The 72,089-nt window shown below is 33.7% G+C and overlaps 5 protein-coding genes across 8 annotated transcripts in view; 4 read left to right on the top strand and 1 right to left on the bottom strand.

Annotated features, from left to right (window-relative positions):
- LOC108340738 (phospholipase A1-IIdelta) overlaps positions 1-9,724 on the bottom strand; it is a 12,005-nt gene extending 2,281 nt beyond the window's left edge. The window contains exons 1-4 of one of the 3 annotated variants that reach the window (XR_008248794.1): positions 9,101-9,724; positions 8,265-9,002; positions 3,218-6,453; positions 2,935-3,087 (exon numbers count right to left, since the gene is read on the bottom strand). Coding sequence is in view for 1 of the 3 variants with exons in the window: in XM_017578286.2 (XP_017433775.1) it covers positions 8,275-9,002; positions 9,101-9,617 (1,245 nt within the window). In the remaining 2 variants the exon portion in view is untranslated. Of the gene's footprint in view, positions 1-2,934; positions 3,088-3,217; positions 6,454-8,165; positions 9,003-9,100 lie in introns of those variants that run through there. The other 2 variants (XR_008248795.1, XM_017578286.2) reach the window with 2 other exon arrangements.
- Positions 4,218-6,832, top strand: LOC108340740 (multiprotein-bridging factor 1a). The gene is made up of 4 exons (XM_017578288.2): positions 4,218-4,359; positions 4,790-4,873; positions 6,356-6,438; positions 6,553-6,832. The coding sequence occupies exons 1-4, from the start codon at positions 4,218-4,220 to the stop codon at positions 6,670-6,672; spliced, it is 429 nt and encodes a 142-aa protein (XP_017433777.1). The 3' UTR covers positions 6,673-6,832.
- Positions 9,725-26,469: 16,745 nt separating the features above from the next.
- Positions 26,470-27,568, top strand: LOC108339312 (uncharacterized). Its single transcript, XM_017576450.2, has 4 exons — positions 26,470-26,506; positions 26,601-26,823; positions 26,908-27,165; positions 27,244-27,568. Exons 1-4 carry the CDS (start codon positions 26,470-26,472, stop codon positions 27,566-27,568), a joined length of 843 nt encoding a protein of 280 aa, XP_017431939.2.
- A 2,076-nt stretch (positions 27,569-29,644) lies between these two features.
- Positions 29,645-39,441, top strand: LOC108323702 (sec1 family domain-containing protein MIP3). 2 transcript variants are annotated; one of them, XM_052877855.1, is made up of 7 exons: positions 29,645-29,944; positions 31,207-31,350; positions 33,118-33,267; positions 36,027-36,515; positions 37,018-38,538; positions 38,654-38,722; positions 39,139-39,441. In XM_052877855.1, the coding sequence occupies exons 1-7, from the start codon at positions 29,897-29,899 to the stop codon at positions 39,265-39,267; spliced, it is 2,550 nt and encodes an 849-aa protein (XP_052733815.1). In that variant the 5' UTR covers positions 29,645-29,896; the 3' UTR covers positions 39,268-39,441. The 2 variants fall into 2 exon arrangements, with proteins under 2 accessions (XP_052733815.1, XP_052733816.1); XM_052877856.1 differs by lacking the exons at positions 29,645-29,944; positions 31,207-31,350 and adding an exon at positions 31,836-32,233.
- An 8,246-nt stretch (positions 39,442-47,687) lies between these two features.
- Positions 47,688-55,390, top strand: LOC108338941 (uncharacterized). Its single transcript, XM_017576022.2, has 10 exons — positions 47,688-48,325; positions 50,124-50,201; positions 50,756-50,797; positions 50,865-50,967; positions 51,419-51,486; positions 51,576-51,620; positions 51,712-51,819; positions 53,894-53,981; positions 54,184-54,230; positions 55,115-55,390. The coding sequence occupies exons 1-10, from the start codon at positions 47,768-47,770 to the stop codon at positions 55,190-55,192; spliced, it is 1,215 nt and encodes a 404-aa protein (XP_017431511.1). The 5' UTR covers positions 47,688-47,767; the 3' UTR covers positions 55,193-55,390.
- Positions 55,391-72,089: the final 16,699 nt, after the last annotated feature.

Below are 72,089 nucleotides of genomic sequence, written 5' to 3'. Positions count from 1 at the left end.
TTGGTATACTTTGATCCTTATCCTTAAGGAAACTGTAATTTCTCGTCCTCCAAAACCAACGCCGTTAAAATTAGGCTGAGTTGGCTAACGATGTGCCACGCTGTAAATTTAGAAACTCTCCCTCTCTCCACAACCACCCCCACATTCACTTCTTTTTATCCTCCATCAACAACGACGACAGGAAGATCAGTTCTTTTCTCCCTCCCTCCGCCACCAAACATCCTTTCTCTTCCTCCAACCGGAAAAAGTGTCGTTACGCCGACGTCTCTTACTGTCCTTGATTTGTCTTCAAATTTGCTAACTTCCTCAACATTTCAACTATTATTCAATTTAGCCTTCATCTACAAGAGCTTTATCTTAGAGAAAATGACATTGCATTGTCATCTTTTCATTTCCCAAATTTTCCATCTCTTAATATACTTATCTCTCCTGGAATAATCTAATAACAAGCTTCAGAGCTATTATTCTCTAAAAATGATTTTTCATATTTGTATTCTTTCTTATGTAACCAAATCATTACCCATAATTTGGGAACTTTAGATTTATCAAAAGCAATTGCAACATGCTTAAAGAATTTTACAGCCATGTCTGAAAAAAGCATCAACAGAACTGAAACTCAACGCCTTATATTTGGGTACAATATTCTCTTTCTGAACTTGATTTCTTAGGAAAATTAGACTTGTCATACAACTCTCTTTCTAGATGAAATTGGGGTTCTGGTTGGACGATTTTGCACGTTGGGGATGCGAGTTCAGGTGGCTAAGGCGTGAACTCCTTTCTCGTGGCGTAGTAGGTCTTACAGCAGCGGTGCCTCCGCGAGAGCACGATTCCCGATGTATTCGGGGTGCGAGAGTCCATGTTTGATTGATGGTGTCGTCGTGAAGGAGAAGTGCGGGCTAACGTTTCACGGTGTGGTGATCTCCGTTCTCCGGCGTTTTCGTGGCGCTAGGGCTCATGGGGGATGCGTCGCAATTTTGAGGCTTTCTGTGCTCATTCTTGGCTTATGATTTGGGGTTGTTCTTGTGTTTCTATTTCTTCTCTGCAGGTTGGCAGCTATAGGTTGAGGGTTTTGATCTTGTAATTTGGGGGTTTGATTTTAGGGTTTCTGAATTTGGGAATTTTTATTTGGGGTTTCTGTTCTTGGTTTTTCTGATGTTACGATTAGAGGAGTTGGAATCTTTGTTTCCAAATTGGATTTTGCGGGTTTCCTGTCCTTGTGTTCTCTTTTTTTTTCGAAATTTGGAGTTAGGGGTCATGATTCTCGCGTTTTGGGGTTCTAGTTGATGGTGGTGGCACAAGTTTGCGACAATGGAGAAGCTAATGGGTATGACCACTGGATGACGCCATGGCTCCGACAACGTTGAACTGTGGGGTGCGGTTAGTGGATGCCACCATGGCTCCATTGGACTGTGGTTGGTTCAGTTTGAACATAATTGAATAGCAGGCCTAGAGTTGATAATGAACGAGAAAAAAAAGAACCCTAATTTCCTTCAACTGAATTACTCACTAATCACATGTCATCACACGTAGCAAATGTTAGCAATGAAAGATGTCATCACCCGTGACTAGACGCTAGCCAACTCAGTCTATTTTTAACTGCGTTGGTTTTGAAAGACAAAAATTTATAGTTTCCTTAAAGACAAGGATCAAAGTGTACCAAATTTTGAAAGAGAGACTAAATCTAAAATATCTTAATATTTGAGGAACTAAAAGCATATTTAACCTTTAAATAAATAATAACTAAAATAAAACATTACGGATTCAAAAATAAATAAAAAAATAAATAACAAATAAAAAACTTTTAAAAACTTTAAATAATTACACAATAAATAATACGTAAATAAATAACAAATATAAAACATATTACAAATTCAAAATAAAAAAGTTCAAATAAAAAATTACATAATATATAATATTTAAATACATACAAATAAATATATAACAAATTATTCATTTCAAACATATTCAAAATAAAAAATAAAATCAATAATTAATTAATAATTAATAAAACGAATAAAACCAACAATTCATAAAATCAATAAAATATATAAATAAAATTACAAATTAAAATTTAAATAACAAACAAAGAAAAAAGTTTTAACAACTTTAAATAATTAAATAATAAACAATACGTAAATAAATTTAAAATAAGACACAAATTACAAATTCAAAATAAATAATTTAATAAAACAAAAACAATTACATAATATATAATATTTAAATAAATAATAAATAAAATAAAAAATTACTCATTCAAAAATAAATAAACAAATAAATAACTAAAAAAATACATAAAATAATAACATAAAAAATGAATACTTAATTAAATAAAATATATAAAATACATTACAAATTATAATTTAAATAAGAAACAAATAAAATACTTTTAAAACTTTAAATAATTACATAATAAATAACACGTAAATAAATAGAAAATATAAAATATATTACAAATTCAAAACTAAAAAGTTCAAAAAAAAATTACAAAATATATAATATTTAAATACATACAAATAAATATATAACAAATTATTCATTTCAAACATATTAAAAATAAAAAATAAAATCATTAATTATAAAATAATTAACAAAATCAAAAAAACCAATAATACCATTAATTAATAAAATCAATAAAATATATAAAATATATAAATAAAAAACAAAGAAAAAAAATTTAACAACATTAAATAATTAAATAATAAACAATACGTAAATAAATTTAAAATATTACATAAATTACAAATTCAAAATAACAAATTTAACAAAACTAAAATAATTACATAATATATAATATTTAAATATATATCAATTTATTTATTTCAAACATATTTTAAAATATTACAATATATAAATACATAATAAAACTTAAAAACTAAACAAATTAAAATTAAAATCAATATTAAAATAATACAAATATAGAAAATAAACACATACGGATCTCCAAATACGGCAAGGGCTTCTGCAGCATTCGAATTTCGGTGACGCTTTAACCTGCGTTCGAGCACCAGTGAGACCTTTACCATAATTCGAATTTGGGTTAAAGTCTCTGAGCCTCGATTCACGTCATTAAACCACAAATCCAAGCATCTAGTAATAGTGATTTAATTCCATTTCTACGTTCAGTCATGATACTTCAATCCAATTTCTACTGAAATCCATATATACATACAACAACATTGGAATAGATAATGGATAGAGGAGAGAAAGAAAGATCAACCTGCACAAATCAAAGCCGCAGAGAGGAGGTCCGAACACCATCACACCACCGAAGGCGATAACGACCAACACCAAACGAACCAACACAGATTCCGGAACAGATGACCGCGATCCATAGATAGTGAGGGATGACTTTGAAATGCAGGGACCGAGTTTACAGTGAAGACCACAAATCAAGAGAGTTGTGCCAGATAAAATACATTCACAGAAGAAGAGGACGACTCACGTGATGAGGGATGAGAGGAATTCTTTTTGAGGGTATAGGATTTTGGTTTTAAAATACCAAACACATTCTTAATCAAAAGATTATCTGAAGTGTATACATGTTTTTGCATATTTTCAAAAAGTTATTAAAGTAATTTTTTGGGTTCAGGATGATAATATGAATGTGCAGGGAAAGAGCTCTGTTACAAATTGCAAAGTCATCTTCATAGGTAAGACCTCCACATCACCAATCTTTTTAATCATTGAGAGTGACATAGAGGCTGATGTTTGCTCCAAAGTCTAGCCAAGCTTTCCAACTGTCAATTTTCTATGATAGTTTATTATTTTAAAATTATAGTTTTTTTTCTTATTATGGTATATGTTACTTGTTATACCACCCTATTTATCTTTTCAAATTTTAGTTAAAAAATATTTAATTAGGTATCTAAGATATAAAAGCAATATAAAAAATTTGAAAAATAATATTTTGATATATATAAATTTTTTATATTTATTTGATATTATATTTTCTTATTTTCTATTTTTTATTTTTTTCAAATTACAAAAATTTATTTTTTATGATATTTTAGTTTTATAGTATACGTGAAATAGATGTAAAAATGTGATACTATTACTCAAAATATTATTTCCGGAAAAAGAGAAACATAATTACCAGAAGCTATCTCATCTTCCAAATCCACTTCTTCCTTCATCCCTTCTCTCGTTGAAGCTTCGCGAACGAACAGAACGAACCCAATACACAACCATTCCATAACCAGACAAACACACAAACAAACATGTCCGGTGCGGGCCCTATTTCCCAGGACTGGGAACCCGTCGTCCTCCGCAAGAAAGCTCCCACCGCCGCGGCCAAGACGGACGAGAAAGCCGTCAACGCCGCCCGCCGCGCCGGCGCCGATATTGAAACCCAAAAAAAATGTTCGTTTCCAGTACCCTCAATGAAAAAAGTAAACAAATCTTCGAAATATTGTTCCTCGCGTGTTAATTGTTTTGCAAATATGAATTTCTTCTTACGATTTCATCAGTTTATCGTCGATTTTTTGTTTTTGAAATCTCGGATCTGAACGTGTTTTCTTGTGACTATTGCAGATGATTTGGTGTTGAGGCAGCAGATTTAATTTGCAAATTAAATCTTTTAAATGGTTAGGAAAAAATTGAATTTGATAATTGTTTAGTTTGGAAAAGGGGGTACATAAAAAGCAAGAGCTAAATGATTTGGCATAAAATGCTTATCGGTGTGTCTTTTGTGCGTGTGTTTGTTTGTATGTTTTTTTTTTTTTTTCTTCTGTTGGTGACCTTTATTGTTTGGATGGTTTGAATCATGATTGTTCAAATGTTGCTCTTACAGATAATGCTGGGACAAACAAAGCAGCCTCTAGCAGCACTTCATTGAACACCAAGAGGCTGGATGAGGACACAGAGAATCTAGCACGTGAGTATTACAACATATATAGACAGAGAATTAGGTTGTGTTTGATTTATCTTCTGAAAAACTGCTTTTAGTTTTCAAAATTTAACCAAACAAGGTTGCTTGGACAATTGGTGGAGGGTGGTGTAAGCCACAAAGCAGAGCGTGGACAAATAAGATGAGAAAATATCACCAACTTTCTGTATTTTGGATTTCAAAACACTTGTTTTGTGAACGATTTTCAAAGCCTAACAGATTTTAGATGACAAACTTGATTACTGAGTAGTGTTAAATTTTTATAAGGAAATCAAACAGCCCTTAGGTTTTTCTTTTTCTTATGTTTTTTACCAATAAAAACATGGGTGCATCTACCTGTGAATATACGGTTATATGGGAGGAATAAAGAGGTGAATTATGTATAATACAATATTGTGGTCCATATGGGGTGTTTGCATTGAGGGGATATTCCTGCAGTGGCTTCCTTGTCCTGCTTTTTAGTATTGTCAACTACACAATTTTTCTTGGAGCATGTTCTTTTTGGTAGTTTTATTTTATTGTCTTTTGACTCTTTCTAGGTTATGGAGGTTCTGTTTTTTTCAATGAATAGTGATTATGTGGTAGGTAGATTGAAGGTTCCACTGTGTCACCGTTATAATTTCACAATAGCTAGAAATGTGTTTGCTAATAACTTTTTTGAGATGTCAAGGCAAAGTGTTTGGTGGTGTAATTGTTAGAGATGCTATGTAGAATCATTCATGCATCTTCCCAAACCACTCAAGATTTTTGGGTAATTGGTTAATGTCATGGTATCAGAGTCGCTGTGAGCAAGTGACCTAGAGTTTGATTCCTGCGGTCCTCATTCTTCTGATAAAAAGTTTAATCTGTTCTACGGTAAGGGAGCCTGAGCATTAATCATGCTTAAAACTAAATAGATTTGGGGTGTGTTAGAGATGTGATATAAATGATAGATGATAGAAATCAATGTTAGTTCTTTGTCCTAAGCACAAAATAAGAAAATGTATGGCTAACATGGTAGAAATGATGGCATAGATTCAGACACGAGGAAAAACTTCATGATAGTAACCCTCTTCCCCAACAAAATTAAAGATTTTTCTTCAAGAATTGACCTATGTGCGATTTCTAAGTTGAATGATACTATTTTTTCAAATTTTGTCATTATAAATTTGAGTCCTGCGTGCATTCAATTTGTTTCACATACCCATGTGTATTTTGGCTATTTCTTGATGAGACGTGGAACTTCTCGGGGTCACTGGATCATTAATTCTAGGTTTTGATATTAAATCCTTGGGCTTGAGGAGCATAAAACAAGATTGAAGTTGTTGCTCTCTACATTTTTATTTTTCACTGATTGTGCATATTATGGATTCATATGATTTCATAGTCTGTTTAATGGACCAGAGAATTATGGTGAGCAGTGGCACTGTTGTTCAAGTTTTAGATTTCTTAAACAAAAATTATGGCCTCTGATTGGAGTTTTGTGTACAGATGAGAAAGTACCAACTGAGCTTAAGAAGGCTATAATGCAAGCTAGGATGGATAAGAAGCTTACTCAGGCTCAGCTTGCTCAAGTATTATTCTCCCCTCTGCAGAACAAAAAATTGAATAAATTATCGGTCTCTTGATTTTCTTTTTCAATATAGTTAGGCATTATCAATGATTTGCATTTGCATTGTTATTTGAAGGTGATCAACGAGAAACCTCAAGTGATCCAGGAATACGAATCAGGGAAAGCCATTCCAAACCAGCAGATAATTGGCAAGTTGGAAAGAGCCCTTGGAACTAAACTTCGTGGCAAGAAATAAGGAAACTAAATTCGTGGTTCTGCATATATTATGGTTTGCATGTCTCGCTATGGGAGTGTTGTGTTTGCTCACTAATTATGTATATTTAAGACGGATAAAAGGTTGTGAAGACCTGAGGCTTTCACCTGTTTGAATAAATAAAGTTGCATTTTCATCATAAGACCTAGTTTTACCCGCGATTGTGAGATGTTATGGGTGTCAAAATTAAGTGAATGTGTGTTGACATAGTTTGGACTTTTTCCCTTTAATAAATATAAACATTCCTTTAATAAATTCATAAAGGGAAGAATTTAAAAAGATGGCACACACTTTTTTTCTTTTTAATTTATGAGATGATATAATGATGTAGTATTTACTTTTTGAAGAAGTAAAAGCTCATGTAATTCGTGTAGTAATTCTATGTAAGAACATTACTATTTATAAGTGTCTAAGGTTATTGGGTATGTCGATCGTCAACGTTGTTAATGTTATTTGGGTATGAAGAAAGTAAGGTAAAAAATTTATTGGTTAAATTGGCTTATTTACAAGAACTTTAATCTCATCTTGCAAAGGGCGCAATAAGGATTTTTCATTTTTGTTTCATTTTTTTGTAGACGTTAATCGTGAGGTGTTATGCAGCAATGGTGTGCTCAAGCCCTTTGTGTTTATATAAGTGTGGATTCAGTAATCATTATTGTCGAATATATATAATATGTTGTGCTTTTTCACGAGGACAAATGATTTTAAAATATTGTTTTGTTTTATAACTTAATATTTTTCTAGTTCGTTTATCGATTGATCGGACCATATACTCAATTTTCACCACTTTTTTTACTTACGATCGAGGTTGTGTGCTTAGAGATATCAAAATAGATATAAAAACATTTTGAGAGTGTTAAATAAATAAAATATACTAAAATAAAATAAATTATTTTTATGTATATATTAATTTATATGTAAAAAAATTGCGCATGGCCCCCAAAACCACTTAAGCTCCTAAAGAAGTTTCATAGAAGCAAATTAAAAGGAGTCATAAATTTTCATTACATAAGTTGAAAGGATATATTCTCTAAATTAAAGCATGTAATGGAACCACTTTTTACTTTTCTAACTTTTGCCCTTACTTTTTAACAAGGAATTTGATCCCTAAAAATTAGTTAATTAAACTTTTCCATGTCTCAACTATGATTTGCTCCATTTTGTGCTGCGTGAGTGTTAGATCGAATGACATCATTCACTGCAATAATTGTAATTCCATTTTCATGTCTCAACTATGATTTATTTTATTTTATTTTATTTGAAAGAGGTGGTTTGACTTTCCTTTAAACTGTATACACTCTATTATTGAGAAAGAAAATCAGAGAGAAAAGGGAATGACGAGATTTTATCTATAGTTTTTAAATAATGAACTATAAAATTTATGATAATTTGTGACTGAATGATAATTAGACGTGGTTCGTGTTAAGTTCAGGTGCACCTAAATTCAGTTTTAATTTTAATGGTAATACTAATTATGAGTTAAAAAAGAATATAATAAAAAAAAGATGAAATTAGAGTTATCCTACTTGAAACAGAAATAGAAGGGGAAAGGAAGATGAGGAAATGAAACCTACCATAATAGGCTTAGATTTGTTCAGGCACAGGCACGTCCTCCTCATCTGGTGCATTTGAAACCCATTCGCCATCCTCCCTCTTCACCATTCCCTTGTTCTTCTCCACCCACCAGGACTCAGGCACGCCACACTCATCCTTCAGAAATGAACACGACTTATTCACCAGAGCCAAACTCCTCTTCACTTTCAACTCAAATCCCCCACGCACCCCGTTCCACCCTGCCACCACGTGCAGCATCGCTTGCAAGTTGTGCCAGTCGCTTGGGTTCTTCGACTCCTTCAAGCTCGGCGACTTCCGCGTGTCGATCACCAACTCCTCTCCCGTGTGCTCGTACCCCAACAATCTCCCAGGGTAGTGCGGGATCAAATCGATCACGTTCGTCACGTGCAGAACCTTCAGGTTTCCCTTCTTCTTGAACCTGTTATTGAACGCCTTGTTTCCAACCTGGGGAGACCCAAACACAATTGCGGTGACCGGGACATCCGTTACCCCGTTTTCCACCAAGTCAAACCCACTCACTATCGATAGGGTTGCGCCTAGACTGTGTCCCATGATCAACACACTCGGATTCTCAGATTTGTATCGTTCTAACAGGGATTTCACATGAGAAAGAACTTGTGTTCTCGCGCTGGTTTTCGTGAAAGGAGATTTTGGATCGTCTGAGGTATAGATCGTGAGCCAGCCTAACATCACCTTTGGTGTTTCTGAATCGTCTTCATCGTCACTACTGCTGTTTCCTGTATTACAAATCCAATGTCAAATTTAATTATGGTTAAGTTTGTTGTCTAAAATTTTATCTTAAAATACTATTAAAAAATAAATTTAAATATATTACCGTCCTTGTTTCTTGCCTTCAACTCTTTGACGCTTTCCGCGTTGAGCAGTGCTGAAGCGGACTCTTGGCTGGCGCCGAAGACGTTGATCCACTCCATGTCTCTCGTGGTGCCGCGCCACACCACGTAGATCTCTCTCCGCCCGAGCTCCTTCGAGCGGCTGTCCGACGTGACGGCGACATACCCGATCCAGTTGGACTCGCGGTCCCAGGCCTCGCGCGAATGCGAGTGGAGGAGAAAGGCCTCGGGAACGGAGACTCTGGCGGTGCCGTAGAGGAACGCTGTAACGTTGTAGTGGTCGGCGTCGTCGAGCATGACCTTTCGGAAGAAGGCGGTCTTGCCGTAGCGGCTGGAGCCGCAGAACGGTGAGTTCTTGTCGTTGTTGAAGGCGTCGTAGGTGGCCTGGATTAAGTCGCCGCAACGGAGGATGAGGGTGCGGAGGGAGGGGTGGAGGGGGTCGAGAAGGCCGGCCCAGTCTTTGTGGCCCAGAAGTTCGGCCCAGGCGGGTTGGGAGGCCATGGTAGGGAGAAAGTGTGTGTGAGTGTGTGGTGTTGAGAGAGATAGAGAGATTGAGATGTGGATGATGAAGTGTGAGTGTGTTTTGCGATACTGTTACCATGGATATATATGGATGGATGTCGCTGACCCTCCTTTCACGTCCTCTAGTGTCTCGATGGTTGTTCTCTATATATTTCCTTTTTCACGTGTGTCATTTCTCTATGCGTTTCCTTTTTCCTTAATTTCACATGTATATTTAACTTCTTTTATCTATTTTTAGTTTAACTTTCTCTAAATACAAATATATTTTTAATCACGTATTTTATCCTTTCACTATTTTATTATATTATTATTATAAAAAATATTTTAAAATATCACATTTTTTTAGTGTTCACATATTTGATTAATGCATAAAATTCGTAATATATATATATATATATATATATATATATATATATAAATTAGTTAATAATATACTATCATGTTATTTACTACTTTTTTTATATTATAGATGAAAATTAAATGCATTTATTTATATTAAATCTTAAGAAAATTTATAAGAGGACAACTTTAAAGTTTTTTTTAATATATTTTTTTTAAGAAAATATATTAGTTTGTGAAAATATGTGCATTCAATTTATCATTATATTAACATGTTTGATAAATTAGACTATATGATAACATTATGTATTGAAGTTGTTGTTGATAAATATCAATATTCACTCAATGATATTAAGATAGAGGATAAATAATATCTTATTGTTGAAGACATCGATAAATAAATTATTGAAGGAATAAAAAACGGATCAATACATTGAAGTAAAATGATAAAGTATATATATATATATATATATATATATATATATATATATATATATATATATATAAAAAGCATATAAGATTAAGGAAAGGAATTGAAAGAAAACATTATTGAGAGATCGAGAGGGCTGTGATGAAAATAGAGAAGACACTAAGCGGAATGTGATCAAGACAAAAACTAAAGTTAAGCCAAGAGAAAAGTTATTTAAAAGAACTACTACAAGAGACATGAAAAGAATGGAAACACCTAACATAACATGGATAATTTAAGGCAGTTATTTCATTTATTTAATTTTCTCTTTTATTTTTTTTGTTGTTTAAATCCCAAAAAAGGAGAAAAAATATAAATAAAGAATTCAAATGTAAAATGAAGGTGACAAATTGTGGATACAATTTTAAACTTTCTGAGAACGCCATGAACAAGAAGAAATGACAAATCTAGTATTGGTTGTAGCAATTTGGGTCATCGTTTCATGGATTTTCTTTACTAGTTCTTGTTTTATCCTTAATAATTTACTTTACTACAATTTACATTCTTGCAAAACTTTTATCTTCATTCTCTTCTTCATTTACTTTCTTTTTCATTTTTATCTTTTTTTTACCTTTATCCACCATTTCATCTCTAAATACAAAAGATATGGTTGTTGGAGAAATTAGAGACAAGTTCCCTTAATGAGTGCAACCCATAATTGTCTTTGATATTGTCAATCATTACAATTAGTGTAATTCTAATCAATAGTTGTCAACATAATTTGTTGCCTTATTTGCTTCCAATACCTAGTCTTAATTATAAGATCATATATTATGATCTTTTTTCTTATATATGTACTCTGTAATTATCAGAATAATATAACATTATTCTTTCACCTTCTATTACTTTTCTTTATTGGTATGCTTTAAAGCTCTAAAGGCTCTTGATCCAATACAAATCATGGCATCCGCTACAAATTCAAAGTCCAAAAATGATCTCTCATCCATTGTGTTTGTCTAGTTGGACAGAGATAATTATCCACTGTGGAAATCCTTGGTGACCTCCATAATCAAAGGTTGTAGGTTCGATGGGAACATACTAGAGACAAAGGAGAGTCCCGAAGAATTCATAATTTCTACAAATTCGACCAAGAATCCAAATCCTGTGTTTAAAGATTGGTAGGCTCATGATTCACAACTCCTTGAATGGTTGATGAATTCAATGACTATTGAAATGACAACACAATTGCTACATTATGAAACCTCAAAAAAACTATGGGATGAAGCTAAAAGCCTAGTAGGAGCATACACAAGGTCTCGAGTCACTTACTTTAAATATGAGTTTCATAGCATCAGAAAAGGAGAGATGAAGATGGAGGAGTATTTAGTCAAGATGAAAAAATTCGCGAACAAGGTTAAACTTGCAGGTAGTCCCATTTCCAATTCAGATCTAATCATTCAAACTCTGAATGGTTTATATTCTAAATACAATCTTATTGTGGTCAAGCTATCTGATCAACCTAATCTCACATGGGTTGATCTGCAAGCTCAATTACTAACCTTTAAGAGTAGACTTGATTAATTGAATAACCTCACTAACCTAACTCTTAATTCCTAAGCAAATGTTATCAACAAAAAAGACTACAAAGGCAACATATTCAACACAAACAACAATTGGAGAGGTTCTGGTAGCAACTAGAGAGGCTCTAACTTCAAAGGTTGGAGAGGAGGCAAAGGAATTAGAGGAAGAATGTTCAAGCCAACGTGTCAAGTTTGCACCAAGGTCGGGCACACAACAGTAAATTGCTATTACTAGTTTGATAAGTCTTACTCAAACTCTAATTATTCAACAGGTAGTGACAGACAAGGAGCAAACAATACCTTCATAGCCTTACAAAACTTTCCTCAAGATTATGATTGGTACTTTGACAGTGGTGCAAGTAATCATGTGAGACACCAAACTGACAAATTCGAGGATCTGGCCGAGCATCATGGTAAAACCTCATTAATAGTTGGAAGTGGTGAAAACTTGAAGATTGTTGCTACTGGTTCCTCAAAACTAAATTCAGTCAACTTACATGATGTCCTATGTGCCCAACATTACCAAAAACCTATTAAGTGTGTCAAAATTAACTACTGAGAATAATATTTTGGTTGAGTTTGATACAAATTTTTGCTTTGTGAAGGACAAGTTGACAGGGAAGGAAATTCTAAGAGGGACACTTAAAGAAGGATTGTATCAGCTCTCAAGGAATAAAAGGGACTCGTGTGCTTATGTGTCTACCAAGGAGATTTGGCATAGAAGGCTTGGTCATCCAAATAATAAAGTCCTAGATAGAGTCTTGAAAAATTGTAATGTCAAACTATCATCTAGTGATATTTTAATTTTTGTGAAGCTTGTCAATATGGAAAAATGCATTTCTTACCCTTTAAAACCTCTTACTCTCATGCTAAGGAAGTTCTTGAATTAGTTCATACTGATGTGCGGGGGCCTGGACCAATAACATCTCCTTCAGGTTTCAAATATTACGTTCACTTTCTTGATGACTTTAATATATTCACCTGGATTTATTTGCTAAAACAGAAATCAGATACTGCACAAGCCTTTATCCAGTTTAAAAATATGGCAAAAAATCTGTTTGACAAGAGAATTAAGACAATCTAATGTGATGGTGGAAGAGAATATAAAGTTGTAGAATATCATGCAATAGAAGTAGGGATACAATTTAGAATGTCAGGCCCCTACACTTCACAACAAAATGGTAGGACTTAAAGAAAACACAAGCATATTGCTGAACTTGGCTTGACACTACTAGCACAAGCCAAAATGCCTTTACATTATTGGTGGGAAGCTTTCTACACGAAAACTTATCTCATAAACAAATTGCCCTCTCTAGTAACCCAAAATGAATGTCCTTATTCCCTACTCTTTAGAAAGGAACCTGACTACAGCTTCCTAAAACCTTTTGCTTGTGCTTGTTATCCTTGTCGCAAACCCTTTAATCAGCACAAACTACAATTTCACACAACCAGATGTGTGTTCTTAGGCTACAGTAACTCTCACAAAGGATACAAATGCCTAGACTTTCATGGAAGAATCTTCACTTCAAGACATGTTGTCTTCAACGAAGAACATTTTCCATTCATGATGGTTTTAAATAAAAGAAGTCTCTTCAAAAAACTAATTGAAAGTCCATCTGTCGTCTTTTCTTTGACTACTGCAAGTAACTCATACTAGAGAAACAACACCTTCAGATGACAGCAATTCTAATGTCCCACAAGAACCCGTCAGTTGAACTAGAGTGTTGTAGTTAATTTTAGTAGAGATCAAACTACAAATGATTGACGTGTTCAAGATGCGAATGATTCAACAAGGAACAATCCAGTTTCTGATGACACTAATCCTATAGAAATATTTACTGAAGCTCCCCAAGTCTTTGTTGAACCAAGCAAAACCATCAACCCTTATTGTACCAGGAGCAAGGCTAGAATTCACAAGCCAAAGTCATCATATGTCGGGTTAGCTAAAACCTACATAGATGAGAAGGAACTAGAAAATGTCATAGAAGCACTCATAAGGCCACAGTGGAAAGAAGCTATGGATAATGAGTATAAGGCACTCATGTCAAATTAAACTTGGGTTTTGGTACCATATCAAGACCATGAAAACATCATTGATTTTAAATGGATGTTTAAAACCAAGTATTGATTTTAAATGGATGTTTAAAACCAAGTACAAAGCACATGAGAAAATTGAAAGAAGAAAGGCAAGATTAGTTGCAAAAGGATTTCAGCAAACAACTGGATTGGACTATGAAGAGACTTTCAGTTCAATTGTCAAGGCTTGTACAGCTCGAATCATACTCTCAATTATAGTACATCTTAGTTGGAAGGTCAAACAATTGGACATAAACAATGCATTTCTAAATGGCTACCTCAAAGAAATTGTGTTTATGATCAACCAGAACGATTTATAGACCTAACTAAACCTAAACATGTTTAAAAGTTAACTAAGGTGATCTATGGATTGAAACAAACCCCAAGAGCCTGGTTTGATAGCCTTAAAAATTCCTTACTCAGTTGGGGTTTCAAGAACACAAAAAGTGATTCCCCATTCTTCACTCTAAGAGGTACAAATCACATTACATTTCTACTTATATATGTGGATAATATAATTATCATAGGGAACAAGACCAAATTTTTAGAATCCTTCATCAAACAACTCAATGTTATGTTTTCGATTAAGGATCTTGGTCCACTACACTACTTCTTAAGCATTGAACTTCGAAGAGATGCATCGAGTATGTACTTGAAGCAATCGAAATACATAGGAGATATCCTAAGAAAGGGGAGAAGTTACAAGACCCAACCTTGTTCAGACAAGCTATAGGGGCATTGCATTACTTAACAAACACAAGGCCTGATATAGCTTTCTTAGTCAACAAGCTCAGCCAATTCATAAGCTCTCTCACTATAGATCACTAGCAAGGCATCAAAAGAATAATGAGATATCTTCAAGGTACCATCTAATACTGCCTACACATTAAACCATCCACTGACTTATAACAGGCTTCTCAGATGCATATTGGGCCACAAATGTGGATGAGAGAAAATCCATGGCAGGTCAATGTGTCTCAAGGTTTAGTACAAAGTCAGAATATAGAGCCCTTGCCGACTTAGCTGCTGAAATAGCATGGACCAGTTCACTCCTTGATGAGTTGAGACTTCTTCTACCAAGAAAACCAACACTATGGTGTGACAACTTGAAATTGATGTACATTACATCACAGACCAAGTGTTGAAAAATGAGATTGTTGTGGGCTATCTTCCATCAGCAGATCAAATTGTTGACTACCTCACTAAAGCATTAGCTCATATGCGATTCAACCAACTCAAAGACAAACTTGGAGTGACTCCCTCACTCATTAGTTTGAAGGGGGAATTAAAGACAAGATCCCTTAATGAATGCAACCAATAATTGCCTTTTATATTGTCAATCATTTTAATTAATGTAATTACTAATCAATGGTTTTCAACATAATTTGTTACCTTATTTGCTTCCAGTACCTTAATGTTAGCCTTAATTATAAGATCATATTTCTACCTTTTCTGTTATATATGTACTTTGTAATTATCAGAATAATATAACATTATTCTTTTACCTTCTATTACTTTTCTTTGTAAAGGGAATTCATTATTGAAATATGTATTAAGAGAGATGCAGGTTCATCTCTTGTGGTATCAAGAGAGGTGGTTTCTAAACTTTTACAAATTGTTTCTTTTGTAATTTGTAATTGTTTTGTGATTAGTGAACTGTTAATCTTGATTTGAGATAAGCGACTAGATGTATGATTGGTAAGATTCGAACCAAGATAAAATTATCTGTGGAAATTTCTCTCAACCTTACTCTTTTTATGTATCGTTGTTATTTGCTTAGTAAGTTAAATTGAGAAGAAATTTTAAAAGGCACACATTATTATTAAAACCCAATTCACTCCCCCCCCCCCATCTTGGTTTGTTATCCCATGCTAACCATTCTCCTGCAGCCGCTCTAACAGTTGTGTCCATGTACCTATAACAAGAAAGTTAAGTTGTTAGAAACTAATAATCTAAATATAACTAATATGGAAGACAAAATGACTATCTTACATACATCATAGTTGAAAGATTGAAATATTCAACATTATGTCCCCCCAATGACCTCTAGTGCATCATTTAATGTGATATATACTGGCACATGGCATTAGAAGCCAAATACTCTCAAATCCCAGTACATTTTTACTGGTCTTTTGGACAACCTGACTAAATTTGTCATGAGCTTTGTTAGAGAATCCTCCTCCGCTTCTACAATGTCATCATCTTCATGTATCACTAGCTCATGCATGGGCTGCTTCTAAGGACGTATGAACTGAAATAAAAAATTTCAAAGTAATCAATCAATATTTATAAATTTAACATAGAAATACTAATAATAGAAATATAATACATGTGGTGTGGCAATGTGTGACATGATCAATGCTTTAGAGCAAGTTATAAATGTTCCTATGGCCTCCCCACAAAATGAATTTTGGAAGTCAATACAGACACGTGAGCATGGGGATCACAAACTTCATCAATCATCACACGTACATGGTGGGGTAATAAAGGAACACCATTAATAGTTTGCCCTCCCTCAAGTTCTTGTCCGACAACCACTACTAGTGGGGGATCCCCATCAACCAACAACTCATATTGACCACTATAGTCAGTAGGGTCTACAATATAGCATGATCCTCTTGTGCTCACCCGAGGTACTATTGGAGCTTCAATGGGCAACCTCATGGTGCCCTGGGTCATGGAATGAAACTTTTCTTCAAGTGCTCACCTGAGGTACTATTGTAGTTGCTCCATGAATCGTTGCTCCATAGATCTTGGGCGTTGTTCAACATATTGCAAGAACTCTGAAACTCCCTTTTCATATTCTTAATTGTTGTGACGTTCATTCATTCAGCTTCGATCCATACTATGTTCATAGCAAACTTCAACAGTCTCAAAGTTTTTAACTCTCACAAGGTTTCCCTACCCGTTCAGAAAAATTATTTTTCATAATTTGCTAACACACAGGCAAAGAAGTCTAACATGATAAATTTAATAAGATTTCGACAACATTTCGCATTGGTCTCCGAAATACACGAAATGAAACTGGTCACGGATGACCACAATCAAATATGCATCTAGAGAACATTACAAATAATTTGAACCAAAATTTTATCAAACTTATCCATAAACTTCAACGTACATGTTATAGCAAATTATGAAAAATAATTTTTCTAAGTTGTCCGATCGGATAATTCGAAATTTAATACAAATGATTAAAAGTTTAATCGTCTATGTTAAATCTCAATCGGAAACTAAGTTTCACTCAATGATTTCAAATTATACAATCATAATTAACACATCAAACTTAATCAATCATTCATGCATACTCAAGAAACAATGTGTAAAACAAAAACTAAAAATGACATCAGCAACAACTAATATCCATTAACTAAAATTCATATATTCAAATACCAATTACACCTCAAAACCAAAATTAACATATAAAATAACAAATAACGAATAACCAATATTCAATATCATATTCTATAACTAAAAACAAATAATAAACCAAAATACTAACCTTCTTGAACGGTTGAAAATGGAAATCACCGAATGAGAATGAACACAAGCAATGTAGAATATGCACAAGCAAGCAATGGAGAGGGAAAGCGTCACCACGGAGCCCGCTAAATCGCACATAAGAACTACACCAAAGAGCCAACAAAAACAAACTTTAATAGGTGCAAATGATTTTAAACGTAATATAATCGGTGCAAAATAATTTTAATCGGTAAAAAGTGAAGAAAACGAACATTAACGTTAATGGCAAGAGGAAGAAGATGAACAATAGAAGGGAGTAAAACATGTAATTATTGTTCCCGTTTGGGTTGGTGTAAAAACAAACTATTTGACATCGGCTACCCACATATCTGATCTCTAAATAGTTTTACACGTTGGCCCCTTACCTAGCTGACACGTAAAAGAGTAAAAAATGAAATTTTGACACTTAAAATGAAGCTTTTTCAGGGCTTTTTGTCATTCGATATAGGAGGAGCCGACGTCTAAATGCAATTTGACATCGGTGGAGCAACAGCAAATGTCTAAATGCAATAAAACAGGGCCTTTTGGGTTACTTTTCACAAGCTTTTTGATGTCTGATATAAGGGGAGCCAATGTCTAACTGTCATTTAACGTCGGCGGAGCAGCATCAGACGTCTAAATGCAAGGAAACTGTGCCTTTTGGTTTACTTTAGCAGACTATTTGACGTCTAATGGAGGGGTAGCCAACGTCTACATGGTATTTGACGTCGGGGCCTCCTAGCCGATGTCTATAGAGTGAATTTATTTATGGAATTGTCACCAGTCATTTTTTACATTGAATTTTGTTTGATCAAACGTGAACCGCAATTTTTGCAATAATGCTAGGAGTGAAAAAAGATAAGTGTAGGGTAAGAATGCCCTCACTTAAGCTTTAAATTTAAATTTGTAATTGAGTTTTTTATGGTAATGATTGGACTTGTAGAGTTAATGCAGGAAGCAGAGATGAAGTGCTAAGGATATAGAGCTCAGAAAGGCCTAGAAAAGCACCAAAAGAGGGAACCGCACGAAGCTTGGGCGACCTACAAGAGGCTTGGGCGTGGAAAAACCGACGCCCGGGCGGCGGGCGTCGGACCCCCGAAGCCCGGGCGAAATTGAAGGCTCAAGCCCTACGAAAATCGACATCCACCGCCCGGGCAGTCAAATGAGCCGCCCGAGCAGTGTGCACTGCTGATCCGGCCCAGTTTTTGTTCTGTTTCGACTCTTTTGGACCGAGCCCTATTTCTACTCTTTTCCAACTCTATTTAAAGGATCCAGGCACTTTAGGTTTACTATCTTTTGATGGCTTGAGCATAGTAACACACTTTTCACCCCTTGGGGGTAGATTTTGGGATGGTGACAGCTCTCCTATTCCTAGAGGCTAGATTTGAGGATGGTGACATCTCTCCTTTTCTCTTTCTAGGGTTTTTCTATCTCTTCCATTCTTTCATTCCATTGTAATTCTATTTGTTGATTGAGGGATGATGTAACCTTATAAACTCTCATGTATTTGAATTGATTTTTAATCATATATGCTTTATTCATTAATTGTTAGGGAATTCATCTATTTTAATGCTTGCTCTATTTAACTCATTTAGTTGCATGATTTATGAATTGCATGAGTGCCGGGAGGTTCCTTACAATTCAGGTTCTTGTTGAATTCTCCCAAGGGTAATATTTCTCAAGGATGAGGGTATTAGTACTTGGTCGTCTTAAGCTCTTGATCTTCAGACTTAATTCTCTAAGAATGCTAGGAATTGCACGAACTAGGATTTAAGACAGGCTTATTGCGCCAAGGGATTGGGTTCTAAGTACTTTAGTGAGTGACGTTAACATTAATGCATAAAAAAGAATTCTTATATACATGAGAGTAAACTTGGTGAAATCAAACCCCAACAACATATTCATCTCATATTATCAACTTCATCCATTCATTCTTATGTTTAGCCTCAATTGATCAAATTGCATTCATATTTATTTTATTGTATTTGCATTCAAAAACCCCAAAATATGTCCTTTAGAGTCTTAATTAGTTGAGTAATCACATAACTGTTTAGTGTTGTGAGCCCTCTGGGATACGATCTTGGTCTTACCATTTTATATTACTTGTGCAATTTGGTACACTTGTTAATCCATCAACAAAATCTCACATTGTTGAATATAACTTTTTGAACAATTTCAGGTTGTGCATCATGGTTGTGCATCATAAAAAAAGGGGGAGATTGTTGATAGAAGGATCAATGTGCTAAACCCAGTTCCCATGTGTTTGGTTTTTTATTATGACAACACATACATGTTACCGTGACAACAACATAAATGTGTCTTTATGTTTGATACATATGTTGCTAAACTGATTGATATGCATACTCATTGTGATCATAAATGTGTTTACTTCTGTTGTATGCATTCTCATGTGTTCATATGTTAAAGCCACTTGCACAAAGCAAATATGTATGAAGTAATCGATTACACTGGTTTAGTAATCAATTAAGTTCATCAGATAGCTTGTGCTTAAATCTGTGGCAAACTACACAAGTTTAAATCGATTACATTATGTGTAAAATCGATTAAAACTTGTGTCTTTGCATACACCTGTTTGAAATGTGTAGTGATGTGTTTTTGAAGAAAAAGTTTTCAAAAATATCTAAGTGTATGACTTAACCGATTACACTGTTTATGTAATCAATTAAGTATGGTATTATTTGAAAACTATTTTCAAGCTAAGTCTAATTGTAATAACGGTCATATTTTCAAACGTTTTGACTTACTGTTAACATGCAATCGATTACATTATTTGCGTATTCGATTAAATCTGTTACAATGTAATCATGGTATAAACTCTGTTAAAGCATAACTGATTACATTATTTTAGTAATCAATTAAAGTGCGTTTGATATGGAAAATTCTATATAATAACATGTTGCGCACTATATTAAAAACTTTTGACACTTTGATCATTTGAGGATTTTCATATCTGATATCAGAGAGTTTAGAAAGAGATTACAGGTGTGCCTAGTGCTCCAAGAATCAAGATTCAAAGGTTTTGAAGATTTTGAAGAATTCTTGTAGGCTAGCATTAGACTTCTTTTGGCTGATCATTTCTGCACAATTAAGGTGTATTTTTACCTGATTAGAATTCTTGTTTAGCAATCTAGGATTGTGTTGTTTCCCTGTGCGTGTTGCCAGGAAGAAGAACTTGGTGTTCTTGGTACTTTGAGAAGGGTCTCAAAGGGTTACTATAGTGAAGGTGATTGTTCTTCTACAAGGTTTGTGTTTGCTATATTAGATTGGTGTGAGTTAGAGAGATATTTTACATTTTGGTAGTGTGGTCTATGTGAAGCCTTGTTGTAAAAACTTAAAATCTTTATAGTAGAAAGTCTTTCAATCTAAGGTTGATTGAAAGAGACTGAATGTAGGCATTGAGGCCGAACCAGGATAAAAAAACTGTGTTTGTTTTCTACCCTTAATCTCTCTATTGCATTATTTTGATATTTCTATTGTGCGCATTTAAAGATCATCTAAAATTTCCAAAAAGATTCAAAAAAGAAAGTGTTTTTATTGATTACCAATTCCCTCCCCTCTTGGTAAGAGAAACAAACCATAACTTTTCTTACACTAGAGTTCTAAAGGAAAATTTTTTATATTTTGAACAATCATTTTAGAATAATGTATTAGGGAGATTTGAATTTGATTTATTTGATGAATTACATTTTGAATTTTGTATGATTTTGAGATTAAATAAAAGTTTTGATATTTATGTTCATAATTAAGTTTTTATTATGATTTAAGCAATTTGGTTAAATGCTAATGACATGCTAAATAGGATGTTACACATAGTCATGTCCATCCATATTAGCACTACCTTAGATAAAAAAACACTATCTTTTTGTAAAATTTGAATGTGAAATGAGAGTACATTCTCTCTTTATAAAATTTGAATGTGAGATGAGACTACACATTATGAATTTATTTATGTGTGACACTTGCATCTATACATGACAAGATTGACTTAATGCTTTAAATTTCAGGAATTCTATTAATAGATATAATTTATTTTTAGAATGATTACATACACATTCTTTTTGGGTTTAAAATTTTGGATTATCCTCATATTTGTTCAAGCATCTCAATTCGGTCCTCTCGTTTAAAATTGTCTTAATTGGGTTCTAAATTTTGTAAATTAGTAACAATTAAGCCCTTTTCATTAAGTGGTAAGGAATGACGTCAAAAACTACTATGCTGTAATATTTTTGGAGGACTTGCCAATTTTTATTAATTTCAGTGGTTGATATGTTTTATAATGATAATTTACATGTGGAGTGAATTATGACGTGCAATTCCCTACGCAAATTAGGGTTCTGATGCAGAAAGGATCCTTGCTTCGCGAGGACATGGAGAAGGTTTTTTGGTGGTTGCTGGTTCTATCACGATGGTGCACTGCATAAGTGGGTTCTGTGGTCTTTTCCTTTTTGTAGGTTGAAGAAGCTAATGGAGAACACGATTTCTTGTTGGTTTCAGTTTGTAGGTGATTCGCCATTGGCTCAATGGAGAGGCATTGGTGGCGCGATTAAGCTCGCTATGAAGGAGGATTGCATGGGGATTTCAAACTAAGGTTTCCTTTTCCTTGTAGGTTAGAGTGCGATTTGGGTTTTATTGGTGATTAACAACGATGTTGATGATTTTGCGGTAAGGAGCTTGCGAACTCGCGACTTAGGGTTTCAATTTGTGTTTCTCTGGGTTTTTCTGGTTTTGGGTTATCTATGATTGCAGGTGCGTGATGATGGAACTGGATGCTCCATGGCCGCTACAATTGCACGATTTGGGTGGCGCCATTCTCGCGATTTGGTTTATGCAGGTACGCGAAGATGATTCATGGTAGCAGAGGAATGAAGACATGAGACCATGATGGCACTTCTCTGGTTCGCGTCTTGGTTGCGATTTGGGGCTTTTCGCAATCTGAGTTTTCTAGTTTTCAGGTCTTCATGGAGGCGCGATCATGGTGCAATGGTGGAACTCACAATTTCTGCGATTAGGGTTTCGTCACGATGGCTGAATGGCAACGCTGCTGTGTGTGATGAAACTGATGGGTGCGCAACACGTGAAAGATGCTGCTCGCGATGGTGATTGAAACGAACATGGTGGAGTCGCGGTGGTCCGATGGAGATGACGGTAGCGCGAAATTTGCGGTGACATGATGAAGGAGATACATCATAGTTTATTTTTTATTTCCACATAATAAAATAATCCAGATCAACATGTCTAATATACACCACATGAGCATGTCTTGACGTCGTTTCTTACCAGTGAACGAAAAGAGCTTAATTGTTACTAATTTACAAAATTTAGGATCCAATTGAGAGTGTTTTAAATGAGAGGACCGAATTGAGATTATTTAACAAATACGATGACCATTTAAGGGTTTAAACTTTTTTTCAATTTTATCCATTTAAAAAATTGTTTGATTACACTAAAATAATTATCTTATTATTTTGCTCTTTATATAATTATTTATTTAAATGTAACTATTTTTTAAATCAAAATAATTATATTATTCTTTTACTTTTAATTGATTATTTATTTAATGTTAACTTTTTTTCTAAACTACATTAATTAGTTACAATAAAAAAAGAGATACAAATTACATCTATATGTTTCTACATCTAAACATGTAACATCTGTACTATTAGTGTCAATAAAGATAATTCACTTTTTTATATACACAATTTCTTTTTGTCAATTTTATGTTTTTAATAACTATTTTTTCATAATTTAAATAATTACTCATAATAAAAAGTCATTTAGACAATAAAAAAATTATAAAGATTATTTTATAATTTTCTAGTACTTTTTATTTCAATAATTTAACATTATTTTATAATTTAATGAAACTTTTTCTATAATAAAAGAAAAATAATACATAATGTATGTATTTCAGTATAAATATAATAATTATTTTAGTTTATTTAATTAAATATATCAATCAAACAATAATTAATTAAAATATTTATATAATTTAATATATTTTAAATATATATTAATAAATTTTTAAAAAATATTAATAAAAATTTGGATAATACTAACTTAATATATACTAGTAAACATCATGTGTATTACTTTTTGTGATAAAAAAAATAATGAAATCAAAATTATAAAAAAAAATATAAATAATTTTAGGTTTAATCATTCAGAAAGTCCCTTTTTTGGAGCAGAATCTCAATTTCGTCCCTTATTTTTCAGTTTCTCAATTGGATCCAAATTTTTTGAAAATTGCAACAATTGGGTCCCAACCGTGAAATTGGACCTAACGGCGTTAGGCTGTGTTTGACGTGGCACGCTGGATCCCGTTTTGTAATTGACGTGGCAAGCGTAAGTAAGGGCACCTTAATTGACATGGATAATTATATTTTTTAAAATACAAAGAAAAGGAAAGTACGAATGAAATATAAGGATTGGGATTGAGATTCAATTTTATGGAATTAGGGATTGGGAGAAGTTTGTTCTGAGATTGAGGGGTTCTTGTAGGGTTCGTGCAAAGGTCCATGAAATTCACAAATTGGGGTATGAAATTGGGGATTTAGGGTTTAATCGAAGTTGACGTTGACAGAGAGCGTGCTTTTGTCGTCGTGGTTAAAGTTGTGGGACCTTGTTCCGCTGGAATCTCGAGTGGCCAAGTCAGTATAAGTTTGGTTTTGTATTGATTATTGATTACAGAGGTCATATGTTGTGTTATTTTTATTGCGATGTTGGGTTGTGGTCCCTATGGTTGTATTGTGTTTCATTTTTTATTGCGTTGTAGTGGTCCCCCATGTTTAAAGTTGTTTTTCTCTGTGTGTGTGAGTGCGTTTTGTTTATGGTGTTAATACATGTTTTGTCGTCATGTGATTGCATTATAGGTGTGTAAAAACACATATATAGTGTTTTGCGTCATGGTCGAGGATATGGAGGTTGTCTTTCACCATGGAGGGAAATTAGTTAATGATGGGAAGCTTAAGTATGAAGAGGGGGAGACATCTAGGTTTTTGTTTGACCTAGATGTTTGGAGTTATTTCGTGGTTGTTAGTGTAGTGAAAGGTTTGGGATACGATGGGCTTAAAGATCTGTGGTACTCTGTAGGAGGGGCTTCAGTGTTGGATGATAAGTTAGAGTGTTTGTGTGATGACACTGGTGCCATGCATATGGGTAATTTAGCTAGGCTGAATGGTGAGGTGCATGTGTTTGTGATACACCCTGTTTTTGAACCCCAAGTCATACATATGGTGGAAAATGTTGGTAATGATGAAGGACAAGTTGAAGAGATGACTGATGTTGATGGTGAACAGCAAGAGATGGGTGAAGAGCAAGTCCAAGTTGAGGCTGTTATGGAGGAAGAGGGAAATGGACTCCAACAAGTTGATGTTGTGTTGGAAGAGATGGGTGATGTTGATGGGCAAGTGGAAGTTCAGGCTGTTGTTGAGGAAGAGGTCCATGGACTTGATGAAGTTGGTGGTGTATTGGAAGAGATAAGTGACGTTGATGGAGAAGTGGAAGTTCAGGCTGTTGTGGAGGAAGAGGTGTATCAAGTTGAAGAAGTTGGTGGTGTGTTAGAAGGACATATGGGTGATGTTGATGGAGAAGTGGAAGTTGATGTTGTTATGGAGGAAGAGGTGCATGAAGTTGAAGAAGTTCCTGGTGTGTTAGAAGAAATGGGTGATGTTGATGGAGAAGTGGAAGTTGAGGCTGTTGTGGAGGAAGAGGTGCATGGAGTTGAAGAAGTTGGTGGTGATGGTGAAGATGAAGGTGAAGAAATGAATGAAGTTGAAGAAGATGTGGAAATCCGAAGTTGGAATTCCTCTTTTGATGGAAATAGTGAGTGGTTGGAGGGGCTTGTTGATGTCAATGTTGGTTGTGATATAGATGATGATATACATGCAGATTTAGAGGGAAATATTCCAATGGAAGTCCAAAGTGTGTCAAATGACTTTAGTGGACCATATTCCAGTGGGAGTTCTGACAGCATGTTTGATGTTAATGTAGAGGGTGGGAATGATAGAGGTTTGTCAGATGATGAGTGGGAATCTGAACAATTAATTAGTGCAGCAGACAGTGATGAAGACAATACCGATGTAGAGGGTTATGGGAGTTTTGCAACATTTGTTTTGCCAAAAAGTATGGTTGACTTCAAGTGGGAAGTTGGGACATATTTTGCTGAAAAACAAGACATTTTGGATGCTATTAAAAGTTATTCCTTGGATAATGGAAGAAATATTAAGTTTGTTAAGAATGATAAAGAAAGAATGAGGTTCAAGTGTTTGGGTGCAAAAGGTAAATGCCCATGGAAGTTGTATTGTGCTTATATGAAGGCAGTCAAAACATGGCAACTGAGAACTATGCTGGACAACCATACCTGCACCAGGGAGTTCAACCTTAAATTAATTGATGCCAAGTGGTTGAGCAAGAAGTTAGAGAAAACAGTTAGAGAGAATCCAACAGTTAAGGGTGTGGATATAAGGGAAAAAATTCAAAGGAAATGGAACATTGGTATTTCAAGGTGTATTGCTTATAGGGCCAAAAACATAGCAACAAAGCATATTGATGGGTCTTTCAAAGAACAGTATAAAAGGTTATATGATTATGCCCATGAGTTGGTTGCAAAAAATCCAGGCTCAACGGTGAAAGTAAAGGTTGAGGATGTAGGGGGTGAAGTCCTTTTCAAGAGATTTTATGTATGTCTAAAGGGATGCAAAGACAGTTTTCTATCATGCAGGCCAATTATTGGTTTAGATGGAGCATTTTTGAAAGGTAAGTACGGTGGTGAGTTATTAACAGCTGTGGGCAGAGATGGAAATGAGCAGATGTTGCCTATTGCGTATTGTGTTGTTGAAGTTGAGAACAAGGATTCCTAGAGGTGGTTCTTGGAACTATTGATAGATGACCTTGGAGGGGCTGAAAAATGTTCTTCATTTACCTTCATATCAAACCAGCAAAAGGTAATAGTCATCATTAATTTGTACTTGTACATTTGAACTTTAGGCCCTCAAGTATTGGTTGCCTGTATTCTTTACTTGTATATTTGTATTGCAGGGTCTTCTTCCAGCAATACAGGAATGCTTCCTGGAGTTGAGCAAAGGTTTTGTGTGAGGCATTTGTATGCCAACTTCAGGAAGAAATTCCCTGGAAAAAACCTCAAACGTTTAATGTGGAGGGCAGCTACAGCCACATACCCACAAACCTGGGAGATGGAAATGAGAAACATCAGAGGACTGAACAAAGATGCTTATAAGCATTTAATTGCCATCCCTCCAAGGTTATTTTATTATTTGTTGCAGGTTATTTGAGAAACATCAGAGGACTGATATAATGTTAACAATTATTTTATTATTTGTTGTAGGTATTGGTCAAGATCAAGGTTCACTTCAAGAGCTAAATGTGACACCTTAGTTAACAATATGAGTGAGGGCTTCAATAGTGTCCTCCTAACTACCAGGAGTAAACCCATTATTACCTTGTTGGAGGAGATACGGCTGTACATCATGCAAAGATGGGCCAAGAACAGGTCAAGGATATCATCATTTACTGGATCCATTTCTCCCAAGATCCAATCCAGATTTAGAAAGGAATCCCAGTTAACTAAAAGTTGGATTCCTAGGTAAATTCCATTAATGATTTGTTTGTTATGTTAATTAACTAATGTGGTTGATAATTATTGTTGTCTTCTTCTACACAGTTGGTCAGGCAACAAGCTATTTGAAGTTCGTCACATGTCCAACAGTGGAGATAAGTTCGTAGTGAACATAGATGACTCCTCATGCACATGCAGAACTTGGATGATCACTGGAATTCCCTGTTGTCATTCATTAGCTGCTATGAAGTTCCTCAACATTGATGGAGAACAATTTATTGACCCTTGCTACATGAAGTCCACATATGAGGAGACATATTCATCAATTATATATCCCATAAATGGAGCCAACATGTGGAACATAACTCCATATCCTGATGTGTCTCCTCCACACAAAAGAGTATTGCTTGGAAGACCAAAAAGAAAATGAAGACTAGAGCAATGAGAAATGAGGAAGGATGATTCAAGAATGACCAAATCTGGGTTACGAAAAAGATGTGGCATATGTAGGGAACATGGCCATAACAGAAGTCGTTGCCCATCAGCCACCCAAGCAGGACCTTCAGCCACCCAAGCAAGACCTTCAGCCACCCAAGCAGGACCTTCAGCCACCCAAGCAGGACCTCCATCCACTCAACAATCTGAAATAGCACATCAGACACAACCTGAAGCCTAGTACACTGTAGGAATGCACTTTTGTAATAGTTTAAGGGTAGAAAACACCTTACTGCTTTTGTAAGGCACTTTTGTAATAGTTTAAGGCTACAAGTAGTACATGTAGCAAAAACATGCAACATTCTGCTTCATACAATCACTGTTATTGTGCTTCTGCTTTTGAAAACACATTGAAAATTCTGGTTTAAGGGTTATTTTGTTGTGGTTGAAATTCTGGTTTTAGTGTTATTTTGGTTTAATGGTTATTTTGCTTCTGCTATTGAAAACACAGCCTTGTATATTTGTATTCTGGGTTAATGCTTTATTCTGTTTTAATGATATATTTGACTAATCATGGTTGTTTTTATCACTTCACTAAGAAATCACGTTATATGCTTGGCCAGAACTTACAAACAATACTTTGCATTACTTCCTACCAAAAGTTACAAACTTTTGAAGTCAAAATAACTTTGCTTCAGTGCATCCTGAGTACATTCCATCATAATTACAATCAAAACACTTCTATGAACGACACAACACTAGTGTAACTACAATCATATTCACAACACAAAGAACACAAACAATCCCTAAGAACACGTTAAGCCTATTTTCCAATTTCTTCACTGACAAGTCTAAATCACTTATAGTCTTCCATCCACTTTCCATTGCTTCTCTGTTCAACAAAGTCTTAGTCTTGCCTTCACGCTTTACACTGGTTTCCCTTTCCACAGTCCCATCATCAGCACACCATCTGAAGTAATTGCAACCACCATCTTCACCACCATTCTGAGAGAAGAAAACATCAATTACGACAGCCTCCAACTAAAAAAACAACAACAAAAAAACCTTACCTTGAACTTAGGGCAGCCCCAAAATTGCTTGCCTCTGTTCTTAGATGTTCTCGCAGTTCTCACAACACATTTCATCCCACAATAGCAAAACGAACCACCACTGCTACATCCTCCTCGACCACCAACACAGACCACATTATCGTCTTCCTTTCGCCACCCACTACATGACGAAGACGAACAAGGATGGGCCATCTTCAACCACAACGAACTTATCCACCTTCAAAGAAGAACAAGCTCAATGAAAACTCGGGATTCAAGCACACATTTATACAAATTTATCTCCCTTCAACTTTTCTCCCACACTTTACCAAGTTGTTTTTTTAATTAAAAACCTAAATGCACATCAATCAGACACGTGAATTCAAAAATTCACCCCAGCGTGCCACGTCAATTACGAATCGGGATCCAGCGTTACACGTCAATTACAAAACGGGATCCAGCGTGCCATGTCAAACACAGCCTAACGCCGTTGGGCCCAATTTAATGGTTGAGGCCCAATTGTTGCAATTTTCAAAAAATTTGAATCCAATTGAGAAACTGAAAAAATAAGGGACGAAATTGAGATTCTGCTCCAAAAAAGGGACTTTCTGAATGATTAAACCAAAATTTTAGTAGATAGATTTTATCTATTTTGTAGATTATTTTTATTTATTTAATAGGTGATTTTTACTTATCTAATTTAAAAAAATAAAATAAAAAAACACTTAATTTTAAAAGAATAGTTAATTTGAAAAGTGAGTTAAATTTAAATAAAATGATAACTTGAAGGGTAAAAATAAAAATAAAATAAAAAAAGAAAGTCTTATTATTTTTTATATATAATAAATATAGTTTTTATGGATTATATAAACTTTTACCATATTTGAGAGGGTACTCTTTTAAAAATGTTAAAAAAATATTAATATAACACTTTTATATTATTTTCGGGATTAAAATTAATTTTATGTTTTGTAAAATGCAATCTTTTAAATACTTTGCTGCACAATTATTAAAATGAATAAAAAAAAGAAAAAAAAACAGAGTTGGTGAACAGAGGGAAAGGAGAGGGAAGAAATCACTAAAGAGTGAAGGAGCAGTAAGATCTGCCTCTAATCCCAAATTCTGATTACAAAACGGCGTTTTCTCAAACACCCCAAGCGTGATTTGTTGGAGGCGAGTGAAGTTTTAACTCCATTGAACGCTGGGTGGTTTGGGATTTTGCGATTTCGAAGAAAATCACGTTCCGCTGGAGGAGAGGTTATAGAGAATAAGAAATGGCTACAGTTGATGTTATCAAATGTTGCATCGATTCTATTAGACAGGTAGCACAAGCCTTCCGAAGTAGAATACCTTCAGTTTTATGCCTGTTTCTGATTTTGCGGAATGATTCAGTAGGGCTCTGCAATGATTATGATTTTAACTTTTCTTAATTTCGCAAAATTAAGAACCAATTGGATGTAAGTTGTATGTAGAATAAAGGAATATTGAAATGCATGTTTTGATGCATGTAGTGTTCTTCTGGTGAAGTTTTCTTTACTTTATTAGCCAAATTAAACAGTGGAAGGGATTAGATGGATGTATCTTGGTCTATGTTAGTGCCCTTGGATACCTAGATTAAACTTGAGCAACCATTTTTAGAAGAAGAGCTATGAACCAGGTTTAGTTTAATGCGATTTGAGAAGTTATTTTGACCTTTAAGAGTTATGGTATGGATTTGGGAGCAAGGTTTTAAACTGCCTATGTGCTTTTGTTGTTATATTCCATATTGTTGGAAATTGTAGACATGATTGTGGTTTAAGATTTTTTCAGATTATACATAATACCCCTCCTTTCTTGTCTCTACACGAAGGCTCTTAATTGTTTGATAAACATTACAGTTATATTCCTTGTACATTACACTGACTTTTCTTGTTTGTTTGAAAAACATTACATCATGGTTGTTGTAAATGTTATAAAATTAGGGGTGCTGTGTGCACTTTTGAAAAAAATATTAGGGAGTATAAGAGTAATTCACTATTTTTTAAAACCCTTTTTTGGGAGCTGTATCAGTGGATCTCCATTAGCAAGAACATTTATCCCAAAAGGCAATAAGGGGTGCTGTGTGCACTTTTGAAAAAAATATTAGGGAGTATAAGAGTAATTCACTATTTTTTAAAACCCTTTTTTGGGAGCTGTATCAGTGGATCTCCATTAGCAAGAACATTTATCCCAAAAGGCAATAAGTTGTCACAGAACTAATTCTAATATTGAGATTGGAAGAAATGATGTTGGCTATGTTTATATAGCTCCAGGGAAGATAGCTTTTAGAATGCTTTACTGTTGTGTTTCATCCAAAATCTATATTTATTTTCTTAATTTTGTGCTTATGATGGAGTAGCTCATTGTTTTCTTCTCTTTAACATTAAGTAAAGTTATTCACTTGTAGATTTGAGCCCAATATAGTTGCCGCAAAGCATCTTATACTGTACTTGTGAATTTGAATTTTCTTCTGAAAATATTACCCATTGTACATGTTACAACTGTAACCATGTGATCCTTTTCCTTTTATTTTTTTCATTAATATTAGTTGTGCCCATTTTTCCAGATAGCTGAGCATATTCAAGATGCTACTGTTTATTTAGATGCTGGATCTACAGAAAGTTTCCAATTTTTGGGGGCCTATCCCATACTTCTTGCACTTGGAGCACGGGCTATTTGCAGTTTGGAAAACATGTGTGCACTTGATGTTGTAAGTGCTAGTTTCATGTTACATTGTTGCCCTAGTTGTCTCTCTATTCTTTCTGTGAACTACCAAGATTTAATTATCTCAATGATTGATTTAATTACTATAAAATTTGAAGTATTTTTCTGTTTTGAAAAATATTACATCAGAGGCTATGAAATGGAATCAACAATTTTTGGTGATCTGTGTTTGGATTTTCACTTAATGAATTCTTCCCCTTTGCCAAAGTTTGGAGCCCATTAATTCCTATGTTATATCAGTGAATGTAGGTAGGGTATGTATCAGCTTTAGACAAGTTTGAGTGTAGTTAAGTGATGAATATCTATAATTCACCTAGTAATAATTACCAAAATGCATTTTTCTATTAATAATTCTGAATTCCTTGATTTAAATATTAAGATAAAGGTTACTTACTGAATTGTCAATAAAATCGTCCAAGGCTTTCTATTTTTCAATTTTAACATTATTCTTGCCTTTTCTCCTTGTTGTAGGGAACATGTTAATACCCATTGTCATTTGTAAATATTGTATTCCTTCTTTTCATGGGTCAAGTCCTTTTGAGATGGAATGATCTGAATGCGTCATGTGCTTGAATAATAGGAATTGATTTTATACTGCTTTTCATGGTTGGATTCTCACTCAGGCATGCCTATCCAGTATTCCCTTTTATTTCTTCCCCTTCTTGATACTTATGGAAGTGTTACAAAGGGTGGATAAACTTTTTGAAGTTTTTCATCTGGTCTTGCGTAGCCAAGCAAAGTAGCAAAGGCAATTCATCATTTGAAGGTTTATTGCACGGTGGATTGAGTTTGTCTTGATAATCTACTATGCAGAAGCATGGCTTTGTCAGCTCGTTTGCTATGGTGTATTTGTGTTAAGACAAATGCCTGTATGTTCCGTGGTGCCTCTGTACCCATACCATACGTGAAATTTTATTTGTGGCCACTTGGGTGCTTATTTCACGGTTGCTTTGAGGATAACGATATACAATGAAATTGAATTTCTCTTTTGCATGTTTAAGGCTTTGAGCTATGATTCAGATGCAGATGGAGGGGGTGACCTGGTGGGGTCATGGTCACCTTCATTTATTTATTTTTTATTTAAATGATTATAAAGATTATTTTGTGAACACCCCAACACACCATTTATCTAATCTGTTTCTTGTATTATACTGTTTTTATACTCAATAGTAAATATATTTATGTGTTTTATTCATAATAAAAATATTATTTATATGTTAAATTCTTGCACATGTTATGCATGTGAAAATTTAAATATTCTTTTAGTAGTGTTTTTTTTTTTTTAACCGCCCTTGAGACAAAGTTCTAGGTCCACCTCTGGTTATTTTTCTTCTTGAAATTAAGACAAATTGTGTTTGAACATAAAAAAATTGTGTTTTTTAATGTTCATGGATAATGATGTTATAGAATTGAATAATTCTTAATCCTCCTCCTACCTTTCATGGAAAGTATTGGATGAAAAGTAAATGTATTTAATATCTTGGAAGTATAAATACTTTCTGTAAAAGAGAGTAAGAGCATTTGTAGGATATAGAATTCCCTTATAGAGTTTATTCTTTATCCATTCCATGATTCCATCCTTTTTCTTAGTAAATTTACAGTTGATGCTGTATGGAACCATGTGGAGACATTCTTTCATCTGCTGGCTCAGATTTCTGCATGCTCCTGAATTGTTTGTACTATAATATTCTATGACTACTTTAGGTTGGCCACGTGTATCATGATCTACTTTTATTAATGTTTCCTTGTTTAGGTGGTTGATTGGAACTCAAATTCTGATCCTGCGAGGAAACTTGTGGTTATCACATCAAGTCTACTAAGTGATGCTCACCGGTATATTTTACGTTGCCTGAGCACACATCAAGTTGTTCGTCATTGTATTATATTTACATCTATCTCAGAGGTGCTTATCTGCAATTACATCTCTTTTTCCCTTTTTCTATTTCCCTCCTTGGCTCTCCTTTTACTTATTTTCCATGTTTTATACATTTAATGTTGTTGACCAGTGTTATCAATATCAGACAACGGAAAATATTGGCGACCCAAAAATCCTTTATAAAGTTATAACAGAACCATAATTGCAGTCAAAAGAAATATAATACCACCACATATAATTCTAATGCAAAAGTAATGATATTATGTCTAAAAATTCAAATAATAATAACATCATAGCAAAACATCACAAATTTGAAGTTCAAAACATAAAATAACAACAAATCTTAAAATAAATGTATTAAGTTTCTAATCATCAGATTCTTCTTCAATCCCAATATAATTGTCTTCAATATTATCATCCAGTGGGGAATATCCCTCCTTCTTTTCCCCTTCGAAGAGACTCTTGTCAAAGTTAAGTAATCTTTTAAACTCAAAATCAGAGTATCATGCAATTCATTCTGAACCCCAATTTGAGCCTTCTCTTTAACCTTCCCTGTTGGTGTTGGAGTTGGAGTTGCCCCTGGACCTTTCTTAGAAGCATGGGAAGATCCAATAACAATACCACCACTTAGTGGTTGCTTTCTTTTATTTGTTGCTTGTCTCCTTGTATAAATATTGGTTCTCCAACATAATTGTCTGCAATATTATCATCCAATGGGGCATATCCCTCTTCCTCTTCCCCTTCTGAGAGACTCTTGTCAAAGTTAAGTAGTCTTTCAAACTCAAAATGAGAGCTATCATGCAATTCATTCTGAACCCCAATTTGAGTTTTCTCTTTACCCTTCCCTGTTGGTGTTAGAGTTGGAATTGCACCTGGACCTTTCTTAGAAGCATAAGAAGATCCAATAAAAATACCACCACTTGATGGTTGCTTTCTTTTATTGGTTGCTTGTATCCTTGTATAAACTATTGGTTCTCCAATACCTGAAGCTTCATAAACAGTTGCCCAATTAAGAGTGGGATCATCATCAAAAACCAACTCATTTCTCCCTCTTCATTATCATTATCATCAACTTCTCCCACAACTCATTACATTCATCAATGTCATTCAATACAATAGGGTCTATTGCATCCGTAATATTGTATCTTTGAGCAAATTGTTGATTATACTTTATCTAAACCAAATCATGCAGCCTTTTGTGGTCCAGCCTATTCCTTTTCTTTGAATGAATCTGCATTATGAATAAGTAAAATGTGAATTAATTTCTTTCTATACTCTACAAATAAGATAATAATGAAATGAGTCATGTCTTATTACTTGCTCAAAAACACTCCAATTGTGCTCGCATCCCGATGAACTACATGTCAAACTTAAAATCTTGATTGCTAGCTTTTATAAGTTGGGAGTTGCATGTCCATAATTCTTCCACCACTGAGCTACAAAAGCAAAGAAAGTAACTTAGAATGTAACCATTATATCTTAGCGCAATTTACTCACCTGGCACTGTGGTCTTCCTTGATTCTATGGCAAAATCATCACCAAAGAGTCCACTTGCACTCTTATAAAGAGGCAACTCAACGGTGGTGATGGGTGCCGGAGACTGCAACGACAGCGGCAGTGATGGGTGCCGGAGACCGTGGAGTTGACTGGAACTATTCCTGTGCTCTAGATACCATGTTAGTAGTGGGTTTTAAGCCTAACTCAACCCCACAAAATCGGCTTGTAGGGTGAGGTTTGCACCCACTTATAAACTAAGAATTGACCTTATCTCTAGTCGATGTGGGACTTCTAACACACCCCCTTCACGCCGAGGTATAGACATCTCGTGCGTGATAGTAGAAATTGGGTGGTCCGATAACGGCCCGATAGCGGGTGGAATAGAAGAATAGAATGCCCACTTAGAACTCGCTAGGATAGGCTCTAACCATGGCTCTGATACCATGTTAAATATAGTGGAGAAGATTAGGAGAAATCTCCCTTATGTGTTTTGCATACACATAGGGTAGTTTATTTATAATGTAAGATAAGGGTTAAACCCTAAATACAGAATGGGCTAAGCCCAATTAACAGAAACACACAACTTAACATCTAACACTATCCTAATGAAAGACTGATAGTATTAGTGGTGGTCTTAGGGCTTGTTTGGACAAACTTCTCCACTAGAATTTCTAGGAGAGAAAAGTAAGGAGTTAAGTGAATTTCTCCGTAGGTTAAAATTAGCTTATGCATAAGTTAAAAAATGAAAATTTAGGAAAATCACGAGTTAACCTCTACAAATTAGTTTTTATGCATGGGTTGATTTTAACTTCTGAGAAAGTTTATTTAATTTTTTTCTCCTAGAAGTCCTTACGGAGAAGTTTCTGCAACAAACAAACCCTTAATTAATGTTGGCTTCCAGTATGTTAAAAAAGTAATGTTGTTATAGTAGAAACAGAAACAGAAATTATCATCTTTCGGAAATAGTTGGGTCGTCTCTAGTTAATTTAGACATATAAAATGTTTTGGGAATAAATCAAAAAGTCAAAAGCAGATGAGGTATTTTATTTAATTAGCAATATTGTCATCAGTTCTCCTAGAATTTTGTCAATAAGGATGGCTGGTTATATTTGCTGGAGTAAAGGGATGAACTCATTATTTATCACCAATGATCAACATAAGGATGAAATTACTTTATCCATCAATGATATTTTGATAGCTAGTTTATTGTTATTTCGTTCCAATACCCATTTCCTTCCTTCATTGTTTCCTTTTGTTTTTGAATTTTCTAATACTAATAAAAAATGCAGACAGCACACTCAGCATTTCCTGATTCACCTCTGGGACCAGATGCATATCCTGAATATGAATCCTTACTGGTTCAAGATTATGAAGAACTAGTTAAGAAATCCCGGACAAAACCGGGACAGGGAAAGCTTAACACTGAAGATGGAGGACGTTCAGAGTTTCCTTCCATTGGAGAGGATGTTCTTAATCTCGAAGCTAGTCCAAGTGGAAGAGATTTTTATGAGAACAATTCATTAGACTACGTTGAAGAATCAGTGGTGAAATTGGTTGTTTCTGTTTATCATTTTCCCATGATTTTATGTCCTATTTCACCACGAGTATTTGTTCTGCCTTCAGAAGGGTTGGTAGCTGAAGCACACTTATCATCTGGGCATGAAGATTCCATTAGTCCTGGTTTGCCTCCATTAAGTACTGGTTTTCTCTCTGATGCCGATGATGTGCCTCCAGGGGCTACTCTTACGGCACACTTTCTCTACCATTTGGCTGCCAAGGTAACAAGTTATATACATTTTGTAACTGAAATGTGTGCACATTTCTGTTGACTTTATTTCAAGATTTGTTTGTTTGTTTGTTTTTTTTTAATTTTTTAGGATTCTTATGTTGTGTACTTCATATATTTAAATGCTGGGGACTATCTTGAACATTATAATATTAATAGGTCTGTGATAGAGCTGCTCCATGCCATATTGTTCTATTTTACTAGGGGGCTCATACTTCCATTCTGAAAAAGATTACTGGAATAAAAAAAATTTCTTGTAAGAGTGTTACTCATTTAAATAGATCGTGCTCTGAATCTTTTTCAAAAACTTGGTATTTAAAGCACACAATTTTATTGTTTGGATCATGTAGCCAATCCCATTTAAGGGTGAAAAAGGCTTTGCTTTTTATTGAGAGTATATCTGATTTACCTCTAGCTGCAATACTTTTTGTTTTGTTTCTTGTTTCTCCTTTAATTTTTTACCTTGACCATTAATTGTCTTGTTTATGATATAGATGGACTTGAAAGTGGAAATTTTCTCCCTTGGTGATATATCAAAAACTGTGGGAAAAGTTTTGACAGGCATGTCTAGTCTTTATGACGTAGGCCGTCGTAAACGATCAGCAGGACTGTTACTCATTGATCGTACACTTGATCTTCTCACTCCTTGCTGCCATGGGGACTCACTTGTTGACCGCATATTTTCTTCTTTGCCCCGTAGAAATAGAACAATTTCTGGTAAAGGTTCTGGGAGCCAACTCAAACTTCGTTCTTTATACCTGCAACGTGCTCCTTTAGATGTTCAGATACCACTTGCAAGGATCCTCAACGAAGAAGATTCGAAAATAGACAGTTATCGTCTTTTAGAAAGCATTGAGGCTTTTTTGTGTGGGTGGAATTCTGATTCTCAGTTAACTGGCTTGATTAACCTTCGCCAGAAAATTCATGACAAGCCTAATCACACTGATGCAGAGATACTTACTGGGTCCTTTGTCTCTTCTGAAAATTTCCTTGGGATGCCACTTTTGGAAGCTATTTTAGATAGAAGAACGAAAGATGGAGCCTTACTGGTAAAGAAATGGCTACAAGAAACTCTGCACAGGGAAAATGTTGCCGTGAATGTGAAGTCTCGTCCTGGTGTTGCTACAAAACCGGAGATACAAGCTATGATCAAAGCTTTGTCCAGGAACCAATCATCTTTGCTAAGGAACAAGGGAATTATTCAATTAGCTGCAGCCACGTTATTTGCCCTTGAAGAATCCAATTATACCCTATGGGATGCATTTAGCAGCGCAGAGAAAATTCTGAGTGTAAGTTCTGGAGAAACAAGTCAAAGTCTTGCCATTCAAATTGGTGACCTTATCAACAAGAGTGCTCTGTTGGGATCACATGTAAATAAGGGGAAAAGGGAAATCTCAAAGGGGTTACTTTCTTTGCAAGATGCTTTGCTGTTGATGATCATTGGATATATATTGGCTGGTGAGAATTTTCCAACATCTGGTGCTGACGGGCCATTTTCTTGGCAAGAGGAGCATTTGTTAAAAGATGCTGTTGTAGATGCGCTTTTAGAAAATCCTTCAGTAGCAAATCTCAAATTTCTAGATGGACTACGAGAAGAGCTTGAAACTAATGTTGATAGTAAGTTAAAATCTCAGGGAACTGCTGAAGAATCTTCGGAACTAGATATTGATGATTTTGATGATGATCAATGGGGCAAATGGGGTGACGAAGATGGTGACGATGACAATAAAATTGAACAAGTATATGGTGATGTGCAACTGAAGTTGGAGTTGCGTGATAGAGTGGACAATCTTTTCAAATTTCTTCACAAGTTATCTGATCTGAAAAGAAAGAATATACCATTGAGGGATGGATCATTGACCATGGAAGCTAATTTTGATGAGGATAGAAAAGGATTGCTTTATAAGCTACTAACAAGGGTGTTGGGAAAGTACGACGTGCCTGGGTTAGAATATCATTCTTCCACTGTGGGGCGCCTCTTTAAGAGTGGGTTTGGAAGATTTGGCCTTGGTCAGGTAATTATGGTTTCTTAATTTATTGTTATGAGGAGGTTGCTTTAGTAGTCCAGTTCAAATATGCTAATAATTTTTTTTAACCTTTTCTCTATTCTTGTCAATACGAATACTGCAGGCCAAACCAAGCCTTGCTGATCAAAATGTCATTTTGGTGTTCGTTATTGGCGGCATTAATGGGCTCGAGGTGAAATTCTTGAATACCTTTGTCTCCTCTCTCTCTCTTACTATTCCTCTATGTCTGTGAATAACAATATGGCATTGTATTGCGAATTAAAGTTTGAGTAAATAATCTACACATTGGCATTGTATGTAAAGGTATTTTAATCTGTTATTCAATTATAATTTGTTGATTTTTACAATAATTAAGAGTCATAGTAACAATGAATTTTTATAAGTTGACATTGCAAAACCTTTTATATTGTCATTGCTAAAGAATTGAAGTTTTTAAAACTATTATATATATATATATATATTAATAAATGATGAGACATTTGTTGTCTTTTTTTTTTACACATAGTTCTGTTTAATTTAAAACCTGATCCTTGATTAGTATGCAGAACAGTAACCTGACATTTTTTTTCACTTTTGTCACTGTCATAGGTGTGTGAGGCTCATGAGGCATTGGCTGAAAGTGGAAGACCTGACATTGAGTTGCTAGTTGGTGGAACAACTCTTCTCACTTCTAATGACATGCTCGATTTACTGCTAGGGAATTCAAGTTACTTTTAATTCGTTCATCTGTTAAGATATAGGAGATAGAAATTAAATTGAATTGGTTTTCTTAAATCCTGTATGTTGTAACTTTTAACTTTGTATAGGCAGTTCTAATTGTATTTTCTTTCTTTCCAAATCAAAAGCAAGAGAAATTAATAAATTGAGTCGAAATTGGCTTTTAATATACAAGTTGCCTCTCAAGAAAGCATGAAACCATGTTGCAAAGGACCAGCATATTATCAGTTTTCAATGTGCTTTCAGTACTATTACCCTTCGAACAAAAATTGAATGTGTCTAGACAGTTTCGATTAGTTGCTTTCTTTATCTCATTGTTACAGCATAAGACATGACATGGACACGGTTTGCTACGTGGGTTGATTCAGTAAAACAGCCGAATAGACAGTAGTACAAGTTATGTGTATGAACTTTTAGATTGAGAAATATACCCAAAAATCCATATTTATAAAATAACACGAGTTTCTTCTCCTATTTTAAACTAAGAAATGTCTCGTGTAATTTCTAAACTAAACACTCATGTTGTAACTTATTGTATATTTTTTCTTTAACAATATGTTTAAATTGCTTAAAAAATTGGTTGATATTCATATTAGGTATAATGTGATGACAACGAGTGGGACATGAATAATGTCTATATGTTATCTCACTCACAATAAAAAAAAATCTATTCCCTACTTGTTAACTATTTGCGTGGATATTTGTTTAAAAAATATTTGTGGATATTTTTAATTTTGCATGTACTTGTATAGTGAATATTTAAAAAATAATATTTTATAAATTTTAAAATAAAATTTAAATAAAATTATAAAAATAAAATAAAATAAAAAATAAATAAAATTTAATATAAATTAAAATTTAATTTTAGTTAAATTTAACTTGATAAAATATAAATTAATTTGAATTTTAATTAAATTTAACTTAATAGAATATAAATTAATTTTTTTTTTTTTGCGGATAATGGATACCCACAAGTACCAATAGTATAATACCCGCACCTGACCTATTTATAAGCGTATATTAAAATATCGATTACCCACATATATATCAACTATCAATTGCAGATTTTATTCCGAATATTTGCGGGCATGAATATTTTTGTCTTTTGTCATTCTTGCAACTTTATATTTGAATTAATGTTTTCACTTCGTTGTGTTGTTCTTGCTAAACATAAAAGCATTCTTCATGTAACATGCTGTCATTTCTCTATTTTCTAATATATTGAATTCAATCATGTATTTCTTCAACATTGTATTTTGTAGTAAATCTCTCAATGAGATCTCAAAATCTATTTCTTCTTCATAATCATACATATACTTCTTGAAATCTCGTAACAAATTTGAGTCATTTTTCATGAAATTTTCAAGATGCTTTACTTTATTCCTCATTATATGCCATGTGCACAAACCATGCTTTGTTAACAACATAATTTCCTTTAATGATATTTTCATGGCTTAGTCTTGATCAGTAAAAATAATTATGGATTTCTTTTATTTTATGTTTGCAAAAATGTTTATAATAACCATTTGAAAGATCTCAATGGTCTTGTCATGGAATAAGGTTGCCCCAAATACCACCATCCTATGTAATGATTAAATCTCAAGAAAATTTCAAGGGGCTTATGATCTCTATTTGTACAATATGTTGTATCCAACAAAATGATGTAACACTCCTCTTTGAAATGTTACTTGTAATTTATAAAAACAATATTTTCTTATACCACCGCTAAAAGTGAATTAAAAGAAAAATCAATTAATTGAGAAAAACTTTAATTTTGAAATAAAATCCAAGCATTGTTCGTAATTATTACAAGATAAAACTCCAACATGTTCAAAATTACAATTCAAAAACCATAAATGATTCTCAATTCTTCTAGTGACTTTAATTAACTCTAGCATGATCTATAACTACATGTGCTCTCATATAACAACACAAGTTATACGATCATATGACATAAACACACATAAATCAAGGTTGAGCTAACTAAAATATAAACATGATAGCATAAACAACAAACACACTCACCAAAACCAACAATCTCCAAACATGAATCAACAATATTCATGTAATCAATCAATACTTATATCACCAAACAACATAAACCATTATGTCTTTTTCTTCCCCGTAACATATCGCCACTTTGACAACCTCGGAGTCACCCTACCCACTTTCATAAGCCTTATGAGTAACACTATGCATAAGACCAAAGTCTTACCGTCAAACCTACCTCTACTTGCTTCTATAAGCCTTACAAATTTATTTTTCTTAAGCCCAAAGCCTTACTGTCAAGATCAACATCCTTTTTCCCAAGGTTAGCAAAACCTCAAACGAAAAAGAACTAGACCCCCACTTTATAGTTATGACAACAAAAAACATAACACAACCAATCACACCAGACAACTCAAATGTCTCGGCCAACACAAACTCAATCATGCTCACATGTAGTTTGGTCATTAATTTAAACAACTTAGAAAACAACATGCACAACTCATAACCACCGAGCATAAACTCGCAACAATATATATAACTCCCAACAACATGTATAACTTGACAAAAAAACATAAATAATTTAGTCAAAGATACCAATAACTCGACCTAAACAACAAACATCTGTCCACAAAGGTCTCGACCTAAACAAAACAACACAACAAAAAAAACATTCTTAAAACCTTGGTATAAAATTTTAGTAACAAGATTAATGATTTATACACATAGCAACACAAATTCAATTTAAATAAAATTATAAAACAACTTGTACACTTTAAAACCGCGGCTAAACATAAACATCTTGGTCTATAATAAAATTTATCACTTAAACAATCTAGCATAGATTTCAAAAAAATTTAAACACCACAAATTACTCTAACAATTCGCTAAAAACCACTTAACAACACCTTTTCAATTATGCCCATCACTTATTCACTCTTAAACAACATGATTCACACATACACCACAACCTTATTATTGATGGGGGAGTTATACCTACCCTATATATCTTTGTTTTTTATGATGAACAAAAGAATGATTTTATGATTTCTTGCACAACAAATGACATAACAATTGCTTTATATTTATTATGTTTGTGCTTCATATATGAAATCATTATTTGTAAATGAATCATGAGTTAAACAGATTGAACATTTCATTTCTGGTAGAAATAATCGGTTAAATAATGTATATAATCTCTTAGATTTCTCCAGATATCATTATATGTTTAACAGGGGCAAACAACTGTGTAGTAATTGATTACATAAGTTGTATAATTGATTAAAACACGATGTTATGCAAATATGTGTTTGATTTGTGTATTGATCTGTTTAGAATAGAAATTGATTTGAAAATTTGGTTAAGTGTTGAAGATAATCGATTACATAGGTTTTATAATCGGTTAAGTATGTTTCTTTTGTCAAAATCAATTTCATTTAAAGCTTGAACTATTTCTAACGGTCAAATGAATTTATGGTTGGCTTGTAAGAATTGTATAATCGATTGCATGCACTATATAATCTGTTAAATCAAAACAAAAGCAAATATGTTAAAGTAGAAGGAAAAACTTAACAGATTACATAAATTTCATAATTGATTATATCGAGTCAAGATTCTGAAAATCTTATAAATAATTGTCTTGTGTGTTGTTTTAAATGAATTAAATAGCAATCAATTTCATAACTAACATTTTCATTGAGTTTTGATCACAAGAGTGTCCAAGAACTGTCTTGAAGAATCAAGGATCAATTTTGTTTTCACACATCAAGATTCTATCAAGAAACTAGCCTACACACATCAAGATTCTATCAAGAAACTAGGCTAAATTGCTCTGATTGTATTTGAACTACTGGAGTGTACTTAAAAGATCAGTTTCATCATTTCTAATTTGTGGATTGCATTCCTATGTAGGTGTACCAGGGGAGAGAGCCGTGTGTGTTCTTATTGAGAGTTGGGATTGTTCTCAAGTGTCAAGAGAGTTGTGATTGTTCTCTGTTTGGTAAGATTGTGAGGGTATTCACATCTTGTTTACTATAGTGATTTTGAGTGGGGTAAGAAGTACATTGAGATGGGATATCCTTGTATTCTTGTAACTCTATCATTATAAGAAAGACGGAATGTAAGCTTGGCCGAACCAATATAAATTGCTTGTGTGAATCTTTCTCTATCTTTTCTCTTTTATTGTTGATTCATCATTATAGTTTTATTGATTTCAAGAAAACCAAAGATTTTGCAAATCTTTTGAAAAGAACATTTTTTTAAGGCAAAATCCAATTCACTCCCGCTCTTGGTTTGAGATACAAGGCATCACTTTTTTAACAAGTATATTAATATAGAAAGAAATTTTTTATATTCTTTTAGGCACATCTTCATTCTTGTTTCTTTAAAGCATACGATAAGTCTCTCTTAAAATATTTCATTTGTTCTTGCATTTGTTATAGTATAACTACTTGCATATTTGTTTGTGCTTTCATTTTCTTGAATTAGTTCTTCCATAATAGTCTATACTAGTAAATATGTTTTCTCTTGCTCTTGTAAATTAGATCTTGAGTATATAATGTAGTGATCTTTTTAGTTGTTGGATTAGGATTTTAGGAAGAAAGACCTTCAATCATTGAAAATGAAACATGGAATAATTGAATTCAAGAAATACAAATACATTACTTAATTGCTTAAATATTACATGACATCTAAACTCTAAGAATAAATAGAGCATTTATATCATATTCAAGCCAAAAGTAGAAGAATTGGATTCATGGTTGATGTTTATGACAACTTCAGGTAGGGTATAGTTCAATATGGCAACAAAAAATATTTTAAGTTAAGATCAAGGTAACACGATACCACATTACTATTTCCAATTAATGAATAGACTATATTAAAATGAGTGGAATGATAACATAATAAATAGACATAGAAGGATTTAATTAAAAGATTATTTCACAAATAACACCAAATATAATATATAGTTTACAACTAATAATCCACATGGACTAACACTTATATGACAATGATATTATTCTATTTAGTTTACATACATTATAATAACCTAAAATGAGTTTTTAATATTATTATCAAATGTGAAAAGTATGAATACCATTTTTATGAAGTGTTGTCCAAAGCTTTGTGACCCTTTTGTGTGAACCATGAAGTAGCCAAATTGCTCTTACCTGCAATAGAATTTTTTCCATTCTTATGTTTGCCATATGTCTATTAATCCCTCCCACATCTTAGTTTATATGCCTCTTAGTTTAAGACTCTTTTAAGATTTGAATATTTTTTGAATTTGTCCTTTCTTTTGCTCTTTATGTATTGTAGATAAAGAGTCAGAATATTGATCCATACATGTTAGATTCTAAAACCTTTCTTGCCATACTATGATCATAAGTTGATGGAAAACAACAATTATTCTACATAATATACAGTAATTAAATTAATTTATAATACAAAAGTTGATGCAAAAGTCACTACAAGAAAAAAGATCATTACCTACAGAAAATTCGTAAGTAAATCACAAAATCCAATAGGTAACTCTATTTTACCTACGGATTATCCACAGATAAATTAGTCGTAGCAAATGTTACGTATGGATTTATCCATAGGTAATTACCTACTTTGATGACCCTACTTTTTTTTTGAAACATTTATGCAAATTTGAACATTAAAGTACATCATAAAAGTTCAAAATATTATACATTGCAAGGAATTTGTATAATATATAAGAATTAGTTGTTAAAGTAAATAATTTCAACATACAATATTTGTACTGAGGTTTAACAATATTAAATACCATACTAGACAATAGTAGGTTTATTAATTTAGCTAAGTCTGCAAAAGCATCACTATACAAGATTGAGATCCTAACTAAGTCAACACCTCAGCTTATATCAATCACTTGCTTCTCTTTTGCTTTTCGAGACTCAAGTATTGTGAATCTTTTGTCATAAGGCTTTTTATGATATGTGTCATGCTTGTCTTCTGGGTTTGTTTGCTTGTCATGAAGGAAAAAACCTCAAATTCTTCAGAAAAGGCATCACTCTTCATTCTGTTTAGCTGGTTGTAGTTGTACTGCTGCATGAAGTCCAGTGGAGAACTGCACAGGCCGATGCAGTGGCCCATAGTCACGACATGTTCTGAAGGGTGGAAATGAGTGTTCTTGTTATTGTTCCTTTCGCCTAAAAATGGGTTTGGTTATATGTTGCTCATTGAATTCACGTCAATGTTGAAGCTAATTGAGTGGTTCATTGTTTCAATGCACTAGGTTGTGACAAAATCTATTACCTGATGATCTTTAGGCGTGCATGCACACACACACACATTAGCGACATGTGTATGACTTTTTGACAACTTTATTCCTGCAAAACAATTAGAATTAGCTGCGACTGCAAGATCTTAATAGAAATGGCACAAGTATCACCAATACAAGTACATCTCATGCTTTTCTCATAATTTAACTTTAAAGGCTCTAGAAATTTAACAAATTCATTTTCAATTAGTAAGCCTACATTTTTACAAGTGTTCTCTTCATTTATTCCCTCTAATTCTGTCGTATCAACCTTAGAATCCTCAAATAGTATAAGGTTGTTACTTTTAGAATTAAATACAATTCCTCATAAAAAAATACTTCATATTATGAATAAACATCAACCATGCTATTTACTACTAGAATATGTGTATGCTTAATGATACATGATGAAATAGTGGCATTAGAAGCAAAACTATGTGCAAAATCATTATTCTCTATAGGTTCAACATGCACATGCTCAAAACCATCAAAATTGGATTCAAGATCACTCAAATAAATATTAAAATCCATCTCGAAATACTACAACACTAAAGCATGATTGTAAGCTTTATTAAGCTTTTCAATATGCTATTCGTTTCCAGTTTAGTGAATGATCTATATCTATCATGAAAGTTAAATTCCAATCTAGCTTAAAAAAAACCAGTGTCAAAATTAAATTTAGGTGTTGGATAAGTGATAACACTTTGAAACACGTGAAAAACTCTAGAAAGGAAGGATTTGAAAAGAGTTTTTAAAACTTTTCACAAATAAATGTTTAAGTGCTTTTGTAGGGGTTAAATGGTCTGCAATAAGTGTTAAACACTTAAGTATTTGTAAGAGTATTTAGGAAAACTTTTAAAAACATAAGCAATAAGGAAAACTTACTTTTATGCTGGTTCGCTCTAAACTAAGCTACTTTTAGTTTCCCTTAAATACTCTTCCACTAATCTTTCAAAAGATTACAACGAGTTTAACCACTCATGGTTTTACAACTAACCCACTGGTTATACGAGTTTCACCTCTCCTGATATCTCATTAGTTAGACCGTTTAACTTCATTGAGTTAAACAACCAAGTGTTTTAATTCACTTTTGAATATACAAACACAACAAAGGTATTTTTATAAAACAAGTATAGATTATAACTCTCGTAGAAAAGATAAGTTTTCAATACAAATAAATCTTAAGACTTGTAATAAAACTTTTCTTTTTCAAAGAAAACGCTAAACGATAAAGGCTTGAAAGAAAAAGATAGTGTAAAATTCACAGCGTTATTCTTCTTGTCCTCTTGATGTGATCCTCTTTATATAACCTTCTTAGAAAAAGATCCATTATTTAGATGCATTTACTTTCTTTATAGGCAGTCTTTTGGTATGAAGTAAGATGCTGAGTTTTTTTAGAGATAGCTTGTACAAATGAGTAGAGCGTACAATACTTGAAGAAACATTCCTAAAATGTCTTTGTATCTTTTAATGGTCTTTTTTTATCTAATGCAAAGCATTTGTAAAAAAACTTTGTACATCAATATCTATTAAATGTGCTTACTAGAAAGTAGCCTAAATATCTATTCAATTGAAATTAACTACGCCAAATCAAATGTAACACTGACAAAGGAATTGAAAACCTCAACTGATTCCACATTATTTTATTATTTATTTTACTTTTTCACATTATTTTAAAGAAATAGTGAACTTTATAAATAGTTTGAATAATTAAATTTATTTATTTATAAGCTTTTTAATTATGATTAAAATACCAAAAAAAAAAGCCGCATGCATCAATAATATGTGGGTGATATGGAAAATGCACAACCGTTTTGATAATCCCATATCTTTCAACAATGCTCTGGCATTGGTTGAGTTGAGGCTAGTTGAAAAAATGGTTTGGAACTTCTCAAAAGGGGTTTTTGGTGGAATGATGGTCACAAAATGTTTCAGCATCAACATTCACCCTGAAAAAGCATATAACAAATTGTGCATTATTGTTGTTAAAAAATATAAAATTAGATGAGTCGTTATAATTAATAAATCTGTTTCTTTAGTCTTGTGACCCATCAGAAATCAAACGGTTTGATTATTGACCCGATACCATACCCATTTTCATGATTAACTCACAAAAGTCCGTATTAGAATTTCGGGTTTTTCGGAACCCGAACCAACTTACACTGCTCTTTCCCCACCACGCTAACCCCATTTCCTAAAACCTCTCACTCCCTCTCACACTCTTCAGCCATGGCGGCACTCAAGCTTCTCCTCTCCCAAGCTCGCCGCCATTCCCTCGCCAAACGCGCTTACTTCCCACACTCTCCTTTCACTCTCACCTCTTACCGATCCCTCTGCTCTTCCTCCGATTCAAACTCAAACCGTCCCGCCAGACCCTCCCAACCCATCCCCATCCAACCAGTTTCCTACCCTGTCAAGCCCAAATCCCCGCCGCCAGAACCCTCGCCGGAATCCTCACCACCGCCTGCCGAACCGCAATCCCTCCGACCGCCGTCGGACTCGCAGCGCGCGTGGACGCGCGAGGACATCCGATACGTGAAGGACGCGCCGCCGATTGGAGTAGTGTCGTACGGCCCGCGCGTGGCGCCTCTCCCCGATGACAAGGTGGCGGACGAAGGGGCGGAGATTGAAAGGAAGAAGATCGAGGCGGAGAATGAGCTGAGGATGAGAATGGCGAAGGCCTACGAAGAGGAGCGTATGAAGGTGCCGTTTCCGCTTCTGATTAAGCCCAAAAAGAACGAGAAGCCACCTCCGCTTGATTTGGCAGAAGCCATTCGCCAAATTAAGGTGAAAACAAAAGCCATTAGTTCAAATTATAAATAGTTTCGAGTGACTAACCAAAAGTTTTGCTCCGGGAGTATTACTTTTGCTGTTAAAGTGGCCTTTGAAGTAATGAAATTATACAAGTAGTCACTGAAGTATTGTTGAATATCCATTATTATTTTCTTAATGTTCAGATACTAGTTTGAATTTGTGTAGTACTCAGGCACTGCGTAACATGATTTATGAAAAACATGGCTGAACTTTGGTCCTTTAACTGAGCCAAATTGCATTATGTGATTTGAGTAGTTGACCTCACCTAGTGGAATAAGACTTTATTGTTGTATGTGGACTTTTTTTTTTTTGCTTATAATTATTTCTAGCTTAATTTGCACCCTTTATGTGTCCATTACGTAGTACTTTTGTTGGAGCTTTTGGGTAATGCCGTAGTTGGATTGTTGGTTATTAGGAACAAGTTGCTGTATTAGAAATTACATGTGAAACAAGGAGTCTTGGATCCTCCAATGAGAGAGTGATGCACAAAATTTTTATAAAAATTGCTGGGATATTTGAGGGTGGTATAGTAACCTCTACGGAATTTCTTAGCTGTTGCCTTCTGTGAAAAAGCAGTTGTTTCTTTTTCAGAATTTTATGGTAAATGCCTTTATCGAGGCTGTTAAAGTGACATACACACTAGTCCTGGTTGGTCATTTTTACTGTCTGTAAGTGTGGCAGATTATCATACAGTAATCTACGCTTAGATTATACATTTTAGGAGACTGAAAATGCATTTTTCAGGTTTGCAATCAAGTATGTGAGTTGTCCTGGAGAAAAAAACGTGTACTTATTGCAATAAATTTATAAAATCTACTGCTGCAAATATTTAATACATAGATAAAAAATTGTGTTGTTTACTAATGGCACTTTTTTCTTTGTTAGGAAGACCAATTTGGAAAGTATAAAATTGTTACAATTTATAGCAACTGTATTTTTTTGTTTGATACTGTATGTGTGCTCATAGCTGTGATATGTTTGCAACATTGCATGCAGTACCAAGGTGTGTGTTATAGAAGTATTCTGTATAGCACCATCCCCCTGCCGAGTTTTTAATGTTAGATATCCATTATTTTGTGACTTATTACAAACTCTATTGGAACGTACCCTCTCACCAATCTGTGCCATTTTCTTAATAATAAATAGTACTAAACAATGTTGTCAAACTCTCTATTTAACTGGTAAACTTTTACAAGTTCACTGTTTTAGGTAGAGAAAATGAGTTAATTCTATAATTTCGTGTAAGCTCTCTAGTTAAGAAGTGAGTTAGTGAGTTTGAAATCAAATGTAATTATTGGCCCCCATGGAGCCCATAGTTGATTGGAAGAAATGAACTTTGTGAAATGTTTTCACCGTAAGCACTTATGTTTTTGAAATTTGTATGCTTTGATAATTTATATATTTTACGCTTATTTAATACTAATGTACTGTGAAATGTATATATTTTTGTTTGATTTGTTGCTTTACTTTATTGTGGAGTTGAAATGTTGAATTGTTGTTTTCAAGTATCATGTTATCTGTAAATGTCCTGAATATTTCTTTTGCCTCTTGAGTTTACTAGTTGAGTCTATGAAATCTTTACCAAATTTATGCTAATTCTTGAGTTTGATAATCTTGATGCTAAACTAATGAATTGTTAGTATAGCTAAACTGCCTACATCCATCCTTTTGGGTCATTGCTTGGATTAGCTCATCCTTAGTGATGATCTTCACAATTTATCTTGAATGTTCCATCAGTTGCTATCATTTAATATAATCACAAATTGTTCAGGCCAATGCCAAGGCAAAGTTTGATGAAACTGTTGAAGCACATGTAAGATTGGGTGTTGATGCAAAGCGAACAGAACTGGTATGCATTGTTTCCACCCTTTTCCTCATTTTGAATGTGTTGGTTTGTTTGAGTGATTCTTTCAACAACATATAAATCTTGAATTTGACATGTAAACCTGAGGTTCCATAGGTTTGTCATGTTCAACAAATTGCATCGTTAATATGCTAAAATACATCCACAATAGATTAAGGGTATAAAAAGAAGTTAGCAACTAATACATTTGAAGGGAGTCCATGTTTCTTATAATTAGGACAAAAAAGTGTACACATTTGTTTCTAGTATCAAGGACCGAAGGAAGTAATATCTTCAAAAGCATAGCCTTTTCATGTTCTCTAAGCATCAAGTCCTGTGAAATTATTATTGTTATTATATGTTGAGTGAATTATCTTGGAAAATCTCTTCAAAGACTATCAAACATATTCTACAATTTTTTTTAAATATTGTTATTTGTAAAACTCTTTTTTGTGCTTATATATCCCAAATCACTGTTATTTCCCCCTTTTCTGGATAAAACTATATATGCTGTTCCATCAATCCTCTGCTTTAGAAGATAATGATTTCAACTCTGGCAGGCAGTTCGTGGTACTGTGATTCTGCCTCATGGTGCTCCCAAGGTAACCTATGAATGTTAAGCAATTGATATAATGGTAGGTTTGTCGTCTAATTATCCATACCTTCCAGGCCGTCAGTGTGGCTGTTTTTGCAGAAGGGGCTGAGGCAGAGGAAGCTAAAGCTGCAGGAGCTGATATAGTTGGTGGTAAAGAGCTTATTGAGGAGATTGCTAGTAATGAACTGATCTCTTTCTACAAGTAATTTTGTACATCATTTTGATACATTTTTCCCATACTATATTTGTGAAAAGCAAATGCGCAGATGCATATTGTCCCTTGCCTTGATGGTTCCCTTCTTGCTTTTCTTGTTTTTTAGCTGTATAGCTATCACCTTCTGTATGTGCATGCTCACTTCTAGTATATGCTTGTTTATCTGCAATTATTTTTCTCCTTTGATCTATCTGTGCACACACCTAAACCTAATGTTTTAATTTAGGCAAACTTGTAACATTAATTTTGTTTGTCATGTGCTTAACAGACATTTTAACTGTAACTCAACTGTGCATGAAATGGAATATCCTATGTCCTTGGGACCTTAGCAACTATAATTTTTCCTTTTCATAGCAAGAATATGAAATTTCTAAACTCTATCCACATCTAATAATAGCTTATACACACTTATAGGTGGTAAAAATAAGCTCAAAGTTGACAAATGCTTCTCGTCTCCTGGAATGGCACCTCATCTTGGAAAGGTTTTTTCTTCAATTTAAATGGTCTTATACTTGTAAAAATCATCTGAATTAATAGTTTTTTTCTTCTAAAGCTTTTATGAACTATGCAGATAGCACAATACCTCAGAAAGCGCAGACTGATGCCAGATAAGAAGGTTAGTTTGTTGACATCTTTTGGCATTCTTTTTAAGTCTAGGAATATGTGGGTTGTATGTAACTCTTGTTCGGTTGTTTTTATATGATCAGCTAGGTACTCTCACCAGTGATATTGCAGGGCAGTTGAAAGAGTTAAGACAGGGTCGTGTGGAGTTTAAAATGGAAAGTAAATCAATTTTGCATGTGGGACTTGGAAAGGTACTGTGGTGTTCTTCCAACTCCTTATAGACTTGGTTTTGTGCAATAGGAGTGTTGTGTAAGGTGCTTTATTGTTAGGTTCCTGGGTTTGGAACCTAACAAGAACACACTCAAAAAGGTAGAAACAGTAATGGAAGAATGGGTGTTGCTATTATTCACCGTAAAAGAATCTCTTTACAAGGACTAGGTTTGGGAGCATAACCTCCCTCTAGAGAGCCTAACCTCCCCCCTCAAAATGACAAATCTTGTTAGAACTACAATCAAAACAATCCCCCCCCCACTACAATTGTTTATTTGCTATTTATACAACCAATAACCCTGCTCTTTCTAACTGCTAAGGTAGTTAAGCATTTAATGTTTTATTCTTTCTCTTGTAAACTCTCCATCCCTAACATTACACCCCGTTGCCGAACAACCTTGTCCTCAAGGTTGGAAACGGGAAACTTGTTCGCTCAGTCTCTCCTGCTGATACCGTCCGGTCGCTCGGTCCGTTATTGCTACCGCTTGGTATATCTTGTTGATACCGTTCGGTTGTCCCCCGTTACCGTTCAGCCTCTATCAGGAGGCTTGGGTGGTGGCAAATCCTCCTCTTCATCGTCTTCCTCATCCTCTGCTAAGAGTACCACCCGCAGGCTCCTTTTTGGACAATGGTGACCGGGCGCGAATGGTCCTCCACATCGAAAACATCGCCCTTCTTTTCTCTTCAGGAACTCAGGATAGGGCAGGTTCCTCACCGTTTGGCCTCTGTTGTCGCTCCCGCCCATACCGTTCAGTTGTCCCCCGTTACCATTCGGTGTGTTGGCACTCGTTGCGACTTCTTCTCTTCTCACCGATCGTACGCTTTCTGCCCCGCTCGGTCGACTCGGATTTGGGCGATTGATCTTGTTTCTTGTTTCTTCCCCGATTGTTCGTTCCCAAGATTGCGAATTCTTGGTCGCATTCCAACTTCCCCCTTTCGCCCTGAGCGCCGCGTCCTCCACGTCTCTCGCGATTCTCATTGCCACCGTCAACTCCTGGGGGTCCTGAATTCGCACCTGCCCCTTGATGTCCTCGCGCAAACCGGCGAGGAAATAGCCCAACACCTGTTCTTCCGATACGCCCCTGGTTTGCCCTATCAGTATTTCGAAATCGCGAATGAACTCTTCCACGTTACCCTCCTGCCGCAGGGTCGCCAATCGTTCAAACACCGTCCCCCGGAATCCGCCTCCAAAACGATTGACCATGGCTGCCTTAAGGCCTTCCCAAGAACGGTTCTTGGCCTTTTCTTTCCAAAACTTAAACCAGTAAGCTGCACTTCCCTCCATGCTAACGTACGCAAGCTCCACCTTTTCTTCTTCGCCTGTCACCTTCTGGATATCAAAGAATCTCTCCGCCCTATTGATCCAAGTAAGGGGCTCCAACCCGTCAAACGTAGGCAAATCTACCCTTTTCCGCCACAGTCTCTGATCGTCATTGCGATCGCTGACCACTTTGCCTCCGACTTGCCCCACCTGTCGCTGTGGATTCTCGTTCACGGAACTATCATCGGACTATCCCTCCGTGTTATTGGCGTTCGTCCCCAATATCCTCATTATCTGTTGTAAATCCCTTCGTACTGCGGCTGACTCTGCTTTCATCCCCTACATCGTAATCTTGATTGCCTCCAGTCTTCCCTCCGTATCTCCATTCTCGCTAACGTGCCCAATTTGGATCCGTCAGTTTCTTGATCCTTCACCCCCACTTTGAAACGGCAGGTCGGACCAATTGTTAGGTTCCTGGGTTTGGAACCTAACAAGAACACACTCAAAAAGGTAGAAACAGTAATGGAAGAATGGGTGTTGCTATTATTCACTGTAAAAGAATCTCTTTACAAGGACTGGGTTTGGGAGCATAACCTCCCCCCTCAGGATGACAAATCCTGTTAGAACTACAATCAAAACAATCCCCCCCCCCCCACTACAACTGTTTATTTGCCATTTATACAACCAATAACCCCGCTCTTTCTAACTGCTAAGGCAGTTAAGCATTTAATGTTTTATTCTTTCTCTTGTAAATTCTCCATCCCTAACATTTATGCTTCCAATAATATCCACAGGTAAGCTACAAAGAAGACGCTCTACGGGAGAATATTAGTGCATTTATGAACGCTGTATTACTTGCGAAGCCTGCTGGCTTAAAGAAGAGTAAGTAGCACATACGTCCTTATGCTTCCTTTCTCTGGATTTTGGAAAAATAAGATGTCAGATCACAACTGATAACCTATCTCCCCTCCCCACAAACTTATTTACAACAAATTCCATAGCACTTTAAGTTGGTATACACATGATCACAAATTTTATATTCTAAGGTTACATCGATTATCTTATAATTCTCTTTGTTATACAGCTTCCAAATATGCTGGGTATGTGCTGTCTGTCCATATAAGCAGCACGGTAAGTTCCTATATCTCATTTTTGTTTCAGTTTTTTTGTGTATTTAGATTGAAAGCTACCATTTCATTATTGCATTTCACATTAATGGTACTCAAGGAAACATTGGGTGTGTCCTCCCCTGTTTCCTTCTGAAAATAGAAAGTAAACTAATATTGGCAATATTTTTAGAGTTCAGTATGCAAACCGTCTCTACCTAGTGGGGAAAGGTTTGTCTGTTATTGTTTTATGCAAAATATAACATCAGGGATTTTGATTTGCTCGCTGTTTCTCACAAGTCCCTGTCTCATCTCATCTCATCTCATTGTCGACTCCAATGTATTTAGGATGCATTTAGTTGCTCTGATTTAGCCTCTGATAGACAATCAGTAAAACCGTGGTATAGGATTAAGGGGGACATAGTAGTGAAAATTTCCATGTTATTATTTGTTGTAAGGTTGCCTTGAGGAAGTTCAATCGATTTAGAGCAGCAATGCAATCAGATTACCTTTGAAGTTAAAATTGGGTGAAAAATTGAACTGGAGACCTGAGAATTAATGATGGAAATGTTAAAAAGAGTGTGGGGTGAAATCTGATATCAAACTTGTGCTCAATTAGATCTCATAATTTTCTTAATGCAAAAAGGTGTATTCCCCTAACATACAGATTCGTGAAATTTCATGATTGCACTGGTTATGTGGGGAGATAGAAGTGACCATTAGTGATTAAGGTATGAGATTTAACTTGCTGTGAAGAATAAGCAATGAAAAGTGAAACAAGAGAGGGAGTTATGTAAAACGGGATCAATGAAGATGTAAATTTGCTAGTGTCATCCATTGCACAGTGATTATGCATTTTGTCTCATTCTTGGGGCGTTTAAATTATTTTTTGCTATCCTATGGATGCAGATGGGCCCAGGATTTCCTGTATCAATACAATCATTATCCAAAGCTGCAGATAACTACAAGAAAACGCATGTGGTATGAATCACGTGGATATGTCAAATGTAGGCATTCGACATGAATCCAACTTTAGATGAACATATATCGTAGTGTTTTTGTTCATTACTTTTGATTTTGTAAGCTGTTTAGTGATGTATGTGACAATAAGCGAAAATTTTGACATTGTACGAGCTTGTTGAATTTTCTGGTTATGTATCATTTTCCTCATTGCATCACCGAAAATCTTGGCTTACCAAATTAATTCATTTAAAGCATTACCACACCTAACCCTTTGATTTATTGGTTTGTTTGTTTCTCTTTAAACTAAATTTACTGATCATATGCAAATTGAATTTTATGACAATAGACTTTTTGGGGTTGATGTGTTAAAAGAGTACTATGGTTATATTTAAAAGTGGTTAATTTGTGTATCTTTCCACCAGGATCAAAGATTCATATGCAAGTGTCATCTTTTTTAAATGCTTGTTTAGTTTTTAACAAAAAGATAATGATACTTTGACAATATTTGTTTGATAATATTTTAATATTATCTACGTGTCATTCTATGATTGATCGAAAATTATTTTACAATTAATAATAATAATCATAAACACTAACATGAATTAATTATATAATGACACATAAAAGATGTTAAAATGTTATCAAAAAAATATTATCAACAAAACATAAGAACACGTACCAAATACTGAGGCCATGCCTAAAATTCAGTTGTATCCTCAAGGGAAAAATTCAGTTGTATCCTCAAGGGAAGGCGATGAGAGGAAAAAAAATAGCAAAAAGAAGCAATTCAATAACGCCACTTTGTTCCATTTCGGCATATGATTTCACATTGTCATTAAGAGTATTTGCCTCCATTTTTTTTTGTCAGCGCATACTTTTCTAAGTTTCATTATGATAGTCAACGTGACTATTACATTACACTGGAAGTGACTTGTATATCTTACAACCTCTAAGCCTAGGGATGATAATTTAATTGGATTGTTTGGTTTATACGCAAATATATATTTCATTAAAATGTCTTATGAGAATCTTAAATGTTTAACTCAATTTCTAATCTAAGTCATTGAGAATCCATGCATGTTTTCAAATTTCAACCGTTACTTTATCGCATTAGGCAGCTGCCACATTCATATTTATTTCCTAAGAAAAATACATATGCTAAGTTCTGTTATTTGGGTGACTCTTAAAAATGGAAAAATTATTCTTGGAAAGCCGAGTTTAATTTTGAAGAATTGACCACCGAGTTCGTGATGAAGATAAAGAGCAGATTCATCTGCAGAAAATAATTGAATGAATACTTCTTGTGAGATCAATGTGCATTAATAAGCTTTTTGACCCTTTGACCAAAGGCTAAATTATCGAAAAGATAATAAACCTAAACCAGATATAGAATTGGTTATTGAATACGTATTTTACGTGAACTTTAATTTTCATTTTTAATGAACAATTGAGATTAATTAAGTTCTAAGTGTAATGTAATCTCTTTCATAGAAATAATTGTAATATTAATTTTAAATGTGCTCCAGAATAATAATATTTATATTTTCTCTCATTTATCCTCTCATCCCATCATAAATAAATTTTACAATTTCATAATAGATAGTTTTTATTTATTTTAAAATTATTTTTATTTATTTAGTAGATTATTATTTTTAATTAAAAAAAGTAGTTAAATTTACAGAAAAGAAATTAAATTTTAAATATTACTTAAATTTAAATAAAATGGTAACTTGAAAATTAAAAGAGGAAAAAACAGTATAGAAAAAAAGGAGAATCCCTTTATAATTAATATATATATATATATATCTATATATATATATATCTATATATATATATATATGTATATATATATATATATATTATTTCTTTTTAGTTTCGTAATTTTTTTTCATATCTTTAAATTGTTTGACTTATTTTATATTTACAAAATTTATCCAGATCTCAAAAATAATTTTTTCTTTTATTATAATTTTGATTATATTTTTTTGTACGATTATGTTTAAATAGCATAATATCAATTTCAATAAATTAAATAATTTTTACGTCTTAACTATTTTTACTATTTTTAATATTATTATTTATTATTTATTGTTTTAGATGAGAATGTTATACTTTTAGTTTCAAGTGTTTAATTTCCATAAATTATTCATAATATAAATTAATTATTTTTTATAATTTATTTTTTGTTAAAAGAATATTAATTATATATATACATACACTTATACATTACCCCATTATATATAAGTGTATAAGATTTGGAAAATTTTCTCAAAATCTTTAATGTTCTTTTAATCTTATCATTACCCCATTATACATTTTTTTTCCTTTGGAGTTTCATTAGATCAACTAGTTCAATATTTGGAAAATTTTCTCAAATCTTTAATGTTCTTTTAATCTTATCATTATCCCCATTATACATTTTTTTCCTTTAGAGTTTCATTCAATAGAATTTCAAATCGTTTCTAGGACACCTATTTTATTATTTTTTTATTTTTTTAATATATTTTATTTTTTATTTATTTTTATCATGTATGTTTTGATGACTTTTACATAATTAATTTTATTTTCTAAGTGTAAAATCCCAAACTTTTAATAATATTCATACTATTATAAGATTCATCACATATTTAATAAACTAGAACAATTAAACATAATGCATACCTGAAACTCTTACAATTATCCAAATATAACTATAATAGTAATATACACAAAAAAAAAGTCCAACAAATTCTTTTACACTTAAGAACTAAAGTGCACACTAAAGTTTATCAAAAGAATATATTTATATATTTTCATATATATATATATATATATATATATATATATATATATATATATATATATATATATAACCAACAAAAGAAGAAATTCTAAACGAATTCTCTACTCCATCTCTACCACTTGAAAGTTAATCCAGAGAGGGTTTCTCATGTGCTCACATTATAAAGATGATCATTACAAACAGAAAAACAAATAAACACAAAACATAGAGAAAATGGTAAGCTAATGTTATCAAAGAATACACATATAATAATTTACAAACATCAATTTATAATTTAATCATTAATAACTAACAATTTTTTACACATCCAACTATTTTGCTGTAGATTGACCATCCGGAAACATGTATTGATATCGAACTATAGGGGTTCTACCCTAGAGGTGGTGCAACAACAACTCATCCTCATCAACTACTACACTCAAAGGTTAATGCGTCAAATTACTTTGGCCAAAACAAATCACCATTAGACTAAGGACCTCCTACTACTCTCCACGACATAATTATCTTTCTCTTCTTGATACTAGAAGTTATTGAGAGTGTCAGAATAACCCATAATCCCTAGCATCCTATATCAATACATACACTTATACACAACTATCTTAAAAATTTCCCCTTGAAATCCTTATAACATCATATGCTATTTCACATTCACAAGTCATTTCATATCAACTTTGAATCAAAACTCATATATGCAATATCCATTTTACCTTCACTACAATGTCTAATATAAGCAATGTAGACATCCACGCATCACATCTTAACAAACATACCTTAAAGAGTGTACCAAGAACAATTACAAGAAATTTATATGCCAAATCAAAGAATCGAAAGACCCTAGAATCAAAAGGAATATCAAAAAGAAAATTCTATGCAAAACACATGGCGTTGAGTGGCACATCCTTGCTACCGAGTGCCAATCTCCATGCAACTTTGGTGCCTGAGCGCTACCTACATGTAGTTGAGTGCCAAACCTTATGACTTTTTGTAATTTGGGAGCTGCTAGACTATCATTGAGAGCCATGCAAAAGTTTATAAAACTAAGCTAATTGATCTAAATGCACTCAATACTTTTCCAATTGATAAAACTAGTTTCTTGGTACAAAAATGGATTTGAAAGAAGGTTTTTAACACAAAAGGAATACCAATTTGCTCACTTGTTTAAGAATTTTAATTCATTTAATCAACTAACTACTCCAAATCACCACTAAACAAATTTCATACATTTCAAACAAGATTTTTTTGAACTAAGTGGCTAAACAAGTCTTAATTGACTCAAAACAGACTCCAAAACTCAAGTTCCTTCCCCAAACACATTCCTCTAGAATTTTTTTTTGTCAAAACCCCAATTTAGACCAAAAACCAACCCAAGACTTCCCCCTTTACTTCTTCAAAATTCACAACATCTTATAACTAAATATAACCTCAAACATAACCACTCAAGTGACAAAAAAATAGCATTCAATAGTCATTCATAGTCATACTTTTCTAATATCAGATAACACACTTTCACATCAATTTGAAACAATCACACTACCATATCAAGGGATTTTTTAACAAGTTATATATATATATATATATATATATATATATATTCTATCTTCATAACTAGAGATGTCATTTGAGCCCCTAGCCCATGGATTGACCCTGACCCCTTCTAAAATCAAGCCCCAATTTTCTAGCCCACTTAATAGGGAGCTTTTTAAAAGCCCCAACCCCTAAAGCCCCACATAAAGTGGGTTCGGGTAGGGTTAGGATGGGGCTAGCCCCCAAACTAAATTAATTCACTTTTAATGTTTTTTTAGTTATTTTTTTTATTTACTTTACAAGTTCAATAATTTCCAAATTTTACATGATATTTAATATCTTTTTAATTAAATATAAATGTGTAAATATTGATTTTATAAAAAATTATTTAAAATAATTTTTTAATTATAAGTATATTTTAAATATATAATTTTATTATTTTGGAAAGTTAAAAAAGAAAATTTTATTATTATTTTTATTTAAAAGAAAATGAAAAAAAATTTCAAAAAAGAAATTATAAAAGTAACACAGTTGATTTTTCAATAATCGAATTCTGATATTTATATAAATATTTGAAATATTAATTATGGATAGATTTTAAATTCAAATCTACTGATTGGATGAATTTTTAATATCGGTGTAAAATTTTATTTTTTATAGTTTGTCATATAAAATTCTTTTGTTGAATGTTTTTTATAGATATATATATATATATATATATATATATATATATATATTAAAAAATTAAACCACAAACTTTATGAAGTTTTAAATTAATTTCACGTAATAAAAGAACTAACTTTTTTAGTGAAAATCCTTGTTAGGCAAAATTATTATAAATATCATATATGTTAGTATACAAGATCTAGATGTAATTCTAGCGATTATAGAATCAGATTTTTTTTAACCTTTTAGATTAAATTAATATTTTAAAATCAGACTTATCTTTATCGAACAAAGATAGTTTTTATTGAATTATTTATCATAATTGAGGCTATTGTAATAAAAAATAATTAAATAATAGATACAATATTTTTAAATAAATATAATGTTATAATTAATAACACTAAAACTAAAATTATTATTGTATTTAATTATTAACATATAAAATAAATAAAAGTTATAATAATTATAATAATAAATAAATTACATCAATGTCTCTTAATAAGAAACTAATAAAAAAGACAAATGAATATAATATAAAATATATGAGAATACATAAAAATATATAAATTGATGTAAATGACTAAATTATATGTTTCATAAAAAAAATTCTAAAAAAATTATATAACTTTATAAATAATAAATATTAATTTTATTAAATTTGGAAAATTAAAAAAGTTAAAAAGTTATTAAGTCAAAATTTTAACATGTTCACACCAATTAAAAAAAATGTAATTTTGATCATAAATCTTAATCGAATGATATTGATTTAAACTAGTGACAAAATAGATTACCATTTATAAATAAATTCGTTAGTCCATCAAAATTTTACAAATTAAATTAAATTTTTTAACTTTTAAACCTTATGTTAATATCTCTGAACCGTCAAATTTACAAACCAAAATTAAGAAACCAAAATTAAGATGAAAAATCTATCAAAACAAAATTTGGAAATTAAGGAATAATTGTATAAAAGCATTATTATTAAACTAATTAATATAGAAATAGTTATGAAGTAAAAAATTAATTTTATTGGCAAAAAAATATAATTACACATGAATCAATTATGGTTATAAGTTATTACTAACAAAGATAAAATGAAAGCTGGATAAAAAATAAACATGATTTGTGATTAATTGTATGATGATATTATAATTTTGTAAAAAGGAAAGCCCATGGGCTGGCCTTGGCCTATAGGGCTTTAGGAGCTTTTAGCCCTGTGAGCTTTTTTAATGAAGAGTTTTTTTTGGCCCTGTGGGCTTTTTTGGCCCCAACCCACATGGGCTAGGGCCAAATCTTATTAAAGGGGCTCATTTGACAGCTCTATTCATAACTAAATCAATTGTCTTAATTAAAGCTTTATAAATAAACATAGAGCTTATCTTGCCTATTGAAAGCTCTAATCACTGGATCAAAACTAGTCCTTTAGCTTAGAGAACTCTATCTACACCTACATACCACGAAAACATGATCAACGTATACGATTAAAACCACTCATCAACAAAGAACATACTATAAGACTCAGAAGTCACATGCGAAAAGAATGCTCACATGCATGGAAGGAAACATACAACTCGAGAAAATAGTAAAAACTAACTTACTCTTTAAAGCAAACTGATCGGAAGACCTTGTAGACACTTCTTGATCTTCAAAAGAATAACTCAAAAGTTAGAACTTGAAGATAGAAGGGAGAGGATACTCGATGAAAGACTTCTAGAGACATGGTAGGTGTTTTGAGTAATGAGACTTCTTAACGGAATTTTTATTAATACCTTTTTGTTTTTACTATTACTATAACATGGTCTCATTAGTTAAACACTTTATCAACTCCTAAGACTCTATTTTTTGGCTCTTACACTAAGTCATTTTTATTAGTGTAATTTTACCACCACAATTGTACAAAAACATTTCAATTACTATGATGTAAAAATTTAATACAATTGTTAATAATCTTTTTGATGGAAGACGCCTGAGGAAGAACACTGATGCGTGGCGCGAGTTCGATATGAAGGTTCCTCGAAGCTTCCTCCAAAGGGAAGACATAGCAGAATGATCAATAAACTCAAGATCAAGAGAGGAATCGTAAATAGAGTGCAAAGGAGAGCGCGAATCTTAGGTGAAACCCTAAATTCGAGAGAGGGTGCGAAATCGAGAGCGAATGCAATAAACTTAAGAACGAACTCAAGAAAACCCTAAACACATGACGTAAACCTATTATGGACCGATTGATTGGTGTAAAGAAGAGATTGAACGGTGATAATGATGCTAATCGAAGAATCAATCGGTAGAAAGGTGTTTAATCAATTGAAAATGAAGAACAATCGGTGAAAATGAAAGAAAATGGTGAAAAGAGGATCTAATCGGTTGAAACCGAAGGATAAACAAAAAGGTAGGAGGGAATATAAACAAGATGATAATTCTGTGATGAAGAATGACTTACGGTTGAAGATATTTCTCGAGAGAGAATGAAATGCCTCTGATGTGAGAAATGAAGAGAAAATGAAGATGTGTTGTACGCGTGTGCGAAGGAGGTAGATGTGGCTAATGAAGTGTCACCACAGAGATGAAGAAATTAATGAAGGAGAGCGTCCGTGTGGAGGAGAGAGGTAAATCAATAGAAGCACAAATGGGAATTTTGAAAATGGAGAAACGGAGGAGTGTGCTTGGAAGGTGGCTGGAGGTGGATCCCTAGGACTTTATAGTCTGACTTTCAAGGGAGAATTAATTCTGGGTTTCAAAAATCTAATTCTCATTCATCTCAAAAGTGTCAAATACAAGAGAGGAGTTGGGTATTTATAGTAACCCATGCTCCTTGCAAGCTAACATACATATACAATTAAATGTAAAATATACGGAAAGAGGACACGAGAAAGATACGTCAGGTAGGATTTCATCATCCCCCTCTTAAAAAAAGATTTGTCGTCAAATATGGCAGTCGCCTTATGAAGAAGCTCCACACATTTTTGGGAGCATGGCCATATTGGAATGACCTTATTCCTTTAGATCCATTTTTCTTCCTTCTAGATCAAACACGAATCTGCAATAGGCATCAAATATATTTTCAATTAATATCGATCCAAGAAAGAAATTTTCTATAAAAGCAATAGAATAAGGACTTCTTATATTTTGTTTTATAATCTTGGAAAAATTTAGAAGTCCATATTCACATGTTATTTTACTTTAGTCTAGAGTTACTTGTTTCCACAAGGGTAACATTAACTCAAGAGTCAAATTGCCAAATTTTGAAAAGGTTTGCACAAAATATGGAATGACAATTGATTTGAAAGAGAAATTAATTTTTGAAGATTGCACAATGATTGGAAAAGAAGTAATGAATTGGAAACCTTCCCTTTTAGGTTCCATGCTCTTTGAAAGAATATGAATTGCCATCAGAAGCAATTTCTCCTTTTCTCTCTTCTCTCTTTCTTGCCTTTCTCTCTTCTTTTTTTCTTCCCTTCTCTCTCTTTCTCTTCTCTCTTCTTTTTTTCTTTTCTCTTCTTCTTTCTCTTTCTTTTCTTCTTCTCTCGTATCTTATTCTCTTCTTCTTTTCTTCTCTCTTCTCTTATTCTTTTCTACTTTCTTCTCTTTTCTCTTTTTCTTCTCTCTCTCTCTCTCTCTCTTCTCTTCTTCTTTCTTCTCTTCATCTTTTCGCACTTTCTCTCTTCTTTCTTCCTCTTCTTTTCTCTCAAACTCTCTTACTCTTTTCTTATCCTTAAGTTCCTTAAGTCTAGCTCCAAACTCAATTTCTCTATGAAGAAAACCATGATCGTTTAAACTCAAGAAATATTTTTCCCTTTTCAATACTTTCTCTCATTAGTTCTAGGTTTCTTTTAATGATTGGAGGCACAAACTTCCTTCTCATGCAAGCTTTTAATTCATACCAATTATCAATGATGGATTTTCTACCTTTATTAACCCAATATTGTCTTTCATCCCACCACTCACTTGCATGCTTTTCTAACTTAGAGAGATATAAACTAAGAACATGAGATTCACTCTCTCTAGAAATAAAAATGGAATCATAAGATTTAGATTCACTTATTCTAGTAATGAAAGGATGCTTTTTATCAATTTCTTTATCCCAAGCTAGGTATGTTAATGCACCTATATCTTTACCAAAGAATGAAGGATTCCTAGCTTCATTAAACATCTCATTATCAATCCTAGATGACCTAGACGATCTATATGAACTATAATACATCATCTTTGTTTTTAAAAGTTTTTCTAATTTAAAGGATTACAAGATTCACACTTAGACAAATTCCAGGTAAGAGAGGTGAGCCAAAGGGCTGCTTAAGTACCAAGTCTTACCTTGTCAGAAATGTCTTAGACTAACTAATTACCCCTTAAATTAAAATTACCTTTAAAATCAAAGGACACGACTCACAAACAAATACAAACAATCAAAACTAGACTCCTAATTTGCGGACTCTAATGACCCCTAAACGTGAAACACAAAAATTGAAGCAATCAAGATGAAGTTCTACTCCTATGGTGAGGCTTATAGCTTTGGCTAACAAGACACACTCACCATGCCAAATTTAAATCAACAATCAAGAAAAGTTCTCAAGAGTTGAAAGATCCCCAAAGACTCTTCTAAAGCACTTGCACTTTTAAAGGCCATTTACAAATGATGAATAAAACCAAACAGAAAGGCGCAAGGCTAACACAAGCTTATTACAGACCAATTTGTTCAACCTTATCTCCAGCAAAATCAACATCACAATATCCTTCGAGATTAAAACTGTCATTCCTTTTATAGCATAGACCAAGAGATGATTTTCCTTTTAGATAGCGAAATATGCGTTTAACAACACTACGATGGGTTTCTCTAGGGTCTGACTGAAATCTCGCGCAAAGACAGATACTGAACATAATGTCAGGTCTAGACACAGTGAGATACAAAGGTGAACCTATCGTTTGACAATAAATAATATTGTCCACTTTTGTTGAGCTTTCATTTAGCCCTAGGCTAGTTGTTGGATGCATTGAAGTCTTCATCTTTTTGACATCATCCATTTTAATGAATTAAAATTAAGGTTTAAACCCTCGAATCGTCCTCATATTTGTATGGGAATCTCAAGTGGGACCTCGTATTTGCAATTGTCTCAATGGGTCCAAATATTGAAAATTTGAGCCAATTAAGCCGTGTCTGTTAAGTGTTGATAGACGACGTTAAAATTTGCTGACATGGAGCACACTTAATCTGCTGATGTAAAACTATTATATTACGTGGAATTTTGTATTTAAATTATCAATGTTTGACGTGGCACAAGACAAAACCTTCTGTTGCGGGCTTGTTTCCGGTTGCAAGGCCACTAACATCGTCGTCTCCTTCATCCTCTCCTGGTAACACTCAATCAAGTAAATTAAAATTCTATAGTTTAGTCATTTTTAAACAAATAAACATGAAGCTAACTTCACTATACTTAGATAAGATCAATTCCATGCCAAACAAAAAAAAAATGCAAGTTCTCCAGTATAATGTAACAAATTCAAACCATTCAATTTAAACATAACCCAAACAACAACAACTCCTTTTACATAGTAGAGAGCTTTCACCTTCTTGGTACGTGTTTTTATCACAGATTGACTTGCATCTGTCTTCATCTTCTTCATCACTTGCATCTATGGCTAAAAAGCACCACCTCATTCTCCTTCTTCCCTGCGTCACTCTACAATTCTCTTCATCTTCACCCTCCGATCACTTTTACAATGTTGGAGAACTTATCCCATTGTTTGTCAAAAAAGTGCGACCCTTCAACAACCCCAGGTTTCATTCTTTCCCTTATTACTTTTTTTTTTCATGTTTGTGTTCACTGAAATTCTGGTTACACAATTCTTCTATGGCAGTGAGACCTATGAATTCTATGATGTGTTATTCTGCACCCCAAATTAGTCACTCTTAGTCTTAGGTTAAAGGTTAAATTTTTAATCTCGTGGTGTTGAAATATGGGATAAAATGATCATTGAATTGGAATTTGAACAACTTGGATTATAAAAAGTTTGTGTTTTTCATAGTCCCAATTGTCCAAAAAGAGAGAGTCCCTGGGGAAGTTCTCAATGGTGACCGTTTGAGCAATGCTTTGCATGAGTTCAAGTTCAGAGAGGACAAGATTGATGAGACCTTGTGCCCAAAGAAGCTTACAGTTGATGAAATTGGCTTCTTTAATCGTGCTATAGACCGTGAATTTTACTTCCAATTTTACCTGGATGATCTTTCATTCTAGGGGTTCATTGGGAAACTAGAAGATGATAGGTGGAATCATGGTGGAAGAGGACTAAACTATTACCTTTTTACACATGTTCAGTTTGACGTTCTTTACAATGGAAATCAATTCATACAAGTAAATTTATTTGGCAATCCAAATCGTGCTATAGATATCACTAAAGATGTTGGTGTTGATTCATTTGGCGATACAAGTAAATTCCTTTGGCAAACTCTCTTCATAGTGGAGTCCACCTTTTTCTTCGGGGTAGCCTCGCAAACCACAGACGTGTGTCTTTGCACTGTGCTAAGCCACAAGTAGTTACCTAAAAACAAACCAAATCCGACACAGACCCACAATTGAAAACTCCACAAAAACTGAATCTTTCCCGTCTTCTGATGGAAATAAGGGAAAAAAGAGAAGCCCCGTCAAATGGGGTAGTTAGTAAAAGGAAACAACGGTTGCATATCTCTCTTTGTGAAAACGACAAGGAGGATGTTGAGGGTGTCCCAGTAAGTCTTGACGGAGGCTAGGCATATGAGGTGCGTGGCAGCGGACAAGAGGGGCAACAATGCAAGGAAGAGGATGGTGAGAATGATGATGGGGATGAGTGCAGGAGCGACAATGAGGCATGGTGATCAGTGATGTTCATGAAACTCGCGGTTCATAACCCTAAATCGCCCAAGAATTTGTTTTGTGGAGAGTTTACTTGGGTTATAAAATAATTTAAATATTTATTTAACTAACCAAAGGACCTAGTGATTGGGTACTTAAAATAGCTTGTTCTCTTTCTATTTTGCAGATAAGTTCTAAATCCAAGAAATCCATGTGGTACCTTGATAGTGGTTGCTCAAGGCACATGACAAGTGATATTAAGAAATTTACAAACTTTTGGAAGAAAGAAGAAGTCTATGTCACATATGGTGACAATAACAAGGGAAAGATCCTCGGAGTAAGAGACATAGGAAGTCCAAATATCTTGATGATTAAAGGTGTACTATTTGTTTAAGGTTTGAAGCATAATCTTCTCAGTATTAGTCAATTATGTGACAAAGGTTTTAAGGTAACATTCAAACCAAATTACTGCACTATCCATGAAAAAGATTCTTCTGAAGTTGCTTTGAAAGGTATTAGACATGCAAATATTTATATAATTTTTTTGGAAAATGTTTCAAATAAAAATATTTCATGTTTAGTAGTAAAAGAAGAAAATCCATGGTTGTGGCATAAGAGAGTTGCTCATATTCACATGCAACAATTGAATAGACTCATATCTAAAGACATAGTAATTTGTCTACCAAAACTTCATTTTATAAAAGAAAAACTATGTGTTGCATGTCAAAAGGGTAAACAAATTAAATCATCTTTTAATTCGAAAAATATTGTTTCGAGTGAAAAACCCTTAGAAGTTTTCCACATGCATTTATTTGGTCCTTCAAGGATAAAAAGTTTTGGGAGAAATTATTATGCATTAGTTATTGTTGATGACTATTCAAGATATACATGGACATTCTTTATTACTATAAAAATTGAAACTTTCAAAGTATTCAAGAAGTTTGCGAAACAGGTTCAAAATGAAAAAGATTTGAAAATTAAATCTATTCGTAGCGATCATGGAGGGGAATTTCAAAACAAATCATTAGAAAATTTTTGTGAAGAATTTGAAATTTCTCATAATTTTTCTGCACCTAGAACTCGACAAAAATATGGGGTTGTAGAAAAGAAAAAGAGATCTTTGGAAGAATTGTTAAGAACTTTATTGAATGAAGCGAACATTCCAAAACATTTTTGGGCTGACACTGTGAGTACAACATGTTATGCTTTAAATAAAATGCTTATTCGTCCTATTTTAAAATGTACCCCTTATGAATTATTTAAAGAAAGAAAGCCTAATGTTTCTCATTTGAAAATATTTGGATGCAAATGTTTTGTTTTAAATAATGGAAAACAAAATTTGGAAAATTTTATTCAAAATTCGATAAAGCTGTATTTCTTGGTTATTCTCTAACGACTAAAGCATATAGAGTTTTTAATCGGAGAACCTTTGAAACTAAAGAATGTATACATGTTTTCTTTGACAAAATTGTGAACCTTGAGCAAAAACCTCTTAAGTTAGATGAATTAGATGTAGGTGAAGATGAAGACTTACAGGAACAATCGAGTCTTTTATTTCAATTTGAAAGCAAGAGATGAGATCTACTCTACCAGAGTCAAAGGAGTAGACATTATTTTGTATGATGATATTTGGACCACCATGGCTCAACTTCAACTTGATGAAGATGCAGTGATGCTGACCCAAGGGCTAAAAGGCTTCAACAAGATCTTGGACTTCCGTTCATTCTTGAAGAACCCTAAGGTACAAGTGAATAGGAAGCAGTTGTTGATGGGTGACCTTAAGAGTAATGAAAGACTTATCCACTACTTGATTTTGTGGTTGTTGTGTCACCATGCTTCAAATCATGCTTAGTGTTCAAAAGCCGACCTGATGATCATTTATGGGATAGTCAATGAAATTAAGATTCATTGGCCAAGCCTCATCTGCGATACTATGATGACGGCTAAGAGCTACACACATTATCCTCTACCCTATGCTTTGTTAATTTCTAGAATTTGTAAGTATAAGGGAGTAGATGTCTTAACGGAGGCATTCCAGAGCACTCATCCCGACAACAAGATTTGTGGTTCTGGCCTCCGTCAAATGGGATTCATCTTGCAAGGAAATACCTATATCCATCGTACTGGTGTGGGGAACTGATAACAATTGATTTTACCGTTATTTGGAATTCAATTTTGATAATAAATGAACCCTTTTTTACTTAGAAACTTGCTGAATCTCTTGCTTTTAACTTATTTTTGTGAATAAGAGAGTTGGGATTATACTTGAGGATTTTATCACTAAATTCCCTTGATTTTGTAGGAAATTCGAATGAATTTGAAGAGGATTTAAAATATCAAGGAGTTGAAACTCAGAAAGGAGAGAAAAAGCACTAGAAAAGAAGGCTACATAAGGTCGCAAGACGCCTGTTTCCCCTTTCGAGGGCCCTCAGCGCAGGATGTCTCGCATGGGCGCCTGGCTACCCCTTTTGGGGCCCTCAACGCAGGATGTCTCGCATGGGCGCTTGGCTCCCCTTTTCTGGAGCCCTTAACGTAGGAGGCCTCGCATCCACGCCTAAACACCTTTCCAGGGGCGCTAAGCGCTAGACTTCGAGTATCGCTTCACGCATAGGTGCCCCTACTGGGCGTTGAGCGCCACTTCTCTCGCAAGCTCGCTTGGGCGCCTTAAGTAGGGGCGTTGAGCGCTGGCGACGTTGACCCATGATCCAATTCAGCTTTATTTAAGGACTTGCATGTTCTAAAGGGAGTATCTTTTGACATAAGGGACGAAAATTCAGACTTGATTGACGCTCTGGAGGCAGAATTGGATGCGAAAGCTCTCCTCTTCGGTTTTTAGGGTTTATCTTTCATTCTCATTCCATTGTACATCTAGTTTCTCCATGACAATGGAGAACTAAATTCATTTGTTGTTGGGGAAAATGTAACCTCTAAACTCTCATGTATTTGAATTGATTCTGATTTACATATGCTTCTTTCCTTAATAGTTAGGGTTATTCTCCTATGCTTTATGCTTGTTATGTTTAACTCATTCATGGCATGATTTTTGGTTTTCTTTGTTATTGACAAATACCTAGAAACCTTGAACTGGGGAATTTCTCCCAAGGGAACTATTGCCTAGACATAGGGATAGAACGCTTTGTCTTAAGCTTTCGTTTGTAATGCAAAATTAATTATTAGGGATGCAAGACATTGTGGTCTAGTAATTAAGGATAGACTTCTTTCGCCAAGACATCGGGTTCTAAGTAATTTAGAAAGTGACATTGCCATTTAATAAAGAAGAAGAATTCTTATATGTGTGAGAGTGATTAGGTGAAATCTAAACCCCAACATCATCTTCATCTACATCAGCATCAACCAGTCACTCTTATTCCTTAGAGAATCTGTGTAGGCAGTTATTTGATATGTCTCTTCTTCAAGCCTCTAGGCATGAGGAAGTTTGCTCTCTTATTAGGGGATTAGATGATAGGTTCCATGCTCTAGAGGGTTAGTCCACCCTCTAGATGTTGATGAAAGTGATGAGTAGTTGTCATCCCTCATGCATTTCATTCGCATTTTGTATCTCTCTTTTATATTATGTTTTATTTTATATAATAATATAAATTTGCCTTATTACTTATTTTTTCCTATTTATTCATGGCTTATATTAAGGGGAAGTTCTATAATTTAGGGGGAGAATTTGTTTTATATACGTAACTCATTTTAATAATGATAAAAAAGGGAGAGAAATATGTTATATTTATCGGTTGTCTAATAATCCTTGTTCTTTAAGTTATGTATGAGTTACAAATCAATACAGGTTACAAAAAGCTTTAAATCAAAGAACTTTTTATCACCATAAAAAAGGGGGAGATTGTTAGCATAAAGTTGAAGAGCAAAAATTTTGATGATGTTTCAAAGTAAAGTTTCAAGTACTCTTATTACAGGAAGATCTTCATGAAGACTTCTTTTTTAATTAAGGCATTTGTAATTTAGTAGATTAATGTATAGGATGTGGTTTATACTTGATTTTGTGTATTGTTTGCCTTAGGTTGCATTAAAAATCGTTTTGAATAATAAAACCTCATTTTATACTTAAGATAATTAATTACCACTTATGATAATAGATTATTAATAATCGATTATGACTTGCCATAATCGATTATCACGAGAAATTATGAGATTTTTCAAGCAAGTTTTTGACCATTGTGCATTCACTAAAGCATAATCGATTATCATATCTGGATAATCATTTAATACACACTAAACAGTTGACAATGAATTTTTGGAGGTATCCTTCAATGAGATCTCTATAAATTTAATTGGGACTCTTATTCTAATATACAACATACAAAATAAGTGTATTTTGAAAATTCTTATCTATAGTATGCGGTGATAATTGTTCTAGGGTTTGTGTAACCCTTGTGTTGTGGCTTTGAGAACTTTGTGTGTTGGCATAGAACGAGAACTTTCATTAGGAGTGTGACTGAGTGTTGTTGTTGTTGCTGAGTTCAAAGTTTGTCATCCTTTGTGAGGATTCAAAGGAGGTTTTCATCATTTGTGAACATTCAAAGGAGATGGTCATCCTTCGTGAAGCATTTAGAGGAGGTGTTCATCCCTTATGAATTACAGGGGAAGTGAATTTCATATCTTGGGGTAACAAGAGAGGTGTTCTAACCTTCAATTTGTTTATTTTCTTTGTGATTGTAACAATTTGTTAGATTATGCTAGTGAAGCGTTAATTCTCAATTCAGATTAACAACTAGATGTAGGATCTTTGTGATCCGAACCAGTATAAAAATTATCTATGCCATTTTCTCTCTTCCTTACTCTTTAAATTTGTTTAAATTGTTTTAAGGAGTTTTTATATGAGAAAATTATTAAAAGAACGATTTGCGATACGAAACCAATTCACCCCCTTCTTGGTTTATTGAATGCGTTAACCATTCCCCTGCACCGCTCTGACATATTCAACATGACTTACTTTTATTTTCTTCTCTTCTCTGAAAGCTTTAGATGTTGTAGGCTTCGAGATGGAGTACCAAGATAGATATATGATGATAATTCTATTCTTCACTTTTGCTCATCATTCTTCTACTAGAGCATGCTTACATTCATTCTTTCATATATTCGTCATATTTCTTAGGTTGAA

Source organism: Vigna angularis, chromosome 5 (genome assembly GCF_016808095.1).
Source record: "Vigna angularis cultivar LongXiaoDou No.4 chromosome 5, ASM1680809v1, whole genome shotgun sequence".
Lineage (NCBI taxonomy): Eukaryota > Viridiplantae > Streptophyta > Magnoliopsida > Fabales > Fabaceae > Vigna > Vigna angularis.
Note: the sequence above shows the minus strand (reverse complement) of the source record. Positions and strands in the feature narration are given on the sequence as shown.

Bases quoted from the DNA above. Each gene is read 5' to 3' on its own strand.
- LOC108339312 (XM_017576450.2), top strand. From the start codon at position 26,470: ATGTTCTTCATTTACCTTCATATCAAACCAGCAAAAG. The intron at 26,507-26,600 runs GTAATAGTCATC...TTTGTATTGCAG, and splicing joins TCATATCAAACCAGCAAAAG to GGTCTTCTTCCAGCAATACA. The intron at 26,824-26,907 runs GTTATTTTATTA...TATTTGTTGTAG, and splicing joins TTAATTGCCATCCCTCCAAG to GTATTGGTCAAGATCAAGGT.
- LOC108323702 (XM_052877855.1), top strand. From the start codon at position 29,897: ATGGCTACAGTTGATGTTATCAAATGTTGCATCGATTCTATTAGACAG. The intron at 29,945-31,206 runs GTAGCACAAGCC...CCATTTTTCCAG, and splicing joins GCATCGATTCTATTAGACAG to ATAGCTGAGCATATTCAAGA. The intron at 36,516-37,017 runs GTAACAAGTTAT...TTTATGATATAG, and splicing joins TCTACCATTTGGCTGCCAAG to ATGGACTTGAAAGTGGAAAT.
- LOC108338941 (XM_017576022.2), top strand. From the start codon at position 47,768: ATGGCGGCACTCAAGCTTCTCCTCTCCCAAGCTCGCCGCCATTCCCTC. The intron at 48,326-50,123 runs GTGAAAACAAAA...CAAATTGTTCAG, and splicing joins AAGCCATTCGCCAAATTAAG to GCCAATGCCAAGGCAAAGTT. The intron at 51,820-53,893 runs GTACTGTGGTGT...TAATATCCACAG, and splicing joins TGCATGTGGGACTTGGAAAG to GTAAGCTACAAAGAAGACGC.
- LOC108340740 (XM_017578288.2), top strand. From the start codon at position 4,218: ATGTCCGGTGCGGGCCCTATTTCCCAGGACTGGGAACCCGTCGTCCTC. The intron at 4,360-4,789 runs GTTCGTTTCCAG...TTGCTCTTACAG, and splicing joins TATTGAAACCCAAAAAAAAT to ATAATGCTGGGACAAACAAA. The intron at 4,874-6,355 runs GTGAGTATTACA...TTTTGTGTACAG, and splicing joins GGACACAGAGAATCTAGCAC to ATGAGAAAGTACCAACTGAG.